At 37.3% G+C, this 72,089-nt stretch overlaps 4 protein-coding genes across 7 annotated transcripts; 3 read left to right on the forward strand and 1 right to left on the reverse strand.

The window, feature by feature from the left end:
- The first annotated feature begins 8,561 nt into the window (after window positions 1-8,561).
- On the forward strand, window positions 8,562-19,585 carry LOC139135108 (cyclin-dependent kinase 20-like). 2 transcript variants are annotated; one of them, XM_070702348.1, is made up of 11 exons: window positions 8,562-8,741; window positions 8,884-9,008; window positions 9,638-9,711; window positions 11,066-11,105; window positions 11,720-11,908; window positions 14,327-14,448; window positions 15,641-15,703; window positions 16,882-17,005; window positions 17,414-17,506; window positions 18,153-18,215; window positions 18,572-19,585. In XM_070702348.1, the coding sequence occupies exons 2-11, from the start codon at window positions 8,934-8,936 to the stop codon at window positions 18,746-18,748; spliced, it is 1,020 nt and encodes a 339-aa protein (XP_070558449.1). In that variant the 5' UTR covers window positions 8,562-8,741; window positions 8,884-8,933; the 3' UTR covers window positions 18,749-19,585. The 2 variants fall into 2 exon arrangements, with proteins under 2 accessions (XP_070558449.1, XP_070558450.1); XM_070702349.1 differs by lacking the exon at window positions 9,638-9,711 and having other exon boundaries at window positions 8,567-8,741.
- An 11,592-nt stretch (window positions 19,586-31,177) lies between these two features.
- Window positions 31,178-53,966, reverse strand: LOC139135109 (UDP-galactose translocator-like). 3 transcript variants are annotated; one of them, XM_070702350.1, is made up of 4 exons: window positions 53,824-53,963; window positions 49,406-49,471; window positions 35,380-35,714; window positions 31,178-32,710 (listed from the first exon to the last, which is right to left on the reverse strand). In XM_070702350.1, exons 1-4 carry the CDS (start codon window positions 53,888-53,890, stop codon window positions 31,997-31,999), a joined length of 1,182 nt encoding a protein of 393 aa, XP_070558451.1. In that variant the 5' UTR covers window positions 53,891-53,963; the 3' UTR covers window positions 31,178-31,996. The 3 variants fall into 3 exon arrangements, with proteins under 3 accessions (XP_070558451.1, XP_070558452.1, XP_070558453.1); XM_070702351.1 differs by lacking the exons at window positions 49,406-49,471; window positions 53,824-53,963 and adding an exon at window positions 36,035-36,470; XM_070702352.1 differs by lacking the exon at window positions 49,406-49,471 and having other exon boundaries at window positions 31,180-32,710; window positions 53,824-53,966.
- Window positions 53,967-53,970: 4 nt separating this feature from the next.
- Window positions 53,971-56,822, forward strand: LOC139135111 (mitochondrial intermembrane space import and assembly protein 40-B-like). Its single transcript, XM_070702353.1, has 3 exons — window positions 53,971-54,122; window positions 54,749-54,841; window positions 56,271-56,822. The coding sequence occupies exons 1-3, from the start codon at window positions 54,101-54,103 to the stop codon at window positions 56,588-56,590; spliced, it is 435 nt and encodes a 144-aa protein (XP_070558454.1). The 5' UTR covers window positions 53,971-54,100; the 3' UTR covers window positions 56,591-56,822.
- A 10,401-nt stretch (window positions 56,823-67,223) lies between these two features.
- On the forward strand, window positions 67,224-71,427 carry LOC139134293 (uncharacterized). Its single transcript, XM_070701184.1, has 6 exons — window positions 67,224-67,392; window positions 68,027-68,164; window positions 68,671-68,862; window positions 69,530-69,643; window positions 69,961-70,171; window positions 70,651-71,427. Exons 1-6 carry the CDS (start codon window positions 67,333-67,335, stop codon window positions 70,803-70,805), a joined length of 870 nt encoding a protein of 289 aa, XP_070557285.1. The 5' UTR covers window positions 67,224-67,332; the 3' UTR covers window positions 70,806-71,427.
- Window positions 71,428-72,089: the final 662 nt, after the last annotated feature.

Consider the following 72,089-nt stretch of genomic DNA (forward strand, 5'->3'; position numbering starts at 1 on the left):
TATGTGTCAAGTAGGGACAAACCATTTGTGGTGATTGGTTGGATGGAAATCGGACGAGTTTTGATGTCGGCAGTTAAAGACCAATTCAGAACGCTTGGACTCATCGGAAAATGAATCACATAATCAATTGATTCTGTCGACTGTTTACAGTTTTGTGTGCTTGCTCGCCGCAGCCACACAAAACATTTGATATAAAAATATTAGAGTTTTGACGAGAGCTGAACATTTTTGCCATAATGTACACTTTTGATCCCCGCGCCTTTACGTAACATTCACAGCTGTGCACTCATTTTTAGCTTGTCCGTTTCCCATGTGCTTTCACGTCGTGACAAATTTGTCCAATTTCGTAAGCTGAGCCGCTGGCTTCCTTTCATTTTGTCGGTGTTTGTTTTTACTTTACGGGCATTTCCCATCATGACGGGCTGTAAATTTGCGATGTCCTTGTGCAAATTTCCCATCGCCATGTGCTTCCACTTTGTCGTCGTGTCAATTTCCTATGTTGTTGCTCTCTTCCAGCAATACCGCAATCACCGTAGACTTGCTCCACGTCTGTGGGAGTATAAATATAACCAGATATGAACTGAAAATGCTCATGCACGTGCACGTGTTTCATTATATATTGCAGTTACGTGTAAATTTAACCTTTGCCACATGTTTGCAACTTCATTGAAAGTGTTATGATCTACATAATGAACAATATTCACCACAGATTAATTCTAAAGGTTGTTAAGTATTCAAATATGTAATTAGCTGAAATAAACATCGTTAATTTCTTTGACTGCTGTCATTGTATGACCACTTTATATAGCAAGTGCAATTGCCTTTGGTCAAGTCCTTCAAGCTATATATGTCAAACTCTGAAAGCTCATTACATATGCAAATTATAAATTAGCTGACATGAAAATGCGAAATTACTTTCAATATTGGTATAACCCGGTATAATCATCAATGTACATAACATGTTTTGCCAACTTTGATCAAATAAATCCAAGTATATATCCCCAATTAGAAAAGTTCATTAAATATGCAAATTAGGAATTGACTGAAATGTTCTCATTAAATATGCAAATTATGAATTGGCTGAAGTAAAAATGTTAAATGACTTTCAATAATGTCGTATCATAGTATCTTTAAAGCCGCAATTTTCAATCCCAGGTTCTCGCATTAGTGTAGTTCTCCTCCCAGTCAAACACTTTGCCAGTACGATGTTTGATTTCTATAACATTATTACACAAACTGATGTCAACCTTTTGGCAAGCCAAGTGTTGCAAAATTCAAAAAACACATTTGTGTGTTCTAAGTTTTCATGTTTGTGTTCTAAAAATTTATGTTTATGTTCATGAAAACCATGTTTGTGTTCTTAAAATGTATGTTCATGTTCATAAAACCCATGTTTATGTTCTTAAAATGTATGTTTATATTCTAAATTGTATGTTCATGTTCATAAAAACCATGTTTATGTTCTTAAAATGTATGTTTATATTCTTAAATTGTATGTTCATGTTCATAAAAACCATGTTTATGTTCTTAAAATGTATGTTTATGTTCTTAAATTGTATGTTCATGTTCATAAAAACCATGTTTATGTTCTTAAAATGTATGTTTATATTCTTAAATGTATGTTTATGTTCATAAAAACCATGTTTATGTTCTTAAATTGTATGTTCATGTTCATAAAAACCATGTTCATGTTCTTAAAATGTATGTTTATATTCTTAAATTGTACGTTTATGTTCATAAAAACCATGTTTATGTTCTTAAAATGTATGTTTATATTCTTAAATTGTATGTTTATGTTCATAAAAATCATGTTTATGTTCTTAAATTGTATGTTCATGTTCATAAAAACCATCATATTCTTAAAATGTATGTTTATATTCTTAAATTGTATGTTTATGTTCATAAAAACCATGTTCATGTTCTTAAAATGTATGTTTATATTCTTAAATTGTACGTTTATGTTCATAAAAACCATGTTTATATTCTTAAATTGTATGTTTATATTCTTAAATTGTATGTTTATGTTCATAAAAACCATGCTGTTATTCAACCTTTCATGCTTATGTTCATGAAGGTCATTTGTTTGTTCATTGAACAAATTTTATGTTCATTAAACCAAGTTGCTTATGTCCATATCTCCCTGTTAACACTGAGGGCGCTCTGGAGTTAGCAGCACGAGACAGCTATGGCGGCGGACCGAACAGTTACACCGCATACAGCGAGAAAAGTGGGTTTTACATGTGTTTAAAAGCAAAGCTTAGCATATCATGGATCTAGACAAGTAGAGCATGCTCGAAAACGGAGATCGATCACAAGTTTGTACTAAATATCGGCTGTTCTCGGCAGAGAAACTGCACGCTCTCATTCGGAGGCGCAACCAGCGGTTTAACGTTATAGGCCCTAAATGTCTACGCACCTTCGAAGTCCAAAGTCAAAGACTCAGGGCTGTGTGGTTACTAAATATCGGCTGTTCTCGGCGGAGAAACTGCACGCACACCTACAGTCACCTAGGGTCGGTCTATTCCGCTCAGCGTCTATGCCCCCATAGACGTGTGTACATCTCCTTCTCAGGCATATGTACACACGTCTATGAGGGCATAGACGCCGAGTGGAATATTCCGACCAAAGGTGATTGTGCTGCACGCTCTCTGACTCGGGGCAAAACCAGCGGTTTGCCTATGGCATTTTGGCAGTCCAAAGTCAAAGACTTACGGCTGTTGTGGCTGTGGGAGGCACTCTGATTAAAATCCGATGTAGAGAATGGTCCGATACTAGTGAGAAGACGACCGAACAAAAACAGACCTAATTGTGATAACATAAAAGACCGTACACAGCATGCATCGTACACAGAGCTATAGTGGTGACCGGTCTTCCGGTCTTCACGACATGCTGTAACCTCCATAAGGGGCCGTCTCAGATTGTCGCAGAAGTTAAAGAAACGAAATTCCTTCGTTTAGATCAAAACCCCCTCCCCCTAAACGAAACTTCAAAAGTGCGAAATGTTCATGTCTGCCTGAGAATACAATGTTGCATTTTGCTATAGCTGCTAAAGACGTATTCCCCTTGCCACATTACAATTAAAGTAATCCATCAGATTTGAGTACTAACAGGGCATTTTACCGCGTAAAAGTTTCATTTTATTTTACTTTCCCTATTTGCATCTCTTGTGCTGTTCTTTGTCTTTGTGAACACGCAATTTGTACTTGGTAGGGGCAGTAAATAAGCGAGAAACTCTGACGCCCAGGCATGTTCAATCATATTAAAACGACTATGACCAGGTCCATAACAAGTGAGAATAAAGACATCTGGTGGTTAGAGCAGACGCTTATAAATAGCACATTTTAAAATATGATACTTTTTGTCTTTGTATAATTTGATGAATGAAAGGTTTAGGATACAATGTTACTATCGGCAAATTGGGACACAAACGAGATGGAAACAGTTACAAATTTGTTGGCATGAGTGTGAAGTTTTTCTTTAATTTAAAATAAACACGCAAAAACTGGTGATCACAAAATAAAAGTGCGAAAGTGAAGTTCACTAATTGAATGGAGGTCAAACCCCCTCCCCCTAAACGAATGAATTTCGCGTTTTGAACTTCTGCGACAGTCTGAGACGGTCCCTAAATGTAATAATCTCCACAAATGTAATATCAACCACAATTTTAATAAAGTCAACCACAAATGTAATAAAACAGTCAACCATTAATGTAACAACCCGCCATCACAAATGTAATAAACAAATTACCCATAAATGTAATAAAACTCAACCATAAATGTAATAAACTTGAACTTGCGTATGTGATCATTTGTTTATCAATGCCCTGAGTAAATAATAACTTTAATAAGACTAGTGTAATGTTATTGCATACTTTCCTGAAACCAGGTTTCCTTTCCGAAACACAGAATAGAATACTTTGAGAACATAATCAGAAAAAGGCGAGACAAAACATAGATCAATATTTAAGGGCTAATTCATCAATTGCAACGATAAAATAGATTTATTACATTTATGGTTGACAAGTATTACATTTATGGGTGATTTTTTTATTACATTTATGGTTACCATTTATTACAATTGTGGTTGATGTTTTTATTACATTTATGGTTGAATTTTGTTACATTTATGGGTGATATTACATTTGTGGATGCACTTTATTACAATTATGGTTGATATTACATTTATGGAGATTATTACATTTATGGAGGTTACACATGTGACCTGCGTCCTGAGAGTTTCAAAAATGAGCGACCCGCGACTTTTAAATGCAGTGAAATATGACCTGCGAGTTGTCAAATGGAAAACGTATCTTTGATAGGCTAGCTGCATCAGGCAGTTGAAGGTATTTGGTCGATCTTTTACGTTATCGTATTAAGGTATTTTGTTGTGCGGTCCTCCCCTCACTAGTGACAGACCCATCTCTACGGTACATCTGATCAGAGTGCCTCCCGCAGCCCTGAGTCTTTGACTTCGGACTTCGAAAGTGCGTAGACATTTATAACGTTAAACCGCTGGTTGCGCCTCCGAATGAGAGCGTGTAGTTTCTCTGCCGAGAACAGCCGATATTTAGTACAAACTTGTGATCGATCTCCGTTTTCGAGCACGCTCTACTTGTCCGAGATCCATGATGTGCTAAGCTTTGCTTTTAAACATGGACATAAGCAACTTGTTTTATGAACATAAAATTTGTTCAATGAACAAACAAATGACCTTCATGAACATAAGCATGAAAGGTTGAATAACAGCATGGTTTTTATGAACATAAACATACAATTTAAGAATATAAACATGGTTTTTATGAACATAAACATACAATTTAAGAATATAAACATACAATTTAAGAACATAAACATGGTTTTTATGAATATGAACTAACAATTTAAGAACATTAACATGGTTTTATGAACATGAACATACAATTTAAGAATATAAACATACATTTTAAGAACATAAACATGGTTTTTATGAACATGAACATACAATTTAAGAATATAAACATACATTTTAAGAACATAAACATGGTTTTTATGAACATAAACATAAATTTTTAGAACACAAACATGAAAACTTAGAACACACAAATGTGTTTTTTGAATTTTGCAACACTTGGCTTGCCATATAGAACACACATATGTGTTTTTGAATTTTGCAACACTTGGCTTGCCATAGTCAACCTTTTGGCACCTTTTGCCAATTCTGCAAACAGAGTTTATACAAGCGTTTGATTGACGGTCGGTTAAAATCGCCAACGGTCATTGATTCCCCACCACCAACGCTCGAATTTCCAACTAAAAAAAATCGTCTTCCAGTCGCGTTAGAATTTGAATATAATCACAGAGTTCGATCGGCAGCAGCTTCGCGCTGACCGCTTGGCAGTCTGTCTGCGTTTTTGCGGCCGGAAAAAACTAAAAAGTGGCATTTTCTGGAGTGTGTGCTCGCGTGTTGCCTGTTTGGTGTCCACTTAGACAATAAATGCCGCCATAGCTTCGCGCCCTTTAAAAGGGAGGCTCCGCCTTTAATGTACAAAGCAAGTTTCGTCAACTTTGGTCTAATCAATACAGATAAATATCCCTAATTAGGAAAGTTCATTAAATATACAAATAAGGAATTGACTGAAGTAAAACTGCTTAATGATTTTCAATAATGTTCTATCATAGTATCTTAAATATATGTACATAGCAAGTTTCGTCAAATTTGGTCAAGTCTATTCAGATATATATATAATATATATATATATATATATATATATATATATATATATATATATATATATATATATATATATATATATAAACATATATATATCACATGAACTGGCCCGAATTCCCACCTGTGTGACGTAGAACAGGACGGATAAGAAATCCGAATTACCCTGTTGTACGTCATCAACCGGAACTTTTTTCTTGCATGGTAGAGTTCATACATGCGGGTCGCGACGTGAACATAGACCGATTTGTCGTGATCGATGCCGTGCTCTCATGACACTTTTTCAAAAAGATGACCCGATAAGTCCACACTGGAAACATAGAAGGCATGTCCAGCGAAATTTCGAGTCGTTGCAAATTCAATACAGCCTAACATTACCCTGTATTGAATTTGCAACGCACATGTATAGTTAGGCTGCAACGCACATGTATAGTTAGGCTGTGTTGAATTTTGCGGCGCATACTTTGTTCTTTTCTGCAAATAGTATCATAAACGACAACAACAACAACAACAACAACAACACAACAACAACAACAACAACAACAACAAATTTACTGAGTCCAAATGTATTTTTTATTTATCTTCATTTTTAAATATTTAATCATCATCATCGTCATCATCGGAGATCGAATCCCCTATGGTCCGACTGACACACAGGCAGATTCATGTATCGTTGACTGCGCCGTTAGGCGTAGTCATTGTTCCGTGTTCAATAAATAAGTTCCAGTTATACATCAACACTTGTCGTCAGTACCTTTCCTTTAAGATATGACACCACGATAGAAAACACCGTGGCGGAAGGCCACCATAAAGTACTAACTAAACCGGAGACATCTGACAGAGTGATATCTGCAAAATGAATGATCAGCAACTCAGCATATGAAAATTGGCATTCGACATTCCTGGGGGATCTTGCAGACTTCGGGATTCCGAAGAGGTTGCATTTAACACAAATTCAGCCATCGATGGCAGGTAAAAACACGGGGACACGTGCTTGTTGTTTATTTGTGTCTGTTTGTTTGTTTGTGTGTATGTTTGTGTTTGTTTATTTGTTATTTGTAATATAATAACAGAGAAAAGCTGTTTTGTTAATATTTGTCAATAAAGAGCAGTTTATTTATTTATTTATTTATTTATTTGTTTGTTTGTTTGTTTGTTTATTGATACGTATTTCCGAAGGTTAGGGTTAGGGTTAGGCTTAAGTTAGGGTTAGGGTTAGGGTTAGGCTTAGGCGTAAGTTAGGGTTAGGGTTAGGGTTAGGCTTATTCACTCCCTCTATGCCGACGGGAAGCAACTTTCTGTATTTTTAGTACATCCTCCAGGCACATTTTTAATTTTAATTTATACATTTAGAGTGACTGTATCCCTTATACTGGAAGTTGTGATTATCTTATCTTTTCAGGACTTTTGTATTCTCAGTGATCACTTGAAAATTATAAAATTATAGAGCCTGTTTTCTACTTGTTTCCTGCGTACAAACCAAGCAGGTACACTAGGTAAAACATTGAAACTATCATGGTATGGTTGTCACGACAGAAAGTTATATTTGCCTTTTAAGATCAAGGTAAACAGATGCAGGCCACATCAGGTTCATTTTTTTCACAGCATTTTATTGCAATGATGAATGCAAAAATGGGTGAACAAGTAGAAACACGTCAATAATGATAAAACAACATATCATATGTATTATTTTGCTTTTAAAAAGGCATTTTCAGGCATTTTCAATTTTTTTTCACAAAAAACAGCCTCAAAAAACAACAGCAACACATTTTTAACATTCAACAATACACTACCTAGAGTGCCATCTATCCAACAAATCCCGACACAAAAACACACAAAAGGGTTTAACTTTGCAAGTTTCTCGATAACAAATACTGAATAAATCTGCATGAATAATCATTTGTGTGTAGCAAATCCTGAATGACAATTATCTGAAGAATTTTTCCACCACAAAAAAGAGCATGATTTATCCTCTTTATCCTCAGACAGCGACGAACTAAAAAAAATTATAAATCTGAAAATCTGAAGAATTTTTCCACCACAAAAAATCTTAAGGGACTTATGTAGCAAATTTCAAAGAAATTGGACAAGCCATTTCAGAGAATACAAAATCTGATTTTTTGACCATGAATGGAATAAATTGCCCTAAAAAGACAAATATTGAAATTTCACCACATCTATACACATCCAATTAATTTGGACATGCTGCTACAGAGAAATAGATGTTTTGATCAAAAAGGGCAACAATTGCTCTAAAAACACAAATATGCAAATTTCACTATATTTTGCAAACAGCTTCTCAGCTTGTCAAAATCAATTGTAAATCATGCGATATGCATGATGTTTGGTGGGGTGAATGTAGGCATTTCACCACGCAGTAGAAAGGGAAGCCAGGAAACCAAAATAGTCAATTTTCAAAACTATAGGAAGCTACTGAGGAGCAAGAAGACCATGTTTCAGAGGAAGATGTGTAATCTGAAAAAATGCTTCCCAATTGCCACCAATAACACCATTTTAATCTCTATTTTTCAAAAGCTCCAACGACAGGAGGGGGGACAACCCCCTCCTGCCGTCCCCCGTGACCACTTGCGTGGTCGCTTGCGGTCGCTTCGCACCACATCTTTACCCTCTTTATGCTCAGACAGCGACGAACAAAAAAAATTATAAATCTGAAAATTTACTCCGAAAAAAAATGCACAGCTAATCTCAATTGCAAAAACAAATTTTTAGAAATTTACAATGGTAAAAAAAATTTCACAATTTCATTGTCCACCCCCTCCCAAGATCTAATGGTCCATCCCTTATGTACCAGAAGTACACATATCAACGGGTCTCCACTCACGTAGGTACGGCGCATGCGTGTACGCACAGCGGCCATTTTTGTTCCAGTGAGTGAGTGAAGGTCACTGCAGCGGAGCTAACACTTACCACACAATACCACCACTACCACACCAGTTTACTTGTACATGTCGCGATGATATCAACGCATAGTAGCCATACCTAAGGTTTCGACTGAAAATTTCAACAATACAAACGTGAGTTCGTCATTCTATTTCACCATTTGCTAACAGACCCACGGACGCTTTCATAGTACATTGAATATTTGCGCTGAAGACTAGCGTAGAACAAAACCACGCCAGTTGCACATTTTATAACTTACTGTTTCTTTCTTCACAGTTTCCTCATATTGAACATGAAGAGACAGGGCGGACAGTCTCGGGCCTGACATGGAGCAGTACACAATTTTAGGAAGAATCGGAGAGGGGGCACATGGTATTGTGTTCAAAGCAAAACACATTGAGGTTGGTACAAAATGAACTGCCGTGGTCATGGCAACACCACGCTCCACTCGGCCCACCTCGTCACTATGTTGTTCAGAAATTTTACGCTATAAACAAGGGTCATTTAGTCGGGCCAAAACGTATAGTTGTCTCGGGGGGGGGGGGCCTTAAGGAACTCTTTCCATCGAAATTTGTTGTCCTGCACGCATCCGCGAGTAGGAGCTCACTCTAGTCTAGGTGTATGATGGAACCAAGGCAATGCGGCACCACTACTGCTGACACAAGACATTTGGGAAAATAACTTCACTCGCAGGTTCAGTTTGAGGTCATCATTTTTATATGCTAAATGCCTGCATAAAAAGACAACATGTAGAAACCAGTGTCAGTTAAAAACAGTCCAAAAATCGTGATGCCAAGATTTCACACATTGAGTATTCATTTCTACTTTCACTGCCTTTTTTGCAAATACATGTATTTCATTGAAAGAAAGAATGTTTTCGCTTCTACGATAAGATTACTATTATTATGACCATGTTCAAAATCTTTTAATCAGTATGGCGTGTGAATTTGATACCGTTTAATGATACATCAGTCGCAAAAGGACCCTTTCTAGGCATCATTTGTAAACAGTCAGCTTGATTGTATTACAGACTGGAGAAATAGCTGCCATGAAGAAAGTACCCCTCCGAAAATTAGACGATGGTATACCAAACACAGCACTCAGGTGACTTTTTTTTCTTTGACAACTCTCAATGTTATGAGGTTATTACGAAAAAAATGCAAAGGATGCATGAGGACATTGGCACCATGTATTGCTGGACATGTTCAATTTGCAGGTTGAATGATAATAATATGATCATATCAATTAATCTTTATTATACTCGACTCACACTAGTAGAGAGTGTGGTAATTTGGCACATTCTAAAATTTGACAAAGTACAAAACTGAACACTTTTAAAAGGACAACTGTTACAGTGTATCCAAGTTGTACAATAAATAAACTGTTTAACAGTTAGGAGGCTACTTGAAGGTCAGCACAAATCAGTGTTCTTCAAGACTTTAGCTAGATCTAGAAAATTATACTCCACAACCCTATTAAGGGCCTTTTCCTTTTGTGTAACACGAACATGTTGAGTAATCTATTCCACTTTTCTTGGAACAATATAACTCATTCAGTGATAAACTTGTTACATGAACATAACAAATGAAACTCATCATCTGTTTTGTTGCTGTGACATCTGTGGCAAAGTCTATCATTCAAAGGTAATGTTGGCTTACTTACCCAATTCAATGCCTGAACTACGATCACTCAATCTAAATTTCAATGAAGCTCTGCAAAGTTTGGACATGTAGACTGAATATTTGTCACGGAGGCATGTTCTACCTTAATATAGGAGTACAGTGGCACATTGCCTTGAGAAGCATGAATTGATAGAAGCAAGATAGAGAATCAATGTACTTGTGTACTAGCCCACACCTGATGTGATAAGTTGTTATGGACAAACATAAATAATCCACAGAAATAGCAACTTCTTTCTTGATTATCATACTGATTCTGTTTCTTCAAAAATCCATCCCCCAAACATATAGACGAGGATTAATACTAACACTTCAGATAGAGATCCAGGATTAAGTTGTATATTTGTGAAACCTTTGCATCAGACACAAACATCTTTGATTGAGATATTTGTGCAGACACATAGTTTTCTGTTACCAAGTACTTTGAAGTGCCTGTCAAAGTGTTTTCTCTTTACAGGGCTTTTGAATGGCTGCCCTGCCATCCTTGCTGACGGGTGTTGATATAAATCACTGTGTATGTGTGATCTTGAAATATTGTCCAAGACTTGAGTCAATGTGGGTTTGGTTCAAGGTTCTTGCACTGATAGCTGCATTGATACCTCTTTTAAGGCTAACTGACAATCCAAGATGTTATCATTGTCTACTGTGAAATTACATCGTGAGCAATCCATGTGAATATTTTTGGAAACCTTTGGAAGTCTTGTCAATGTCAGTATTTTGTTGTTTTTTTAAAATCAAATTAACTTTCTGCTCTCTGACTTATTTTTTGTTTTTAATAGGGAAATAAAAGCATTGCAGGAGATTGATGAGAACCAGCATGTAAGTATCAGTCTATTCCCCTTTGTGTATAATGCAGAATTCAGGGCAGATGAATATTCCACATTGATAAACAATCATCAGCATAAAATTTCAATACCAAACAAAAACATTAATATAATTTGCATAAATTAATACTAATCTGCCCCGTATCTTGCACTAATAGCCCCATTGTCCTCATTTCTGCCAAGTTTATACTTCCATGGGTATGGCATTACTAATCATTTCAGGGTTGTAGATTTGTAGCCCATGATCTTAGTGGCGATTCAATTTGGGGCAGGTCAAAGTGGCAGAGCCCCAAGTAAAGGACATGGTTTTAGATCAATGCAAATGAATATTTCAGGGAGGCAAGACGTTGTGAATGGTAACCGTAGTCTATCCAGTATTTCAAATTAAACATAGTCACAGCAAAATTGAACAAGAGGTTTCTTTCATGTAGAACAAGCCCCTAGAGGGAGACAAATGCATGTTTTGATCAATTACATTCTAACTCTCACAAGTTCAATGTCAATTTTTGAATCAACCGTCTTCCTCAGAGATGTCTTTTCATTGAAAAAAAGTGACGGTATACACATATAAAACTTTAAACTTTTATTCTCTCTATATTTTATTTTTAGATTGTAAAATTGAGGGATGTATTTCCGCACGGCACCGGCTTTGTCTTGGTGTTTGAGTTCATGCTGTCGGACCTATCAGAGGTAGTGAGGAACTGTGACAAGCCACTGACTGAAGCACAGATCAAGAGTTACATGCAGATGTTACTGAAAGGTGTCACCTACTGCCATGAAAATTCAATCATGCATCGGGTCAGTAGTAGTGACATGGGGTAGTTCATGTTCATCAGTTTTATTTAAATGACAATATCAGGACTTGTAATGCATAATACCTCTTCTTTTGTCCATTTTGTTCCCATAAAAAAACAAAACAAAAAAAACCAACAACAAAAGAAATGAAACTAAAAACCCAAAAAGCCTTGTAATGAGTGTTTGCAATATGGTATAAAGGTTGAAATATTATATTTGTGAAATTGACTGACAAGAGCTTGAAGTTATTATTTGTACATGAGGTCATTTGCTCTGTATTCAAAATTATTTTACACAATGGAAACATGTAGGCACATATGTAGGAGCATGTGAAGCAGCGTGGGAAAGATTTTGTCGGCTGTTGTGTTTTCAGCGTGATGCTACATGGAAAAGGAGTCACTTCGGTTGTCAATCCTTTGTGTATGTGTGGAAGTCAGTACAGTAAAGTATCAATTTAAACCATGGCTTGGAAAATATTGTGGAAGAAATGAAGCTAAAAAAGTTGACTTGCAAGCAAACAAAAACTGTGATTGGATTTATTACTGATGTTTTAACAGCTAAAATATTTACAAATGTGACTGCCTACTGTGAACAGTTCAGATACTGGCTGTAAATCTTGTTGTATTTTAAAGCAGTATTTTCCTACATCTATGTGATTCTTTAAATGAGCTGTTCTCATGATACATGAATACTAGTAGTGATAGACATGGTAATTGCTCATTGTGCAATTGCTGTGATCACTCTCTCACAGCCCCTCGTCAGCTACACTTTCACTCTTCCTAGTATTAAAGGGACAAGTCGGCCATTTTCCATGAATTTTGTTTGATACGAGATACTACTTATATTGTTTGCCATGTTGAAAGATACTGAGTGAATGGGTGACCATGCATATATTCAACCTCAGTTTTAGGCAAATTAAATGAAACCGTACTCGTCCGAGTATAAGCCCCCGGTTCGGCAACACTAAACAGCGGTAAAACTAGGGGAGGGGCTTATACTCGAGCAACCCCATGTTATCTGGCATGGACGCTTAATTTATGCTAATTTTATGCACGATTTTTTTCAACACCACTTGATCTTTCTATCGCTTTCAAAATCGACTTACACATCCAAAGAAACTGATTGTACAATCTCTGAATACAGAAGTGACATTTTGGTGAAATTTCAGCGTCGAAAAAAACCCAAACTTGAAACAAAGACGTCATGTATGCTGCTGATCAACAGTAATGTGAACAGGCATGCATTGCCTACACGGAAAGGCAACTCAATATTCCAATATCAAACTGTCTACATCTTGTGAAAACAACAACATAGCAGTGAAAATTGTAATAGTCACCAGGAAAAGTCTTCACAAATGAAAGGATAATTGCTTCAAACAAAAGAAACTGCATGTTTCAAGCATGAAAACATCGTGGCCGTGAATGAAAATAAACAATGGCGGACGTGAGTGAGACTATTCTATTTAGGCGACGGGGGTGAGCAGGGTCAAAGAATCAAGATAGTACTGGAAAAACGTGTCATTTTCCTTACGATATTGTCAAGGGAACTCCAGTTTCCCATTGTTTTAACATCTTTTAATAGTTTCTTTATTATCTAAAAGTAATTTTACCAAGTTAAATGACCAAATATACTCTCCTAACCTTTCTGTATTTGAGTTACACTAGGGTAGGGGCTTATACACGGATGTAATGCATTTTCTAAAATCCTCTAAAATCAGTAGGGGGCTTATACACGAGCAGGGGCTTATACTCGGATGAGTACGGTAAATGAAACCATCGCGAAAATGAATTTAACGGTCATGATCATTAATTCATTTTCACGATAGTTTCATGTATTGTCTGTGGGCATATACATGTACACAGCAGGCTGACACGCTAATGGTAGGCTGTTGTGTAGATTGTGGGGTGAACGCCTCGGCCAGCTAGTAACTCAGCTGCCGAGAAAAGCCAGGCGACTTGGGGGCCAGTCTATTATTGAGGGTGTGCGTGCATGGTCTAAGCATAGACAGTAGAAGCCCCCCTCTACTGTCTATGGTCTAAAGCGTGGCTGTCGAGGGGGCTGTGAGTGAGTCGGTGCTCATGAATGCATTCATTGTTGAGATCAGCCAATCAGCCAGTGTTTAGTGAAATGGTACCAGGGTTCCGGAGTCATCCTATCACGGTGCCCCAATGTATCAATACCATCACGTTGCGGATCAACAAATATTTCATATATTGTGCAATTAGACCCTAGCGAAAACACTGCACATAGGGTACACACATTGGCTCGCTATTGTGGGAAATTTGAATGTTTTCTGTAATGTTTGACAAATTGAAGTTTGTAGAGCATGAAAATGAGTGAAGATCAGAAATGATATTTTTTCATTTGCATTATTCAGTGTGCAAATCACACTGCTAAACCTTGTTATATTGTATATTTTAGGATTTGAAACCAGCGAACTTACTGATCAGTGAGACTGGGCACTTGAAACTGGCAGATTTTGGGTTGGCAAGAGTCTTTAATAATGATGAAGGTCGACAGTATAGTCACCAAGTGGCAACAAGGCAAGTTCTTCTTGATGTAAAAGGGGTTTGTGGCGATTGTGCCTTGAACAGAGAAACGAATCGTAGTCTTTGTATTAAGACCACTCTGCTTCAATTTTGACTTGCTGTCAGCAGTGTATTGTGACAGTAAACATTTAAAATTTGCCATCAAGTTACCTATATTCATTCCGACAAAAATTCACTTGTGCCAAGTTGAAATACTGCATCCTCAATGTAATCTCCAATTTTATAAAGAAACCTGTGAAGTTATATGGCATAGAATTATAACATGATCAAGTAGGACATGATAGTTTTAGTTTTTCTCTCACATCCCTGATACACTAGGAGTGTGATTGATTTGTTCTCACACTATGCATTATCACACAAGCAAAACATATATTTGTTTGACGAATGCTCATCGGTCATTTGCTATTTCCGTGTCCAAATCGCATGTTTTATGTGACCAATAGGTGGTCGTGTACTGTAAATCTGGAACTACATGTATTGCATGAGCAGATAACAAACGGCAAAGTGAACAGTTTTGTGCAGTCCCCCATTGGTGACAAGTACATGTACATGTATATGAAGATAGCAAAGCACCAGCATGTCATGTGTTCATAGTTTGACCAATTCATAGTCAAATTATTATTACTAAGTGCTGTTACAACAGTGAGAAGAAACTTTTCACCAGTATTTACATGTTTGGCACACTATTTGATTTTGGCGAATGTGCACTGTATTTTTCAGAGGGGGATCATATAAATCAAAGAAATTCATTATGACAGTGGTGTTCTCTGCAAGAATATTCTCAAGTATTGAAGGGATGTGAGAAAAATAACCCCACTGTCCAATGGGCTGTGATTGAATGTCTCAGACGAGTTAGGGAATTTCTGTCTCCAGTTCATGTGAGATGGAAATGGAAGGAGTTCTGAAGGATCCCTCTACGGCCTTTTTTTCTTAAGTAGGATAAACAACTCTCTTAAGTATGCTAACTCAAAAACTAACCCTAAGCCTAATTCTAAACCCCTCCAAAAGTTGTATTTGATGTGCTTCTTCAAAGGAAAGTCCGCGGTTAAAGTGACTTCCAGGTATGAGGGGGGCTAAAGGAAGTCTTGCAACGGAAATTCCCCATCTCTTGTGAGACATTCAATCTGAGCCTGTTGGACAGTGGGATTCTATCAATCTCACTGTTCTTGTTATTCTCTCTTTTAAGATGGTATCGTGCTCCTGAATTACTGTATGGAGCCAGGAAATATGATGAAGGAGTTGACCTTTGGTGAGTTCTAATGGCAGTGATAGCTCTGCTGTAAATGCCTATACTCATCTGTCTTCTGTCCTGGGCTTTTGTACTTCACCCATCAAAAGGTCAAGTTCTCACTTTATCATTAATAAATTTCTTTCAATATTTTGTATTGCACAGCAGGCGTGTAGTTCTAAATTCTCACTTAAAAGCCTGACCAATTTTTTTGGACACTGCCCCCTCCTCCTTGGAAATCATATTATATCAGTGTATCAACTAGGTTGATGTTCTGTTCTGATCAGATGAGAGCTCATGACTGCTGTGGTACAATATATCAATGCTGAGAAAGACCCCTGCAGCATAATCTTACAAATGTGATGTAAATACTGTATTCACAAACAAGCAATAAAATGCTGTTAGTATTATTAGAAGGTTAATGCTGAGTCTAGATGGCAGGAAAAAATCAGTGTTAGAACCAATTAAATAATTTCATGCATATCCTTTGACATACTCAAAAGAGTAGGTAAAACATGAAGAAAGTTAGCTTTTAGAACTGTCTTATTGGAGAATTTCGCTTACACTTCGGCGTATCAGTGTTGTCACTTCTTGTTATCTATGTCACTTGCACTGTCATAGCTGAGTGCATGTGTTACCTATACCTCTCACCAACTACATTATACTTCGTCCCTGAGTACTGAATTCCTGCATCACAACAGTCGCTCAATTTTTGACTCTACTGTCGACATAGTACAAAGAGAACAACATTTAGGTGAAAGATAAACGTTAAGTGATATAATAGCAAAATCCTCTTTTACCCCCCAATTCACTGAGGTAACAGTAACAAATGACAAGGTATTATCAAAGTGAAGGGAACACCAGCATTGGAAAGTAAGGCCAGTTTGGGTTACAAGTAGGAAGAGACATATCTGTTTTTTGAAAATGTGCAGTGAAGTGGAGGACTGGGTTGTTGTGTATTAATCACAAAAAAAGATTTTTTTCAGTTTACTCAAGTAACAAAATGCACAAAATCACCCTTCATGAAAAAAAGTATGTTCAACAAAGCTAATGTGTGTTGCTACGTTGTTTTAGCAAAAAGTTCAATTGAGATGGTTTCAAGCAAATAACTTTTGGTTTGGTTTCTGTCATTAGATAGATACAGGTGATAATTCCGTTTAATCATGTGAAACTGATCTTTTTTATTTCATTTGTTTCAGGGCTGTAGGATGCATATTTGGTGAGCTGCTCAACAACTCTCCACTATTTCCGGGTGAAAGTGACATTGAACAGTTGTGTTGTGTGCTCAGAGTCCTGGGTACACCAACAGAAAAGACATGGCCAGTAAGTTTGAAAAGCGTCAAGCCATTTGTTTGCTGGTACTGACCTTTGACTGCCTTGTCACGGCATTATATAAAGTATGTCATGAATTGACTAAAGACACACTTTAATACAAAACACTGAGTGACTGTTAAGTAAGTTTGTTGCCTCACACTTTGTTAAGAAGTAAACAGATCCTTTTTTGGCTTTTAAGGAATTTCTTGTATCATTTTTCTGCAAGTAAAAAAAAATAAATGAAAATAGTAGCAATATAATGTATCATGTATGATACTAAGATATGCCTTGAATTGCATATCTCCATTATCAGTATTACTTCATGACGTTCACTTTCAGCAAAGTGTATTTTATTTTAACCTGTAAGGAGATTGTCAGTCACCATGATTTACAAAAAAATCAATCATTTTCTGCCAGGGAATGAAAGATCTTCCAGACTACAAGAAAATCACCTTTCCAGAGAATCCACCTATCCCGCTAGAACAGATTGTACCGGATGCACCACCTGAAGTAAGACCATTTTTCCTCTGTGTACCGATTGTAAATTCAGAAATCTCTAGGACTGCATCCATGTCCAGGAATGCACTACACCATTTCTCCCAGCTGCAAGTGGTATAGTCTGTCTGCCCCAGACGATGGGAACATTATGCAACAAGCCGGCAAAGGCCAAAAGAGGTCATTGATGCAGTGTGTGTGTTCAGTGTACTGTAAAAGGTCAATAAAGCAAAAAACAGAAAATTTAGTTTCCTCTTACACTCACCTCTGGAAGTCTGTTTTGAAAATAATGTTATTCTCAGTGACAATATGGTGCCTATGTTTGTGAACTGTTGCATTGAAAATGACTTCAGAAATGTCTTCTTAGTTGATAATCTCCAAAGTTATGATGGAGGCATATGTTTTACAATACTGTTTGTCCTTCACTGTATACAATTGATTCGTTTGTGTTCGTACAGATAATTTCTCAAGACGTTCAGATGTTAATGAACTTGTAACTTGGCACACAGATTCATTTTGAGAATGACTTACAAGTACAACTGATCTGTGATAATTAAATTATGAAGACGAAATCTGTTTCACTCTTATATGGTACTAGTGTTGTCTATAGAAGGACCATGACAAAAATATTGTTAAATTATCTACACCATTATTCTTACAGGCTTTAGATTTGCTCAAGAAATTCTTGGTGTATCCATCCAAGCAAAGGATATCTGCAGCTGAGGTCAGTTTTATTTCTTTGCATTTCAAAACGATGAGAATTTAGTCAGTTGTCGAATAATTCACCTTTCAGTTGTTATATGAATCTAAAATTAAAATTAAATAATGTTGTTCCCAAATGTGCAATATTTCTTTATTATAAGTAGCACAAAGTTTAAAAAATATATCTTCTGGAAAGCAATGCTTTACATTGCAGGCTGCATCTGAATGGCACATCACAAAAATTACAGTAGCATGACTATCAAAATCTCAAAAAAACACCACAAGATTTTGTAAATCCTCAACTAAATGTCAGCATTGATGTTGACTGCGTAACAGTCCACAAAAAATACAAGTAGAATTTTTTTTGTGGTTTTTCAGGCGCTGCTACATCCATACTTCTTCACTGAACCCCTACCGGCTCACCATTCTGAACTGCCAAGACCAACGAGGAGCCACAAGAAAAGGCAACATGCTCAGCATGCTTACGAGTATGACGTTGATGCTTCTCTAGAATTTTCACTCGTTGATCCAGATCTCATAGCCCCGTTTGTGTAGAGACATTGTAAATTGCAATGGGGGTTTCATTTCACTTGTCGTGACCTTTGACCTCGAAATGTTTGTAGGAGGTACAAACCAAATTGAGGCTCTGTTCAGTAAATGCAAATCTCACCTACAGGAAACCTTGAGTGGTGACACCAATAATATTCAGAGCGGAGCAGATTATGTGAATGTGTTCTCAGTCTCGGCAAACTCACAGATATTCCATCCTGTTTTGTGTAAATTTCACAACCTTGTAGCTTGATATGTGAAGCAGGACTTTTTGAACCCTTGCGAGATGTGAATTTCAGTTTTCATTGTTAGTGTTCATCTGTGTAGGATACAATTGAAAAAGCTCTGTTTACAAAACTATCAATCTCATAATGTAACACCCTTTGAAATGAATTTTTTTGATTCACATGTGGATGTAATTTATATGGTCAAATAATGTACTTGTGATCTCTTGATAATATCATTTCTTGTAGCAAGGATAGTTTACTGTTCATGTCAGACAGTGAACTTCAAAGACCAAGTGGGTCAGTTTTCCATGAATACTTTGTAATTTACTCAATGAACAATGGAAAACTTCACTAACATTAATTGTAAATGTAAAAAATTAATCTTGTGGATGGTAAATTGCTCAAAATACATAGCCTTTTAACATGTAAAGTCTGTGAATATGACAGTGTTGCATAGAAACACCTTACAATGTCAACATCACTTTTTAAGTATAGAAGTGATGAGATGTAAGAGACTTTTAATATTTTTCTACTTCGACAAAATTATTCTGTGGAACCCATATATTTGTTTGTGAATATGTAAATATCTGAATAAAATATTTGTTGTTGAAGACTATTCATACTCTACATGTACTTCTGGAACTTCCTGCCTTGCTTGTCCCACCATAAAGAACTCATCAGATTTGTTTATAAAAACCTCATCACTTTTCAAAATTACTTTTGATTTTGCAAAGTTTCCAACCAAGATGTCTGCCAAAACAATAGAGAGTCTGAAAGACTAATTTTATTTTTCACATCAGCTGTTTCGGTTTTTGCCATACTGAACAAATACCTGTATAACTTACTCACTCCCTGTTTCTATCACACCAAGTGGATTGACATTTGAAAGGTAGCTTACAGGAACTTTTACAGGAACAAGATTGTAAAAAAAGTTTTGATTTAGATGAGGATGATACAATAGATTTATAATTTGATGATTGTTTTATTGATTGACAATCTATAACAGAGACTGGAAATCAAGACTCTTGTTTATTATATTTCCTGGTGTCATCCTTCTGATGCTTACTTACCACTACTGTTGTCTGTACCTGAATAGACATGCAATGAACAGTTGTCAAAGGACAAGCAAGCCATCTTTCTATCAATTTTTAGCTCACATTTGGTTATACCAATGTGAGTTTATCGTATAAGCTGAAGTCGATGGCGTCTGTATGTATGTGTGTATGTATGTATGTATGTACGTACAGTATGTCCGTCAACATAAAAAAACACGCTATATGTGGAAATTGTCCTGAAATATACAAACACGCAAACCGATGCATCCTGGGCTATAGATGGGATTTTGTTCAAATGAAGTCTGCATTGCCAAAATTATGCAAATGAGCTTACAAAATGTGAAAATGGTCAAGAATTAATATCTCAAGAACCGCTGTTTTGATTGCTTTGAAAATTTGTATGCAAGTACCTTAGGTGAACCTTATACAGTTTTATGAATATTGTGAAGATATCCTTAATTTTGTATTTTTGCTGAATTTTTTGGTGATTTTTCTCATTTTCAGTAAAAATTCTTCTCCTCTGAAACCGCCAGCCCAATCACTCTCAAATTTGGGTTGGATCTTTGCGAGGGTGTTACTCTTCTAATTTGTTGAAATTATGACCAAAATTTGGAAAATTACTATTTTGGAGCAATTTTGTCATTTTTGGTCAAAAAATCTTAAACACTAATTTCTATTTAAAGCCCTTGGACCGACAGCTTTTATATTTGGTACACAGACGTAGAGAGATGACAATAGTTAGATATGTGGAAATTGTCCTGAAATATACAAATGTGTATTTTTAAGACAATATTGTCATTTTTGGTCAAGAAAACTTGTTCTCAAAATTACTTGTTTGATAGCTTTGTAGTTTGGTATAAAGTCCCAAGGGATGTTATTAGATAAATTTTCTGCTCAAAGTGTTGGGAAACCCCCAAATTTGTATATTTTAGGTTATTTTCTTTGTTTGTGACCTTAAATGACCTACACCAACCCAGGATATCTTGTGAGACAGTTTCAAAGGCTGTGAACATAATTTTGTCATATTTGGTATCAATTTGTAGGAATATTAGATCCAGAAAGCAAACCTGAGGTGAATTTTTTCATTGCGGACCAATTTTTGCAACTTTTCTATGTAAGACATACAAGAACTGATGATAAATTTGGATCCAAGATAATTCCAGTTGTAATCACCACCCACAGTGGAAGGCATTTCACTATCTGTAACCAACTTAAGTGCTTTTTACATTAGAATGATAACACTCATCGCATTAATTAAAAACTCCCCTAGGTTGTAAATATATTTCCTGTCATCTTGCGTTATGTAATACCAAGGGATGGAACATTTGAGGGGGTAGGGTCTAGAAGATTGATGAGGTAGCATTACTTTTTTACCAGATCCCTTGTACATTTTTCTACGCACTCCCACCTTTTCTTTTTATCAAACCTTCTCTGTATATTTTTTGTTGTAGACATTTGCTTATGTATTTAGGATCTGCTTGTCCCATTGCTATGTGGAAGTTGATATGCATGTTCCTAAAGATGACCTCAAGTACCTAAGTTGGAGACCTTATTTGCATTTGTCATTCTTGTTTTTCCTGGTTTAAATATTTCTCAAATGGACCAATTCAAACCGAATGTGAGCACACTGTCCCTGACGGTATTTTTAATTCTTAGCTCCCTGGGAGAGGTAAAACTCTGTTTTCAAGGTTGAAAATGATTGTAGAATCACTATTGAAACCCAGGCAGCTCACACTTTCCCTGATATCATAACACTTGAGTAACACTTCCATGAGTTATGCAAATGCTTTATTTTTGCACGTATTCTTGTACATGTAAACAATATAGCAAGTGAATCTTGTCAATCTTGTTTGAATTATCTCCTTTTGTGATAGAGGCCATATTTCGTTTCTGTAAGTGGTATTTTACAAGGGGGAGGATGGGGACGATGTACACGGATTGCATTGTAGGGTTTGAGGTTTTTGTCCTCAAAGTCCCCGCAACAAAATTTTTGATGCTGTGATTTCTTGCATGTACATGTCCTGAACTGGAGTGTGGGGATTTTTTTCTAGAACCAATTACCTTCTTTTCAACAAAATGTGTAATTTGCAGACAAGTTTTTGTACTTTTAGTTCCTTTGTCACATACAATGGGCTGACCACCACATGCTTCGAGGCCAGACATACACCATCTCCACTTTTCTGCAGATCCAGTATAAAATTAAAGGGAGGAGGGATGTCTGTCAGTTAGGCATCACATACCCATAGAGGATTTCATGTCACAAACCACAGATACTGAGTATTAGCCACTGTCATTAATGCACATTTAGATGACAGCGTGTCATTAACAGATGTCATTCGTTGCTAGTTATTTTGATTACACGCTGTACTGTCAAATCGAGACTTCTTGTGTGAAGTAAGACAGACTCCACAGATCTTACATAGTCTTCAGTCTTTTTATTGGGGGGGGGGCCTTTTCTGTTACTTCTCAAGCAAACATTTACCACCCTTACATGTCTATGGAAGATGAGACCTCTTTTCCAAAGTCACAAAAATATGGGGTAGGGAAGGTACACTGGCCACTTAGAGAGCTACATGTGTATGTGCACAACTACCGATTGATCTGACAAACAATGGCCATCTGCAGCTGTGGCATGACAGATGCCTGTAAGGAATCTTTGAACATGGTGGCTGTAGTTTGTAAACCACAATCTACTGTCCCTAGAAAGAGATCATACAAACATCTTGATTTTTATAAATAGGAATTTTATTTGCCTCATTTAATATTTAAACATAGGGCCAAAGTCCCTGAAGCTACCATAGACATGGATACAAAATTAAGTATTTCCTGACTATATGAAATTATCCCACTAAGGTCATCCTAGGGACATGTAAACCAAATATTAAAGCTGTCTGACCAGCAGTTTTGAAAAAACAAGCGACTCAACAGTTGACAGAGCTCTGCTGTGTTATGTAAGGAATAACCTTTTGTGACACATGTATTGATGAAGAAGGTGGATATCTTTGATAGCTCATTTCAGGATGACCTGACCAAAAATGGAAAATAATTCCGTAAAAATACAGATTTGCGTATTTCATCAGACTATATTAGTCTATAATAGCAAATAAACGAGAGTTAATTACATTCTAATTAAAGTAAACAAGACTTGCTCAAATCAAGATTTACGTCATAAAAAATAGCGCCAATGGCACTTGATCACAACTGGCACATTGTGAAACTACTCATAATTAATGAGGTACAATATGTGGCGTCATGCGGTGTCCCATCATACCATATATGAAGGGTGTAGCACTTGTGGTTACTGAGTTATGGACAAATATGTATATTTCAGGTCAAATGTCACTGAGGTCATGTGACATTTGTCAAAAAAATTGAATTGCTAAGTCATCCCTATATACCAAAAATCAGACCTAGCTCTATTGGCTCGCTCAAAATTAGATATGCACATAATTAATGAGGTACAATATGTGGCGTCATAAGGTGTCCCATCATACCATATATGAAGGGTGTAGCACTTGTGGTTACTGAGTTATGGACAAATATGTAAGGTCACCGAGGTCACGGGAGATTTTGTCAAAATATTTTATATATCTGCGTGAACGGAGGGACATGACCCAATCTATAAGGCCCTGGACTTCATCCATGGGGACTAAAAACTGTGTCACTGAATCCTTTTTGCAATATGAATATGATGACAAACTAAATTTTTATTTTACTTGGCCTTATACATGGGATTCTATAGACAGCTGACTTATACATGGTAGTCTATGGTGGTGTAAACTAAAAAGTCCTCTAACATGGCCAAATCGACGTGCATCTGTATGGGGTAGGGTACTATCCTTGTGCAAAGTTTGAAAGAAATTGACCAGGGCATGTCTGAGATATCTGCGTGAACAGACGGACGGATGCACACACGGACGCAGGCACGCACACACGGACATGACCAAACCTATAAGTCCCCCCGGACGGTGTCCGTGGAGACCAATTAGACAGACCACGAAGTCAATGAGCAACATACAGCTGAAAGACTATTTTTCACATTGCGATTTAAGCCCATTTTTATGAGAAAAGGGACATGTATATGTATATGGAGAAAACAGCAGAAGACATATTTGTAAATTGTTTGTTAAGTGACAATCATATATGCATCTCTTGAAATTTTGTGGTTATAAGGTATAACAGTAGTGTAAGAATAATGAGGTTAGAATAAGTTAGTAAAGCTAAGTTGACAGTAGTTAAGATTACAAAATTTATACACTAAGCTGAGGAAATCTGAATGAAATAAATGTTGAAAAGTAGCAAAGTCATGGTCATCTTTTGTCTAATACCTTGTGTAAGTTCATGAACTTTACATAAATCTTGCTATAGATTTGTTGCTAATGGGCAATAACTGTGTTTCAGATCATTTGAGAGCAATCCATCCATGACAGGTTTAAATTGTAATATACTTCTATTTAAAGGAGAGAAACTTCTCAAATAATTTTTTTCCCTGTAATTTCCTGTGAGAACACATGGACATGCGTAGGACTCTATGCTGGTGCTACCTTGCAACTTGTCATGGCATTGTCTAACCTGTTCACCCCAATTTCCTGTAGACAGGTCCACACTCACCATTGATAACAATGGGTTTGGGCCATACCATGGTAGTGAAAGACTGTAACATGTGAGGTCATGGATACTTAATCTCAGGAATGTCAAAGTCTGTATATTGACTCAAGGATGTTACATAACAAATGCTTAGGGTCATCTCAAAAGTGAGAATCTAAACTATGAAATATGTTTTTTTTTATTGCTTTTGATACCCAAAAGAGCATAGAAATCTCTTATACTTTGAATCAGCCATCCTGCATATTTCTAACATTCATCAAAACCTCATTTCTGTTCCACAACTCATAAAACAGTCCACAATGCAGGATTGGTGTACATTCCAAAACTACATATATGAAAGACCCCTAAAATCAATTAGATAAAAAGGGGGGTTAGAAATTTCCCAAAACTATCTAACCGGCACTCTGTTTGGCTCCATTTTTCGGAATTGGAACCTTGGAACCAGTCTATGTATCGGTATCAAATATCAACGCAGTCTGTTCAGCAGTTTTTGACTTTTTGTCGTTTACGGAAATGGACGACATCAAACACCGGTTGAAACCACCTCTATATCACAACTTCCAGTTGTGATAAAAAACAGCATATCTGTTAGGTTATAAAGAATCTTAAGCTGGTTATCTTTTAATATCAGTATTTTCATCCTATTAACCAAGCACATTTTAACTTTCAAATTAACATTGTAAGTAAGTTCTGTTGAATAAATTGAGACTGTACGTACTCAGAGAAAGCACACTGAAGAGACAAATGTTTGACACTTAAGAAGTTCAAGGTCATCAAAAGCATTATAAGGAATCATGTTACACTTTCATTGCACTGTTTACACAGATTGCATAATTGCTATAAATAGCACATGAGGAATCTTACAGCCCAGCTTTACCATAAAAACCCTATCACTTTGACCACTCTTTTAATTGACCACTCTATTTTTTTCCTCAAAAAGTAATCTTATTTTATCCTTACCAAGTCAACCATAAATGGAAATTAGAACTTTCTCTAATTCTATTTATTTGACCACCCTATCATGGCAAACTATTATGAGCAATTTCTTTTGGATAACATAAATGGTGGTTCATAATATATCAAAGTTGGGATTCAGGAAAGTTGCCTTTACATGTTTTAATCCTCAATTCACTATGAACTGTCAAAAAAAGTTGACCTTTCTGATAATTCCACACTAAAATATTTTGGCTTTGATGATTTCCTAATTAATTCAATTATTTAAAATCATATTAATTATTTTTTCTGGGTGAATTGATAGGGTTTATACAGTACAAGAATTACATACAATGTAAGTCAAACTTTGACCAAAAATAACAAAAAAATTCCTTAAAAATACACATTTGCATATTTCATCACAATTTGAACAAATCTAAGTTGGGTTATCCCTAGGGACCTGTATACCAAATAACAAAGCTGTCTGACCAGCAGTTATGAAGAAGAAAATTTTTTACCAAAAACACCTTTTTTGGCATTAATTTGCCTATTTTCAACAATATCAAAAAATCAAAAAAAAAAGTTTCTCAAAATCATATTTTTCATCTACACAACAAATATCAAATCAGTAAGTACTGCGGTTCTCAAGATATTTGAGTGGACGGACGCCTCACAAACGGACATACATACATACATACATACATACATACATACATACATACATACATACAGACTGACGCCGGACGGATACCCATCCCAATAGCTTCTATAGACTATAGTCTATAGTAGCTAAAAACAGTAGCACAGAGTCTTCTCTGATGAGACCACTAGAGACAGCACTTTGTCAGTTAGGTGTACCTCGAAATATGATAGCAAAGCCCTTTCTGAATACCATGAATTATTAATAACAGATGGATAAGCATACGTATATGATAGAACAAGCAGAATTTGTTTGTTATCTCTTACTGTAAAAGCACAGTCACCTTTCAACAACACTGCAAGTTTGCGGTCGACTTTACTGCACTTTTGTGAAACTGGGGGTTAAAAAAGTACCTTCACACTATTTATACCAAAAAACTTTACGGTATATTTTATTTGTTCCACCTACCAGGAGGTAAAAAGTACCATTTGACTCCACCATGCACAAGTCAAAAAAGAGAGAAAGTCTTTGATATTTGCACAAAGGTCCATACTTAGGCAGGTACAGGTAAAATATGGATGATACAAAATCCGTCTTGCATGGTGACACTCGAAACATCAATGAGAGTGGTTATTTTACAGAAATGGAGTTGAGAGAGAATTTTTGGTTTTTATAAAAAACATACATGAAAAGTGAAGATACAGCTGTTCTGTGTTCTCTTGCATGGACTTCACAAAGTAATCTTTTCCACGCAGTGATATCCTGCAGCTGTACTACCTCAGTTTTGATCAGCGCCACCTAGTGGCCAATTCTTTTCCCCATTCACAGCATATGGAAGGGAAAGTCTCATAAAGTTGTGTCACTGGGCTTAATAACCTTTAAAGCAGCATTACTATCATAATTACATTTTCTCTTGATCTTTGGAAAAAAATATACATATTCAATAATGTTGGTATGCAAGGATCATCATTTACATTTAAAAACCTACCCTGAAGTTGATATCTCTGGCAGCTTACAAATTCTTAAAAAGAACAGTTCATGTATGTGCATATTTCTATCATCAAAGCAAAGCCGACTCACTCACTCAATCAGCTCTTCTAAATTTATGTTTCCATATGCATCATTTGAACACATCAATACGTTACAGCATGTGTCATGGGAGTCAAGCAAGGAGTCCCCAAATACTGCGTGAAAATATGTCTGCCAAAAAGGAGAAAAATATACTTGAAATAACTAAGAGTTGTTTACAGATCATGTCTATCACATGTATTCCGTTCTAAAATAATTGTCCAATAAAGGATGTCTTGCAAGATTTCTTTAAATTACACCATCTGTTTGTCAGCGTGTTGTGAAATGCCCTTCTAAAAGACACATTTGATATAACCCAATGGAAAATAATGAATCTTTTAAGTACCAAGAGGTGTGGCCGAAAAAATATAATAATGTACTGGCAACACAATATAGTACCGATGAATGAATAAATACAAAGGCATAAACTTAAGCTTAAAAATCAAACAGAAAGAATAATGAAGCATCGTACTTTTTCTCTATACAACAGGATTATTGAAACCCTGGGTTGATGCAAAAATGGCCTTCTCTTTGAAAATTGAAGGCAAGTTTGTGAATATTTGCATGTCAAAGTTCAACACCAAAGTTCGAAGGTTGCTTGGAATACATCAAACCTAAAAGAGCCAGAAAAAAAAAAGTAAAATTTGCCTGAAACTGAAACAGCACTTTTATTATTAATTTTGTTCCAACGACAAAAGCAGCTTGTCTAGGCTTTCACTGGATGCATTTCCAGTCTTTTAAACATTAGCAGAGAAGTGATACTGACATACCAGAGTCTTGTACTAATATTCCCTTGGTTATGAGAGACTATTGCAAAGGTTTTCGCTGATAGCTATAGCATCTGTTGCTTTTCTTTTGATGTGTTTGGTTTGTTTTTTAAACCACATTGCGTACTCTTTATCTTTCCCATCACAGGGCAACCTCTTGACGCTGTCAGCATAGATACAAATTAATGTTCATTCACATCTGCTGGAAAGATGTCCATGTATCGCTCAGGACATGATCTTCTAATACCAAGAAATTGTGTCACATTTTTAATTAAGAAAACCAACTGTTTGTGACTTCTTGGAACTTGTGAAATTTATCTTTTGGACAAAGTTTCAAAATTCAAGCATAAGTGTCTATACACGAGTTGACATATAACTCAGTCAGCTATAAAGAGTGCTAATGAAAACGTGTTCAAATGATTGATACGTTACAAGTCACAAGTTAAGAAAACTGACTCGGTGTGTCTCCTTCTTCCATAAGTAACTTTTGAAAATTTGACTATTTTTGTTCTAATCACAAATTGAGATACACAGTATTCAGTTTGTTAATTCAGCCTGTACACGTGTAGACCACAATGTTATTGTTGACAAGTAAATTCTGGTCAAGACAAGAGTTCAAATGTAAATCATGAATGTGAATTTTACACTTACAGACACTGAGTTGACAAACTGAACACTGAGTATTGCAATTGACATACCAGTGCATAAAAATAGTCAAAATATTATCAAAATTTACAGCTCTTGGCCTTTTGATCTTGATTTGTACCAACTATGTGTGTAGAAATATTAATGCACTTACGTGATGAACACAGTGAAAATGAAAGTTTTCACAGATTTGCACATACATGTACTTTGGATAGGAAAACTGAAGCCTGATCTCTATCAACAACATGCACAAACTCCCGGAATTGTCAAAATCTTTATCCTTATATGAATTCCTAGAAATTTTTACAAAATATTTGACAAGCAAGATGATATCAACCTCAATGTAGCTCCAATCCAGCCAGAAAACAAATTCTTGTTTTTCACAAAATGAGGTTATGAAAAACATTTCCCTTTATCATTTTCCCCTAACCCTTCAACTGTTTAAAACTGTGTTGCTATCTGCAAAATACATGCAGACTAACACAGAACCGTACAACATTTTAATCATTCCGAATTCTGCCCCTTAAAAGCTCTAAGCACATTCTGAAACAGGTAAAGAACGCCCTTTGGAAATCAAATATTGCATTTAATGCCAACATTGCACATTGACTTCTATAGATTAGTGTGGCCCAACCCAAAATTGTTGATGATAATTATATACACTGGCAAGTGACCCTTCTCTGCCTTACGTATTATATATTATTGCCTGAATACATGGGTTTATGTGCCCGAGAGCAGGTGACAATTTGCCTGACACCAGGAGGGCAAATTGTCTCCTGCTGTGAGGGCAGATAAACCCATGTATTCAGGCAATAACCTTGTTGTTACATGCCTTTCAAAGTTACTGCTTTATGGCACTTTATAGTTACATGTGTAATGACCAACATCAAACAGATTTTAACAAAAGTCAAAATAGCAGTGCATGAATTGATGTTTTACGTCTAGTGTTAAAGGGACAAAGTCGCCCATTTGTCATGAATTTTGTTTGATACAAGACACTGTTTATATTGTTTGGCATGTTGAAAGATACTGAATGAATGGGTGACCATGCATATAGTCGACCCCAGTTTTAGACACGATACATGAAACCAACGCGAGATTGAATATATGGTCATGACCATTAATCCTTTTTCACGATGGTGTCATTTAAAGGGACATAAGCTGTAACTTCTGGCAAGTTTTTCAATATTCTACTTCTGCATACCAACTGCCGTGTCTGACCCTAATCCGTTTGTCATGCTGAAATTTCGAGTATTCTTTTTGTCAACGCAGCTTGTATGTGTGTAGTGATCATTGTTTGTTTACATATATGAATTCTAGTCCGGACTTGAATACAATTTCAACAATAACAGTGGAGATTATACTCATATAGGTTGTGTTGATATGCTACATACTTGGCATGAAATTACAGTTTAGGGATTCAATGCAGAAAGTGTAGGGAAACCACAAAACAAAAGTTCTTAAAAAATCGCCAAAAGATACAGCTTATGGAGCTTTAATTTGTCTAAAGCTGGCGTCAAATATATGCATGGTCACCCATTCATTCAGTGCCTTTCAACATGTCAAACAATATAAATAGTATTTCGTATCAAACAAAATTCATGAAAAATGGGCGACTTTGTCCCTTTAAGCATCTACTTTGACGTCGAAAATGTAAAAGGGCTTCACCGGACCGGGTACATCGTTCACACACACGCTAATTCCCCGGATATTCCTATTCAAATCAATGCACTTATTTGCACTAACGTCGAGGCATGTAATAAAGACTACCCGGTATACAAGTACTAGACCCTCCACACACACTGTGTGGGGGACTGTGATTAAAGTAACATCTTGCCCTTTGGAAGGAATAGCGCCTGACATTAACACAATACTATTGATCTGAGTAGGACCTCTCACTAGTTTTCAGAACTGTCCTTCAACGTCTGGAAGGTTGGAGTCTTGGCAGCTTTCATGATCCATGACCCCACATGCTGGTGTTTCAATCAATATGACTTATCTTTATTTGAGCTCTCAGAGGCAGCCAATCACATCTCAACAAATTCTGGTGTTGTGAATACCCTCTTCCATGCTAAAATTTGCCTGTTTCAGTGTATCAACATACACTCTGAACCAGCATGTACAATGTAAGGTGCTTCTATATGGCTTATGACTACATTCAACTACATTAAACTGTCTTCAATGCAAACATTGAACGACATGTTCTGAAAGGTGATTCAGTGAATTTCATGCATCCAAAAGGCAAGACCTTCCAAAGTTAAGTTTTGAAGATATAAACAAAATTGTGTGACAGGTGTATAAAACTTATTACTGATATGGATGCACTACAGTATAGCATAAATAAAGTCAAAAAGTTTCTGAGAAAAGTATACCGGCAGAATCTCAAATAAAATAAATACACTAGCCATGTAGAAAAACGTCCCCTTAAAATCTACATCCGATTCAGTAAACAAAAATTAGAGTATAACTAAACACAAAAATAGTTTTTTTTTCTGGAAACCTGACAAAACTAAAATGTACTGAAAATTTTTTTTTAAGTTTGTTAATCTGACACACTGAAATTTGCCACGTTAAAGTTGGTGCCTTTAGCATTCCTGGTTTCTTTGTTGAATTTTCAGGAAAAAAGTTTGCAAGTGAAAATAAATGACCTGCATCCAGAAGATACAGTATGGGACACAAAATAGATTTTTCTGCCCAGTGCGCACAATGCAGCATATACGAAAATCAATTCTAAATGTTAAATTTGAGTTGTTGACAATTGAATTTCTATCTGACATAAATTCAGTTGTCAAAACAGTAGACTTAAAGGGAAGGGGTAGTTGAACTGCTTCTCTGCGACTTTCTTGTTTACAAAAAATGCATTTCATGCACTATATCTGGATGCATCCTGTCAACATAGCTGCAACATTTAAATTTTACGATGTACATCATGACAAACATGTTTTAACTTTCATCTATCGCCAACGTACCTTGGATACAGTGTTTACATTGAATACGATCTTTCAGTGCATTTCCAATTACCCTTCCCCAGAATCTCTGGGAATTTACAAGCTGAATACAATAAAAATTCCACATGCTTCAAGGATTAGACAATAAATGATAGTTCTTACATGGAAACCAAAATCAGGCAGAAAATTATGTATAAAAAAAAAGGCAACAGAGCATAAGGCAAAAGCAATATAAGGAAGAAATATGACAGAAAAGATAAGATTCATACTGTATATATAGATTTCTCCTCAGTTTCTTAAGTACAAATGCAAGATTCACCAAATATTGAGTAGGAGGCTTTTTTGTCGTTAGACCAATAAAGCCTATTTATCATCTTGGAAAGCCTTTTGAACTTCGTTCACGTAGTCCATGGACAGCTTCTTGTCAATGCTTTGCTGAGGAAGGCTCTGTATGCTGGCCCTGGGGCGACTGTATAAATAGACTGCCAGTATGACCAGGGCAGCTCCAAGAGTAAACTGAAAGTTGAGGCGGAAATCAAAGAAATATACAGCGCATATCGTTGATATGATAATTGCAGCGGACGTTGCAAAACCTTTGAGGATGTTGTCGGCGTATTTAACGACAACTGCCACCATGAGTCCGCCGAAGGATTGCCAGCAGATGACAAACCAGACGAGGTTTGTATAGCCGAAAAAGAAACCCTTTTCCTGCACCTTCTCTCCGTCTTTCATCCACATTCCAATCAAGCCGATTATGGTGCCGTACAGGCCCAGCTGAATGTTCCTCAACCATATCGACGCCGACGAACCTTTGAGAATTTTTTCAAAGTACACACCGGCAAAGCCCGACGACATGCAGGATAGAATCACTGCAAGGAGCCCCAGCAAAGGGTTTTGATGTAGGTGTTCGGTGCCTTTCTCCGTGTGTTGGCTTGCCGGGTCAGTTGGCTGCACTTGCACTAGAGCCACTCCACTAAAGAGTATACAGAGAGATATCCACTGCACCGCACTCAAACTCCGCCGCAGCATGATGACACTGAACAGGGCGGTGGTTAAAATCTTCAGTTGATAAGTCACCTGAGAAAAAAAAAAGAGAGAATTATACCGCAGAAGTTAACAAGTTATCATCTGTTTTATGGAGGCCAATACCCATAAACAGTGCTACATTTGGGTTTTATACAGTGTGTCAACCTATGATCACAATAAAATTATTTGATAAACATACATCTCCAACAACCAACCTGGTGATGCCAAAGTACAATGACAGTGAGAGTTCATCACACAACATGTATCAAAAGTAAAAAGGACATGTTCCCAGCACACTGAATTTTGATCCATGGTTCTTTTTCATCTGGAGTCGCATTCTCTGCATGACGATGTGGACCACTGATACAGACACACAGATTATTGGGGAGATATAGAAATGAACACCGTGGTGATAGAACGATACATGTATATTACTCAGATCACATTTCACAACTTACCTCACTCGAGGTTTTCATACATTGTGCATATAGATTCTGACAAACAAATTTTGTAATATGATAATTTTCGTGGCCTTTCAAAGGATTCTGATCAAAGTGTTAGTCCTTTTATCTCCACTTGCAAGTAAGGTATACATGTCTACTGTAAGCATGATAAAGGTGGCGTTAAACTAAACCCAGAACGTCACCATTTTTGACCTGAATTTGAAAATAAATATGAAGTGTATTGACAGCAGCAACTGTGATTAGGCACAGACAATTTCTCCTTGTCTGTGAATTAGGGAAGAACCATTAGATATTATGGGTGGTCAGAAAACTAACATGCATTTGCTAAAATTTGCAGATTTAGCATTCAAAGCATATTACCCCCCCAATATTCCTAGCTGTTTTTGCTAGTAGTTTCAAAAGAGCAATTAACATGGCTGTAATATTCAGTCTTCTGACATTTTCAATTTTTTGATCACTTCTCTTCAAAGCTTTGATAGTTGGTGTTATTAGCCTGAAACACTTTCAATTCTACATTGCATTGAATAGTTTGTTCATTTTCTCTGTCTCCCTGGTTTTTATTTTTTGGGTAGGGGGAGGGGTATCATTTCAGTTTTACATACAGGTACCTCTGGGCAAAAAGCACATTTCTAGAAGCTTTTCAGCATGCAGATTTTATGTTATCCTATCACAGATTTGAAAATTCTTGAAAACGAGACAGCAAAATGATAGCCTCGTTTCAGAAATTTGTATCTCAGTGTCAAATTTTAGAAAATAAAATCTTCATAGTTTATTAGCTAGATTATTACATAGGATGTGATGTAGTGGCTATTTGATACTTATCATGATGTAATTCCCATCGTGTTAAAAAACCCCACCTCATACATATGAACATGTAACATGTTCTTTTCCAAGAATGGCAAATCAAATGTTCACCTGCTTTCTCAATATACTAAAGTAACGTTATGGCTCCTTATTTCCCATTGGATTGCAATGGTTAAGGAAAGACTGGAAAAAGAACACTACTTCTTTCCACTCTCTCTCTTAAATTCCTGTGATATCTTATGAAGACCACTACCTTAGGTTTTTCAAAATCTTAGTACATGTAATAACACTATCTTTTCTTTTTTTTCTGCTTGAATTCTGTTGGACCACGTTGAGGTCATAGAATCCACTGCTGGTCAAGAAACTCATGGGTTCATCACAAGCTACAAACTCAACCTACTGGTCACAATTTGAAATCTTTGACGTTCTCACCAAGGCTACCATACCAACACCTGAAATTTGATATCTGAAACTCATGATTTTTTTTGTGTGTGGAAAAATTGATAAAAAAAAACATGCCGATGCACAAAGGATTTACAGTTTGATAGAGAAGATACAGTAAATATTTGATGAGACACCCTGCAAAATCAGTCGGGGTATCTCACTACAAAAAGCTACGGCCACAAATTCATTCTAAAATATAGTAAAAACACTGCATGATACTTATAAGTGCACCGCTAAGGCACTGGAGTACATGTTTGAAGCACATAACGTTGTCCAAACATGTAAACCCTACTACCGTTTATTAACAGATTTGAAACTCCTACATGGATGAAATATCTCTGAAATAACCAGTTATTTCAGTACCTTATTTCAGTAATGCTTTGAATTGAATTGGTCACTGTGGTACTAAAATGGGTGATATGGCTGGCCTATCACCTACTTCCATGGCAACAGTTGCCTCTATAAGGTTGATGGGCCTCAGAGTTTTTATCACCAAAATTAATCAGGAAAGCTGAACAACCTTCTGGAGAAAATATCTCAAAACTGTATCATGGGTAATTGGATATGTGACCCTGAGCTTGAGAAGGTTGATGAGTATGTACATGTACATGTGTCAATGTGCTGATGCAATCCCCACCCAGCTTGGGGTGGTGTATGTACGTGTCTATTTACAGTTCTCAGTAGACAGCAGACCTTTTCGCTCCAGGGTAGTATTTTTTACATTCACGAGAGGGTTTTAGGAAATGAAATTTTATACACCCTCTAATGGCTAATTCTTTTCAGTTCAATACAAGTTGGACCCATTATCTTTGGAATTTGTGTTTTCGGAAAGGGAATGTAAATTTTTGCAGACCTCATCCCCCAAAAAACCAATAACATATGCATATTATAAAATTATTCATTTCATAGTATAAATTCTTCACATTGATCGAAAAGTAACAGGAAGGCCAGCATGGACAAAAAGGATTAAAAAATCAGCCTAAAATAAAGCCAGTTACGAATTCTCACCTGGAAGGTTGCTGCACTCAGGTTTGATATTGCAATGTATAAGAGGTTGTTCTGGACTGTGTAAGCCAACGCTGGAATGGACAGCTTCAGGGTGTCTATCGGCTGGCCTATGATACTTTTGTAGAGAAATTCCACATAGTTCTTGAGATGGAAATGACATTGGTAGAAAATAATAAGCAGACAGGTGAGGAGCTTGAACAATTCTGTCATGACCACGGCCGTTGTAGAAAAGTACATATCCCCCTTGACAGTCCTCGTGTAGCGCATGACCAGAATGAGCGATGCATTTTGAACTACTAGTATCACGAGGCTGATGTACTTCAAATTCGATGAACCTGTGACAAAAGGAGAAGAAAATGATGAAAAAATAGGCGACTTACATTGTTTTGGGACATCCAAATTTAAAAGAAAGCTAGTAGTAAATATAATAACTTACTCATAATTCAACGGATTAAAATCGTCCTGTGGTAACACCTGTACAAACTTCTCTCGGATTTCACAAAAAGAACATAAATGTGACTGCTAGTGCTGCCGTAATTATGTTTGACAATTGATTATAAAAGTTCCTATGACAAACTACATCAATTACCAACAGAGACACATGTAATAGATATCAAAGGCAATTTACAAAGGGCTAGATCTATATTTAACCTACCGCAATACCAGTAATAGTTACGCCAGAAAAAGTGAGAACAATGCCCATGTATCCATGGCAGACACAGTGTATTCCGAACCACCATTAGTACTGTACATGTGGCTTGGCCTATGTACATGTATATCCACACTGTATGGCAGACGGTATCATCGGCTAATGGCCATATGGTTCCATTGTAGTAAAATTACACACTGTTTGTCAACAAATCCAACCATAATCATGATAATGTTCAGAGAGGGAGTGATAAAATTTGCATATAGAGGACAGATACAGCTGCACAAATCAATAAGGTGACCTTCATTCACGGCAAATGTTTCTGCTACACAAGCAATCTGTTCTCAAATTTAAACAGGTGACAATCTATCCACAGTTTTATGAAATATTTCACACGGAGCAACCTGTGTGCTTCAGAGTTTAAAACCAGCCACGAGTACAGGAAGTGAAGTGCCCCCTGCACAACTGGAGAGGTTTGTTTTCAGGTCAAAGGTCAGGGGATATGGAAGAGCCATCAATGGTACCTTGCTTTCATAACAATGGGCGTGTTATTCCTAATGCAGTCAATGAAATACCATTGTACATGTATCTGTCATCACAAGACCTTTGCTCCTGTCGTGTTATTCAAAGTAGCCCAGATAATACCTAAGAGTAGGCAGATGTCTAGACAGGGTGATAGACTTATCCTCATTCATGAAGAGATTTAGATTTTTACTAGACTCTGCTGAAATTCATCCCAAAGCATTATTTCCCTTTGAGAGATGTGAAAGATTACACTGTATTAAAGGTGTGTAAGTTTGTGCATTAACATGACAGTGGAAGAGGGGAGCATATGTGTGTGTGGATCATAACCACTGAAATTAAGTAATTACAAGTGTTTTGACTCCATTGAAAATACTATCGAATAATGGAAAATACTTCAGAGTTAGCTTGTTTTTTTGAAAAATTCAAAACAATTTCATTCGATTTATTATGAATTTACTTATTTTCATAACTGCCTGAACTTCAAAATAATCTTGCCCACTGCATTGTTTCCTAAAGTGTTGATGTCCTCAGCTTGCTACAGTCAATGGCCACTGTGGATTTCCTTTTCCCTATTCAGGTATTAAACCCTTCTTGCAATCCTGTTGAGCCACACAGTTCTGCTGCCATGCTGTAGTCATGCCAACAAAATAACGCAGCAGGTACACAATAATCTGCCAATAAACACCGTGACTGAACCACACTATATGAAAGTAGTGACATGCCTAGACTTGCCCATATAAAGGTAGAGTAAATTAAAGGAATCAAATTCCGCTGACTGCTGTGTTGGTAGGAGTGAGGTACATGTACTATACGTGATTGCAAAATTGAATCAGTACCCTTTGTCTATAGGTGACAGGCTGTTGCATAGATCATAGGGAGAATGCGATGGCCTGATGTAAACTGCAGCTTTAACAGAAAAACCATGTGACTGGGGCCAGTGTAAGGCATGCCATACTTGCACAAACACTGCAGCTCATGGTATACAGTCATTTCAGCAACAACACTACACTTTAGTGGTTCCAAACTCAGGTTTGTTCTGTATATTTGTACAATGCTGTACCGTATGTCTAGCAACCATATGGACTGTTGTACTGTAATTGAAAACTAACCGTATGTAGTCTGTACAAAGTCTAGAAACTCCATACACTATATATTATTGATATTCCAGTGTTGTCTGACAGATTTCACTTTCTATACAAAATAATCCGCTTTTTTCATTTAAACGTTATGAACTAGAGAAGCATGTATGCTTTACCTGTTACTATGCCTACATAAACAAACTGTAAAGGAACATGTAGTTTGTTTGCTTATCACCAAATACACAAAATGAATAACTGCTTGATTCCAACCATGCAAATTTGATCAATATATGATTATTAAAATCAAAATAAAATACCCCATTAAAAAGCTGAAATCAATTTTACAGGTCATTTGATACAAGATTTTTCACCCAAAATGATAAACTTTGCGAAAAGAAAATGTGTAAAACTAACTGCAATAAATAAATAGGACGGACTGGAACAAGGGTCTTTTGAAACATGAGATATAAAATTAATGAATCTAAACAAACAGTAGACAACTGAAAACCATTGATAAGCTCTGTTTTTTGCAGATCAAATTCAAAATATTCCTAGAGTTTTCCTATGATGATAATTTTATTAGAATGATTTGGAAATATTAAATTGAAAAGAGAATGATGGTGAAGCAATGTACCAATAATAATGGCAAATGAAAAAAAACTTTGTTAGGTTTTAAAGGAAGAGTAATATGGTATACTCTCTCAAGTTGCATTTCACTTTTATGACAGCCAAAATGTACTTTTAGAATTTCTCTACATCATCTCACAGCCTAGCCATGATGGTTACTTGTTGAAATTACTCATTGTTGAAATACTTCCATTCAGATTTCATGGTATTTTCATGGAGAATTTGATGCAGCTGTTGAAATGGTTGCCATGATACCATTCCACATGTGACTGCATCTTTCTCTGCAACATCTGTCAGCAAAATAACAATTAATTGAAGAGTCTGTGGATTTCTGGGGTAAAGTCCAACTGTTCCCAGAGTTAGATTTGTCTCTCTACAGTCAGCTAAAAGCTGTACATACATGTAGCATTCATATGAGGAAAGAGGACACTTTTCCCTGATATTGAAAAGTGTAAGTTTTCCTCCAGGAGAAGTCAACAAACTGCTTTGATCACACCGGTGTATTTGTTGTGTTTTGTCAAAAGTTTCAATCTTTTCGACTGTCCGCTTTTCTCCTTGTATGTTTCAAGTAACAGCCAAGATTTGATCCCCCAATGCGTTAAAGTTTCAATGAGTAATTCACGTAAGAAATACAAATAGTAAGTAACTTTATTACACAACTGATACAGACATGAAATGCAACCAATTAAGGCATCATTATCACACAGATTTTATTTCATTAAACAGACTATATAATGTATTGCAAGTAACGTTATCAACACAACGCTTTCATGGCCCCCGCGTTATGTCTATGATGATGATAAAAGAATATAATATGTAAGCAACAAGATTTTTTTCTGGAACTTAAAAAGTCATCAGCACCTAAAACAAAATATAGACGTAACTGACACGAGTAGTATGTCTAGACTTTTTACTGGAAATAGAAAGTATTGTGCAAATTTCATCATCATTGGCAGGAAACAGAAAGCAATAAGCCCTAGGAAACTGTAAACTAAATTTGAAAGGTGTAGGACTAGCATTTATGAAAGATACATGTACACATATGATGGTTTGACCAAAAAATTAAGGAAACTGTCCTAAAAATTTACACCTGCAAATTAAATAATAACTTTGACAAGTCCAAATTGCATGAACCTATGAATAATCTTTGAAAGCTATTACACAGTAGTTCTGAAAAAATATGATGGTTTTGAGAAAACAATAACAAAGCTGGGCCCAAATATTAGATATCCAAATTTCTTCACCATTTGGACATATGATAATAAGGTGGCCAAAACACAACAATCTTCTGATCACCTATCAACAAATACTTCATCACCAAATTATATGCGCTTGACACTATTGTGATGAGAAATCTGATCATGGCGGAGGATTGTTTCTTTAGATCATCTTATCGTTAGCCATAAGCTTGTGGACAATGAACCAATCTAGAGAGAAGACAACAAATGTAAACTGATAAGCTTGGGATCGGTGTTACAAAAACACGGGGTCATATTACTTTTTATTGGAAATTAAAAGTCCCTGCTTGATGTGGTACTGCTGGGATGTCATCTATAAGGCACCATTGGAAACAAATGATTCAAAATATGATATTAAAATAGTTACTTATCAAATATTACATTACCATTTAAAATTTCAAACATTTGCTCGGTATTCTCATGAAAAGCAGCAGGTAGCTTGTGGTCTTGTTAAATTGCGAAAATGACCTTCAACCAAATTTCACTGATGCTTCATCTTTAGGTTTCGAATTCATCAAACAAGGCCACAAATCAGCTTTCTCATACCCTGATATTGCAAGACATATTCCCACTCGCTGGTTTACAAGGGCACTTGGCAAGCATTCTGGTTTCAAATTAAGGTAGTATCTGTCATCGTGGCGATACGCCTCAGCCTTGATTGCATGTTCTTCTTAAAATATTTTGCTAAGTATGTTCGGTAAAATTTTGAAACTTGCTGTGTGCTTATACTGTAAATGTGTGGACACTGTGTACATCAAAGGGAACCCAGAAATCTGGTTGTTGTTGTTGCTGTTGTTTGTATTGTTGTTTATGCTTATATTAGTCGTATTATTGTTGTTGTTGGCCAGTAAAATTCGACAAACATAACTACTGTGTTGTTGTTGTTTCAAACATAATGTCACAAGTAACACTACAAGGATCCTATCATAATATTTGACCCAATGCCACTCTCTCCCAACATAAAGGAAGAGTGTATGTGGGAGAGAGTTGCATTGGGACAAAAATATTACTTGAAACAACAACAACACAGTAGTTATGATCATTCAATTTTATTGGTCCACAAGAACAAGAACAATAACAACAAAACTAGTATAAACATAAACAACAATATAAACAACAGTAACACAACAACCAAATGTCTGGGTTCCCTATGTATACATGAGTGTACATGCATGCTAGGATTTCTGCAACTATAAATCTGTAGGAAAAAGCACATAATTACCTCTGGTACAGATATGCTGATGGAATATTTACAGAACAACTGGTACATGTACTCTGTGCCCATAAACTGAATTTTATCAAAACGGTTTAATATGGATAACAAAACTCTAATAATTACACATATTTTTCCGAGACCAATTTCTATTATGCAAGCTGAATTTGGAGATGATGATGGTAATAAAAATAGATTATCTTAATTTACTACTGGACCGGCAGTTACATGTAATTCTTTCAAAGGTAATATGATTCTCATGTTATTGGTTCGATTCATGGGGTGATTATAGTATGCATAATCTTGTCTGCAATTTTAGATTTGGAATTTTTGTTAAACATTTCAACCTGCATTGAACATAGAGTTGCTAAAACTGTGATGAAAGCAGGTCAACTACCGGCAGTTATTATTTGATCTCCATATGATATTCACACAGAGTCAAGTGCAAACACCAGAAGACATGAAAACGGGTACCAGCAACTACTGGTAAAATATCATGGCTCTCTAACCAAATTTAACTTCACTGAGGTAAAGTTACTCCCGATAGTTTACTAAATTTAGCAATTACTGTATTGATGATCAAGGAAACAGACTCTAACAAGTCATCGTTGATGACACAGTCCCCACTTGTTAATGGGTAGTACTTTGATTACAGGTCCGCAGAGAGGATAGAGTCCTCTTCATTAGGTCTGTGATAAAAATACTTTTGAATAAATTCGCTTGATACATGTCTGAGCTGTAGTTCAGGACATGAAAAAATTGTAATAAAATGGCCACATGGCGGCCTTATTGGATCGTATCACAGAACAAATCTATGTGCATATGTATGACAGACATCCAGCTCTATATGTTTGCTCAGAATTAGATATACACATAATTAAAGAGGTACAGTATGAAGCATCATAAGGTCTCCCATCATACCATATATGAAGGGTGTACCACTTGTGGTTACTGAGTTATGGACAAATATGTATATTTGAGGTCAAAGGTCATTGAGGTCACGTGACATTCTGTCCAGAAAATTGTAGTGCTAAGTTATCCCTATATACAAACAATCAGTCCTCTAGCTCTATTGACTCACTCAAAATTAGATATGCACATAATTAATATAGTACAATATGTGGCGTAATAAGGTGTCCCATCATACCACATATGAAGGGTGTAGCACTTGTGGTTACTGAGTTATGGACAAATATGTATATTTGAGGTCAAAGGTCACAAAGGTCACATGACATTTTGTCAAAAAAATTAATGAGGTACAATTTGTGGCGTCATAAGGTGTCCCATCATACTATATATGAAGGGTGTAGCACTTGTGGTTACTGAGTTATGGACAAACATGTATATTTGAGGTCAAAGGTCACCGAGGTCACATGACATTTTGTCAAAAAAATTGTAGTGCTAAGTTATCCCTATATACCAAAAATCAGACCTCTAGCTCTATTGGCTCGCTCAAAATTAGATATGTGCATAACTGATGAGGTACATTATGTGGCGTCAAAGGTCACGAGGTCACATGACATTTTGTCAAAAAAATTGTAGTGCTAAGTTATCCCTATATACCAAAAAATCAGACCTCCAGCTCTATTGGCTCTCTCAAAATTAGAAATGTGCATAATTAATGATGTACAATATGTGGCATCATAGAGTGTCCCATCATACCATACATGAAGGTAGTAGTACTTGTGGTTACTGAGTTATGGACAAATATGTATATTTGAGGTCAAAGGTCACCGAGGTCACGTGACATTTTGTCCAAAAAATTGTACTGCTAAGTTATCCCTATATACCAAAAATAGTGACAATGTCACTGGTCGCTCCCATATAGTTATCAAAACAAGCTAAAATCAAGCTAAAAGATTTTTTTATCACAAATAGAAACAATTCCCCCAATAAAATAAAATTATACAAATTTCACCAGAATTTGATCAAATCTTACTGACGTCACCCTTAAAAACCTCTACACTAAGTTTCAACTCAATCAGACGTGTGGTTTCAGAGTTAAAAAAAATTTTGATCAAAAATGAAAAAAATAGCCAAAAAATGCAAATATGCAAATTTCACCACGATTTGCCCAGATTTGAGAAAGGTCACTCCTATGCACTTCCATACCAAGTTTCAAATCAATCAGACTTGTGGTTTCAGAGAAGAAGATTTTTTGACCAAAAATGGGAGAAAATTACAAAAAATTCATGAAAAATAACAAGTCTATGATACTGACCCAAGATGTGCACAATCATTTCAGGTCAGCCCAAAGTACTTACATGCTAATTTTTCATCTAATCTGCTCAGTGGCTATTGAGATTTTCAATAAATGTAAACTTGTAAACATATATACATATGGCTATGGGAGCTAACAAACGACCCAATGGTCGACAGAGCTCTGCTGTGTTATGAAGAGAGCAACGTTTTGTGACATATGTATTGATGAAGAAGGTTGAGATCTTTGATAGCTCATTTCAGGATGGCCTGACCTAAAATGGCAAAATTAGCTGCAAAAATACAAAATTGATGATTTCATCATAATTATGTATAAAAATGTATACCAAATATCAAAGCTATCACATGAGTAACTTTTGAAAAACAAATATTTTGACCAAAAACGGCAAAAACTGACCCAAAAATACAAAAATTGAAGATTTCATCAAATTTCACTATATCACACTAAGAGAACCCCCAGGAACCTGTATACCAAATATCAAAGGCATCAGACAAGTAGTTTTTGAGAAACACATTTTTTGACCAAAAATGGCAAAAATTGCACCAAAAATACAAAATTGCAGATTTCATCATATATTCTGTATATCATATTTAGTTTATCTGTAGGAACCTGTATACCAAATATCAAAGCTGTCAGACGAGCGGTTTTGATGAAATAATTTTTGACCAAAAATGACAAAAAAATTCCTTAAAAATACAGATTTGCTTATTTCATCACAATTTGAACAAATCCAAGTTGGGCTATCCCTAGGGACCTGTATACCAAATATCAAAGCTGTCAGACGAGCGGTTTTGATGAAATAAATTTTTGACCAAAAATGACAAAAAATTCCTTAAAAATACAGATTGCTTATTTCATTACAATTTGAACAAATCCACGTTGGGCTATCCCTAGGGACCTGTATACCAAATATTAAAGCTGTCAGACAAGCGGTTTTGATAAAATAAATTTTTGACCAAAAATGACAAAAAAATTCCTTAAAAATACAGATTTGCATATTTCATCACAATTTGAACAAATCCAAGTTGGGTTATCCCTAGGGACCTGTATACCAAATATCAAAGCTGTCTGACCAGCGGTTATGAAGAAGGAGATTTTTTACCAAAAACGCCTTTTTTGGCACTAATTTGCATATTTTTGGCAATGACAACTTCATTTGAACAAAATCTCATCTACAGCCCATCATCCATGTACACACCAAATATCAAGATGAAATGTGCAGCGGTTTTGGAGTTTTTGATGTTGACGGACAGACATACAGACATACAGACATACAGACATACAGACATTTTCCTAGCCTATAAGAATAGCTTCCATTGCCATATATTCATATGGCTATGGGAGCTAAAAATCAGACCTCTAGCTCTATTGGCTCGCTCAAAATTAGATATGTGCATAATTAATGAGGTACAATATGTGGCATCATAAGCTGTCCCATCATACCATATATGAAGGGTGTAGCACTTGTGGTTACTGAGTTATGGACATATATATATATATATATTATATATATATATATATAATATATATATATATACGGACGGACATGACCCAATCTATAAGCCCCCTGGACTTCATCCGTGGGGACTAAAAACTGTCACTGCATCCTTTTTGCAATATGAATATGATGAGAAACTAAATTTTTATTTTTCTTGGCCTTATACACGGGAGTCTATGGACTGCCTTATACATGGGAGTCTATGGAGACTGCCTTAGGTACATGGGAGTCTATGGAGGTGAAAACTAAAAAGTCCTCTAACACGGCCAAATTTGATCCCATTGTGAAACAAATCGACGTGCATCTGTATGGGGTAAGGTTCTATCCTTGTGCAAAGTTTGAATGAAATCGCTCCAGGCATCTCTGAGATATCTGCGGAATGTTTCAACACAGTCCTTCATGGTTTCAGCAGGTCTGCCAATATGTATCAGTTCATGAACAATGACAAGAAATGACTCCAGGTCAGTGGAGCAGCCTGTTTCAGTCACTGCCATGCCACCATTCCTGCACATTTGCAGGATTTCCCTTTTCTTACCTCATTTGCATATTTTTGACACTGACATGTTAATTGGAACAACATCACATCTCAACCCCTGGGTCTACCTGTACACTAAATACTGTAATGGTAGGTGCGGCGGTTTGGGAGCCTTTGCGTGTGACGGATATACATCCGCACATACATACATGCATACAGACGCAACCGACCCACCATATAAGCTCTTTTTGGTATTTATATACATACCAAATATGAGCTAAAAATGAAGATGTACAGTGTAACATATAATAATCTACACGAGATATGATGCCAGCATGAACACATTAGTCCTTTGATCCAAGATATTACAAATTTATCCAACTGTCAACAACACCTGAGAGGCTGATTTACATTTATCACAACATGAGCAGACATGCTATCGGATATATCCATGGTGATACTAAGATTACGAACTGTGTTCAAAGGAGGTGCGGTGACATCACCGATCCATACATCACAGCGAGTTACCAGGCCAACACCTTTCCATTTAGATGAGAAATGTACAATTTCAGTCTTCCTGTCATTGAGAACCAGCATATTATCTCACATCCATCGTCAGATATCCTCCACCCAAGACTCGATTACGTCGATGGGAGCTGGATCGCCTTCACGAATGATATGAGATCGGGTGTGATCAGCATACATCATACATTTCAGCCCATATCTACCATAGTCACAATGTCATCTCGTGGTGCCATGTACATTATACTGAAAAGAATCGGTCCAAGGATTGAACCTTGAGGGGCACCGCAATCCAGAAACTGTGCTTTTGACACAACTTACTAAACATAGACAGACTGCATGCGACCCAACAAATACAAATTGAACCAATTGCACAGTTCCTGAAATATCAAAACATGTGGCGCACTCTATGGAACAAACTACAAAATGTATGGTCAATCGTGTTGAAGGCAGCAGATAGATCAAGTAAAATCAGTATTGGTATACAATCTCTGCGTCTTCACCCTAGGAGAGCAGTTTCTGTACTCTACCCTGCTGGATATACTGATCGATGTTCCACAGACAGATTGTGATGACATAAGTATGCATTCAATTGTTCAGAAAGTCTGTGCTCCATGAGCTTTGAAAGAAATGAAAAATTTGACACAGGGCCATACAAATTAAATTGTTCACAATGCTTGGATCCAGATTTGCCTTTTCAAGCAGTGGACGTACCATTTGATTTGCATGAATCTGGAAATTCACCAGAGAGAAACGACCTGCCAATGATTTTACAAGTAACTCGAGCCATCAATTCATTACATTTAAGAGTTCTGTTGGAAATGGGTCCAACATAATACAAGCTTTGGGTGGCTAATTAGCATTGACACATAATCAAGCTACATGTAAATATTTCATTTTGTGCATTGTGATCAGTTCATTGTCTCTGACTATAGAGTTAAATACAGTTGTAGATGGCAATTGTTCCAAGTTACACATAGTTGTCACCTCAACATTGGCAATTGGAGTTATAAATAGTCAGTATTTACATTTGGAAGTGGCAACTTTTAAGTGGCAAATCCAGGGGCAAATTTCTTCACAAAACTCGGTTGTTCGAAAGCAGGCAGAGGAAACACTGCTGAGTAGACTTATTGCATGAAACTGTCTGTCCAAAATTTGAAGTGTTTGACAAAAATCTCTTTGTGTCACACTATCAAATTTACCGGTATGAAAAATTGGCTATCAGTGAAAGGTGGAAAGATTTATGTAAAGTTACATGGCAAAAGTTTTGCCTTTAAGCCAAATGTGGTTGGAAAGGCTAGAGCGTCAGTTATAAATTTCAACAAAACTATTAAAATATAAAAGTAGTCAACATTCTCTGTGGAATAAAAAAAACTAGACATTTGGGCACAAAGGCATCGCAGAGTTATAGCCTGTTAAAACTTCTGAAATGACCAAATAAGAAGAAGTTGGGGAGTCCTTAGTGTATTAACTATGGTAGAGGTCCCCTAGCTGTTAATAAAATGTTTGAAAAGGGAAAGTCATTATTTGCTGTTTTTCAGGAAAGTTTGACAAGGTGGTGCTGGCATTCAGAGTGAGTGACTGCTATTGTAAATGCATTTTTAGATTCTTTGAGTGTCAAAGAGGTGTCAAAAGTGAGATTAACCAAAAAAACTGCTCTATGACTTCAAAAGAGGGGTGCAAATATGGCTTGTTTTCAACATTTTTGACAGAATAACAGTTTTTCCTACATAATTGTATACCAATTTAATCCAATTTTGAAATGAGATATGGACATGAAATTTTTACAGCCTATTAACAAGGTTACAGATAAGATTTGTACGGCACAATTTCCTGTATTTGAAGTAGTGTTTGAAAAATCACATTTTGAAATTTGAAAGAATTTTTAATAATTTTTTGATATATAAACCCATGTAAAATCTTAAAAACAAATTTTATTTACAAATCCTGCCGTACAAATCTTACAATAAATAGTGTCAACATATTTATAACTAATTTGGTAATATTGATACTATCCAATTATTATTAAATACAAATATGTAAAAAAAATATGAAAAATTAAATTTTAATATTTACTGGTGTCATATTTCAAAATTATGGCTGCAAATATACAATTTTCATATTCTTTGGAGAGAATATTAACTAAGGGAGTTATCCTGAAAATTTGAACTACATATCTTGATTCTAACCTTTGAAACTTGACATTAACTCTGAGAAAAGAATTTGTGCAAAAATAGCCTTTCCAACCACCTTAAGCCAAATAAGATTGAGAAAGCACCTGTAAATTTGTAGGTAACTCACTGGTGGTCGATAACAAGGTAAAACTATGTACAAAAATTTGGTTTCAGGTGGCAAAAATAAACTTATAGGCAGTTACAAGTAGTGTATGAACACATCAAATTTGTGCAAAATGTCCCCAATATCACATTAACCTCATAATTTTCACAGCTAGTAAATTTTAGCTGTCAGCAAGATATTTTTTTGCTGACTGCCGGCTATATAATTTTCTCCATCCTTGCCATAACCATAAATCAACATGTTGTCACCATAACCATGACTACAAAAGTATAATGATAACCTAAATATCACTGTCCCTTCCAGCAACTCTAATCCCACTCAGATTTTAGCAAACTGCTGTTATATTGCATATATTGAAATACTTAAATATGGCCAAACATTTCTACATAAATGTTGAACAGATAGCATATAAAGATACTAATTATGACCCTTTGGAACTGTAGAAGAAACTGCAGTCCAAAATTTTACGTTTTAGGACAAATTTTTCATTTACAGCTTTTTAGTGAACAGACACATCACTGTTTCAGAGATCATTGCAAACAGCATGACCAAAAATAAGGTGCCATGGTCTGAGGAGGTTGAAGTTCGATATCATTTACACCATTATTAAATTTGCCATGCATATCTGGTTCAACTTGACATGGCCTAATATACTCATTACTGCCTCATGATTCATGATGTGTGCCTCCCCTGCTGCTAAACCAAATTAATGATTCCATATTGAGCTGCTTGTTGATCCAATGTGCATATTTGTATCCTGACAACCAACCAACGATGACTTGTCCTTGACTTACACATACAAGACGGAAAGTTACCAGGAATGTCTGACGCAGGGTAGCATTGAGAAGTGGCACAAATCAGCCATTGATTGTTATGTCAGTTTAGAGAATTTGTGAAAAAACAATTACAAGACATTTGAGCAGGCAACTATGAGAACTTACCTTCTCTGTTACATTGAGTCAATCAATTTATAGGCAAAGTGGAAATTCTCTTAGTTTTGAGAAGGGCAGTAAGCTGACTTATGCTACACTTAGCCATGCTCCTTGGCCATTTTCTGAGCTCTGTACTTCATCTTGACCCTGACAATGATATAAGACTACAGCGAAAATGCCACCTTACCTTCTCTAGTCACTTTCCTAATGTTCTAAAACCATGCAATTCTTTGTCTAAAGTGAGAATGAACAAAATATCCTACTTCTTTTTGCATCATGAATGAATAAAAAAACTGTGATGGATTGCAGTCATTATCCCTGTCAATCTACTGTACTTGATCTTGTTAAAGGGGCAGTCCTAAATCTCTGGTTCTCTCATCAGTGGTTGTTGGCATTGACTGTTTAATGTGATTTTAGAAGCTGATAAAGACCCAGCCCCTTTAAGCACTATACCTCAAACTGAGTACCGGTATGTATATATAGCCTCATCTATCACTCAAAAAACACCTGAAAAGCATGCATGTGAATTATAAAGTTGGGATGTGAATTAAAAAGTTGGGATTAAGAAGGAGACCTTGCAACAGTTTAATGTAAGGAATTAAAAAGGGAATTATGACGACAAATCATTAGTATACAATACACAAAATATGAACTGTTGCAAGGTTATCATGAAACAACAAAACAACACATGCATTAGGAATTAGGATCAAAACTATGACTTGAGGTTTCAGAAACTTTATTGTACCAACCTTCTTGTTGAGCTGTGACCGAGGAGGTCACTGGGTCTTTCACATCATGGCCCAAGCTGATGGTTGCTGGTCATAGCAATGATGTTGTAAATTTGACAAGACAACAGAGATCATCACGAAGGGGTGGAAAACACACACACAAAAAAAAGAGAGAGAAAAACAGTGCATTAATTAGATATGGTTAATAAACATACAAGATTGGTTAATTGACGTGAACTTAAATAACAATACAGACACAAGGAGAGGTATAGAAAGAGAATGGAGTAATTACCAGGTGAGTACATGAGTACATGCAAATTAGTACAGTGTAGAATTTCATTGACATTAAAAGGTAAATTATGACTGAATTGAAATTTGTTCATGCTTTAATACGATTGAAACCGCAATTCTTCTCGAAATTTACAACATTCACTGATTTACTTATCCATTTCAGTTCACAACATAGGTTGCGAGCGACAACAATGGTTAAATTAACCGACATATCTTTGAATATTTTGTATGTTTACAGGAAGATAGGTTGAACGAGACGATTGCCCCTCTGTATTTTCACCAGCTGTTCGATTTCCATTTTCTTTAGCATCATTTTGACTGTATAAGCACAGCGAACCTGATACTTTGGGGAGAATTAAGCCAGACATGGCTGCCTATACATATTTGAGAAGGTCACCTTAAGTTGCACAAATGGGATCTCTAACACACAGGAGGTATACACACAGGCTGAGCAGAAGGAACTTTGGTATATTAAATTCAAACAGCGTTTGAATTTGGGCCAATATGAGCAGATCAGGCTGTTTTGATAAGCTGTTTGAACAGGTACGGATAATGTGGATGATTTTGCGTGGAAATTCTACCGTGATAGCAAGTCTCAAATATAGCAATTACCATATCAAATATCCTATAAAAAACTTGCTGTAACAGAAACAAATGAGCTTCTTGGCAGATGTTGAAAAAACAAATGCCCAAATTCAGAAGTCTAATTTGTAAATTATACAGGAAAATATATCGTCACTGTGTTTTGAAAGTTGAATAATCAATATCTCTGTTACTCAAAGAATGGAGTCCAAGGTGAATTGAAACTATTGGCAAATTGGGGTAAATACAGTGTTTGGTTCCAAGATGCCGAGTCGTCTGACTTGGTATAACTTTATTGATAGACAGTAATGTTTACTTGGGTGAGACAAATTTTTTGAGTTTCAATTTTTGTGATAAATATTATCGTAAAGAGTGTCCTTCGAAATCCATCATGTATCATGTACATGTACACTATCCATTTCAGAAGTTCAACTGACTGGTTCTGATTTTAATCATACATGTAGATAATAGTTTCTGTACTGTCTATGCTTTAATATACAAAACATATTTCCACTGTACAGCTATTTTACCAGCCCATTCACATTAAACTCTGAGCATGTGAGTGTGTGTGTATGTTCACGTGATATAAATTGAACTATTAAAATGCTACTTCAAACAGTTTTTACAGATGCATTAAAAGTGAAATTTTTTATTGAGACAGACCATTTCGATGAAAGTACTAAATGTACTGCACAGGTTGGTATGCTGTATATGAGCAAAATCCTAGATTACATATCATTTTAGCAGAATAATCCTCAGGCTGTGTGGCTAATATGTAACAGCATGTTGGCAACAGCTGTTTCTGCCAGTAATCCTTAATCTCCACTCTCATGGAATTTAAGAACACTATCTACAGCAAAATGAAACAATTAGGTTAGGAGTGTTGGGTAAATCTACCTGCAGTTTGAAATCACAGTGCATCCTGGATTTAAAAAGTACATCATTGAAATGATAAGCTACTGAGTGCTATAATAAATTTGTTTAACTATGTCTCGAATGATGTATCAATGGCTGTTACAAATGGTATGTTGGGACATGGCTACTACCTCCATGGTTGGGACTTCTGACTGAGAAATCAGTGTATTTACAAGGACGTCTCATGGTCACTGTTTTCATTTTCCCATTTGCCAGTATTTTTATTGCATTACGTAAACCAACCTTCTGTGTCCTAATAGTTCATAGGTTAATGAATACTCTTTTCAAGCTTGATCCGAGAGAAGAAAGGCTCACTGGAGCAAACGTCCACTATAGGGAAAAAGTGCGTGACTAGAGCGAGAAACTGACGCTTTCTCACAATCGGTGAGAATCTGTTCTTATTCTCACCGCTGTCGGTGAGAAAATTTTAATCTCCACTGGAGATTGGTGAGAAATGCACTCCTTGGCGAGAATCAAGTGTGAGAATAAATTCTCACTGGTGAGAATGGAAATTCTCACTAAGTACAGCGAGAATTGAAATTCACTGGCGAGAATCATCAAGACTCGCCTTTCAGAGTCTTTATGATTCTCGCCAATGAACGGCGAGTCTTGATGATTCTCGCGAGTGAATTTCAATTCTCGCTGTACTTAGTGAGAATTTCCATTCTCATCGGTGAGAATTTGTTCTCACACTTGATTCTCGCCAAGGAGTGCATTTCTCACCAATCTCCAGTGGAGATTAAAATTTTCTCACCGACAGCAGTGAGAATAAGAACAGATTCTCACCGATTGCGAGAAAGCGTCAGTTTCTCGCTCTAGTCAAGCACTTTTCCCCTATAGTGGTCTTTGTCTATCTGTGAGAATTCACGTATGATGAGTTTGTGGTTTTCTTCACTTCGATAATGATCCACACCTAGCTCAGTTTACACTGGTGCATATGTTCATCTTTGCAAGGATGTAGTTCCCTCTTGCTACACCCTAGAGTCTATGTGGAGGGACTGTGGTCTCTGCCATAATATTGGTACTTCCACGTCCTCTGGAAACATCGGTCCATATCGTAGGTCACTGGTTGCCATAGCATTACCATTCGCACAATATAATTGGCAATATCAAGGTCGGATTGGTAATAGAGACTCGGAGGGGTCACAATGTAAGGTAACCTTTGTTTCAGAGTGAAACAACTTGGCTATGTCGGTATCAAGAGAGTTGGGGAAAACTCGGAATTCTAAGGTATTTCATGTTGGCAAAGACTTTCATAGTCTCGATTTGTTTGACTCAGTACCGGTTTATTGAAAATAGACCTATGGTGTAACAATACGCCGCTACGCGTGTACATGGTTGTGTGTTCTGTTTGGGGTCCAGACACTTCGCACCAAACCAGTTCGCCCCACACAACTTCGTCCCAAAACCATTTCGTACCAAAACCACCTCGTCCCAAGTACTACTTCGCCCAACCCCACTTCGCCCCAAGTACCACATCGTACTAAAACCACTTCGCCCAAAGTATAGTACCGTCAACTCGTCCTGAAACAACGATGTTACGACGTATCATAAGGTTGTTTTTGCCAACAACTTGGAAGCATTAATGTATAGGACATTTGGCTACCACGAACCATTTATTGTTGCATGAAACCATAAACGATTGAATAAGAAAAAAGAAACACGCAAATGCTATAACTCAGGTGCCGTGCGCGGAATTGCTCGATGTCAATTTCGCGAAATGCGTACACTTTCAAGATTTCAGTCCCAGGATGACAGGAAGGTGGTTATTTTCAGCTTTCAGTTAGCGATAAGTTTCGGGCAAAGTGGTTTGGGGGACATGACTTTTGGGGCGAAGTGGTTTTGGTACGAGGTTGTTTGGTGCGAAGTGGTTTTGGTGCGAAATGGTATGGGACGAGATGGTATGGTGCGAAGTGGTTTTGGTGCGAAGTGTCTGGGAACCTTCTGTTTTTTACATCCATGGTGTTATGGACGTGAGAAAACAGACTCATTGGACCTTAGTGCATAGTCGTACTCAAAATCGAGAAAAATGTTGGAACGCGCGGCTGAAGAGGATTTCTTCGATGTGGATAGATAACGTACGCGGACGTAAGAGCCGGAAAAAGTACGATCCCTGGTGACAAAACTGTAGCTTCTCGCGCAGATTAATCCGTGTAAAACGAAAATACCATATATATTCGTGGAACCAAATACCGAAACTGTACCATGTAAACGATAATTAACACCTATAAAGATCAGTGCTAATTGGTTTGCACACATATCACTCACTGTTACACTGTACACACCCTTCATGCTTGTGTGTACACGTACCGGGTCGGCCGTCGGCACACTTGCTCTGCGAAGAAAGTTGTATATGTTTGGGAGACTACATATTTGCAGTCTGATTGCGAAGGGGAAAAATTGCCCGGCTGACGAGTGCCAATGCAAAGCTATGCAATGCATTCTTGTAAACAGTGAACTATCCTACGATAGGCAGTTATTTCTACGTGTTCGCTTCAACCCTCTTCCGGATCCAATGGATATCCGGCAACCATCATATTCTGTGTTCTACTTTGATGTTGGAAATCGGGCAAGAGATAGATATGCCTAGCTTACATTCCACCCATCAACCATCAGGAGTGAAACCGCGGTGTTGAAGTAACCGTGCCTACCTGTAGACGTCGTTGAGGCTTCTGTCTTCGCTACACCAGCCATGTTCACTCCTGGTCCTGCACGCATAGGCCTGGCGCCTGTCAACTGATGGTACGGTCTCGCTATATCATTGACACACAAAATTTTTCGCACGAGAATAAGCGAGATGTTGCTTTCAATGACCTTTCACCTTCAGCTTACATCATGACTGAACGCGTGTAGTGGCCATGTGAGTATCTGAAACCGGCGCCCGCTGCATTATTTTCAAGCTCTCGACGTAAACTTTGCCGCTCGAAAATGTCATACTGTAGAGAAGAAGGTAATTATATAGTATGGATATTTTTATCAATGTTGATCATCTTCTTTCACAGCAAATATTTCACCAGTACGCAGTCATAGACTCTCTCAGCAGATTCAAAGCCCTGGCGTCGTCTGAAGGGGTTCGTATTTTGGTCTCCGTACAATTGACGACATCTGAATTACTGGCCAATCCATGGACTAAAAGTTTTACTGCAATAGGACACGTGTCGTATTATTTAAGAAATAAAGGAGGCCAACCGTGGTCCTCTCGTTGCGTTTTGATTCCCCCACAGAAATTGAACCCTCAGCTCAGTTGCTAGTTTTAAGTTTTTAATGATAAATGAAAAGTAAATATCATAGTAAATACTCACAGAATAACTTTTAGACACTGTTAACTGTAAGAATGATATGTGATAGTCACATGATAATCACAGTCTGGCATTGACTGTGTGCATTTTAGGGTCTATGCTGTCTGTCATTACATGAGTTAAAATTTTGAGGTACAAATGAGACAAATGAGAGACAAAGATTTGTTTGCAGAATCGCGAAATGAATACAGTGTATTTGACAAGTACAAAATATACTGCCTGGAAATGTGGCTCTTTCTTTCATCACATCCCCATGTGTCCAACTCTTTCTGAACAGGTAAAGACAAGATAATTTTTGTTACAAGAGAAGATCATGAAGAGCCAAGCACTGCTGACATTGACTTTGAAGACGATGATGATGATGAACCAGGTACGACTTTTTCATTAAGCAATGTAGATGATATTTGTCACTTCAGCTTGTAGTTTTTGCTACATGAACTGAGAAATGATAAACGGTGGAAGACCAATCACTTGTACTAAAGTTGATTATCTCTTCCTCTGGATATGATTGACATCGAACTTTTAGTACTGATGTACATATGTCGCTTGTTTTGATGTGACTTTAGGTATACATAATATTATGGGCACTTTTCAGACTAGCCGACTGATTTACTTTCAAGATCTTAAAGTTCACACAGCAATTTACGATCATATACATCTGATGCAAACTTGTGATTTATCATTTTCATTCAGTTATGATTATGACACATGTCACATGTGAACAGATTTTATTTCGAACCAAAGTTTAAAAACTTTGTTGTGTGTAAAGAACCAGTGGCTGTAACTTTTTATAGTATGTGTTGTACGTCAATTGCTAGTTCTGGATTTACTCCCCAAAGCATGTTGAAACGGTATTTAACTAGTCAACATGTTGTCTATACATGTATAATGCATTATTATTGCTTACATTTAAGTTCTAGTCAATACCAAAATACACTTTTCAACAATATCAATGCAGTCTACACATAGTCTTTACCTTGCCAGACTTCACCGACAAGGCATTCATCTTCTGGATCCTTCTTCACTTATGCCCATTACAGTATCATCTCACTCTTCTTCCAAGGCATTCATCGACAAAGATGTATGTATTTTCTGCGGTACTCTGGTTCAGATACTAATGATAAACATGCCCAGTGTTGGTCACCCTAGTCATTGCCATGGCTTATACCAATCTGGTTGAGGACCTTACGATTGCCAGTTGTCAAACAGTAGAGTCATGAAATGTGATGTGTTAATTATCAGAGCTGTTAAAGAAACAATTGTGATGAAGGTCATACCCATCAAAATCTGATGAGGCACCCAACTTCATTATGAAATTTTTCTGATAAGAAATTGATTCAGTCGATAAACATTTCAACGGAGAACAAATGATTGCTAAAGTGGTAATGAACCCTTCATATCCACCATACAAGAAACAAATTGAAAAGGGGCTTTAACAAACTTCAATAATATTTTATCCGAATTTTAGCTCCCGTTTTCTGTCCTTTTTTTCTGCATAGCACAAGTAAAACGTTACAATTGTCCAGTGTACATGTGTATCTTCATAAGTTTAACAAATTTCATTCTAAAGCTCAAGAAAAAGAATGATAAGTTGAAAATGATACTGTGAATGGACTTGGAACTGTGGTTGGGATGTTCACTTAGTTTGCCAGTGTGTTTGAAACTCAGAAAAGATTGCCAAATGGAAACATTGTTCTCAGATTGTTCAGTCAAGTGGCAGGGCAAGAGCAAATTCAAGGAGAGGAACATTTCCATGGATTAAGAATTCCTAATTCAATTCCCTACTTCTTACCTTCCAGGATTAATCCTACCAAATGGTGACATCAACTGGAATTGTCCCTGCCTGGGAGGGATGGCAACTGGTCCGTGTGGTGAGGAATTCAAAGAAGCCTTCTCCTGTTTTCACTACAGTGCAGCGGAAATCAAGGGATCAGACTGCATAGATCAATTCCGCACAATGCAGGAATGCATGAGGCAGTATCCAGAACTCTACCCGGAAAAAGACGACGAAGAGGAAGCAGAAAAGGGCCAGGGGGATACTGCTCCAAGTTCAGATGTACCCTCTAAGGAACAAAAAACTGAAGATGATACGTCCAAAACTCAAGAGACCAAAAGCTAGCATTTCACTTTTGTAAATTTACATGCAGGAACTCGCTGTATATTAGTGCCAGTTGGTATTCTGTCAGAGAATAGAAGTTTCTCATTTTTTTACAGTTTTACAGTTACACATGTACCGGTATCATTTTGTTAACAGACAGGGAAGTGTGTGTGAGAGTAGAAAATGTTTGTGCATGCAGATGTGTGATAAATCTAGATTAGAAATGAATAAAGTGACCATTGTATTTCTTGAATCCTCATTTGAAAGTATCCATTTGCAAGTAGTGGTCAGGCCATGGCCCATTACCCCAATGATATAGTTTAAATCTCTTCCATCCTGCCATTAGCAGAATGACAGTGAGTATGAATTTATGAATTAAAATGGCTCTCTGTAGATGAAATCGCTGGTGTATACAAATAGACATGTCGTGATACTGCTGATGGATGGAGCTTACAGTTTTTCCGGTTATAAGGATTTGGAGTTGTGATGATTGGATGTGTACCGTATTTCATAGCACGCCAATTATGGTCTTTCTTTGTAATGTGTATGTGTTGGTGTCATATAGTTGTACAACATAAGTATACAGATTTGAAACAATTCAATTGCTGTCAATGCATCGTTGTACTAGTAATTTGTTGTACCGGTGTGGGCCAATGTTACATTACTGTAGAACACAGCACTTTTGCCTAGTAGATCCAAGCAAATATGGTTAGGATAATCAAAACTAGAATGAGCGGTTCATTATCTCACAATTATACTCGGCAGGTTGTCTCAACAGGGACAGATGATGCATTGATACAGCGGTCATCACTTTTTCAATCATCAAATATTTTGATTCATGTGATTTAATCCCCCAGGTGGAAATGTCAGCAGTACTTTGAGCCATGGCCTTTTGAACTCAGTCAACTTGCAAGATTTCCACTACAGCCAGCTCAATACTAACATATTAAACTTGAGAGAATTTTCAGCCATCTTTTCCAACCTCCCAGTATATTCTTACCTGTCCCTATAAGACACAAATGATGTTGGACTTAGATCAGTTAATGCTGGAGGTAAAAAGAATTAATATCACAATGCCAGGTATGTGTAGAATGTGTAGATCTCCTGGTAGGAGAATGATGCAGCGTGTTTGAGGAGACCCTACTCTATGTCTTTATAGGTATGAAATATGTACCCTCACATTATACCAGTGTCATGAATCAGGCCAGGGACATCTACTCGCCACACTTGGTACGCTAGCCTTTGATACCATTGAGGTGGAAGTGAGACCTCCCTTGTGATGTCATTATTAGTCATATTACTCGTACTTCAGACAGATGTCAGTGGAGTTTGAGATTTGAGTCATGGTTTTGTCAGCAGAGCTATGGTCTTGTCAGTAGACCATGGTTTCGTCAGTGCACCCATGATTTCGTTTGATACTTTGATATTACCATGGTGACTTTGCTCACTCCCCATAAAACATTTTCGAGCACGGTATTTTTTTCTTTGTTGCTGTCATGAACATGTACAATACATGGGAACTTACAAAGCAATTTACCACTTTATAGGTGTTTGATTTCTTGAAAACTCTGCAATAAAAACCTTTGCAATTTTAAAATAGTGGGTTTGTGGCAGAGGTGTTTTTGCAACTTTTGTATGTAATATCTTTGTTGTTGGTTGCAACTGCCTGTTGCTATGTTCTAAAAACGTTCGCCTCCAACCCAGTAATGTTGCCTTCATTCCATCAAGAAAACCCATGCTGGTCCTCTCCCCCGCAACACAAATTCCCAAACCGCCCGCCAGGGGTCGACTTCGCTCTACCAGACCACAAAAAGTAACTGAGACCACGGATGTAAAAAAGCATCAATGCTTAGACCCACCTGTTGGTGAAACGAATGAAATTCCCTACCGACGTGTTGCAGTCAATGGCCAAGACTGGTTACACCGTTGAGGGCGCACTTTAGCGCTGGCGGCATGGGCTGGAGGATCGAGGGAAAGTAACCATATCAAGTGATGTGGCGTGTCACGTCATTCCTGATTGCTGAACACTATTAACTTTTTTGCTTTTTCTTGCACTTTCTCTTTGGTTGACAATGTCAATAACGATGATTTTAGCTAATTTCTGCGATGTCAGGAGTGACAAAAACTATCCTCCGTGAGCGCGGGGAAGCACGTATTGGTCACAAGTTGCATCATCAGTGTTGCCATCAAATTCTCTCACGCAAAAGGTGAAAGTTGGCAAACTTGTTACAGGGCCTGTAGAGAATTATCAGGGGATGGGCTGGTGATTTTTTAGCTACTATAGACTATAGTCTATAGAAGCTATTGGGATGGGTATTCGTCCGTCGTCTGTATGTATGTATGTATGTATGTATGTATGTATGTATGTATGTCCGTTTGTGAGGCGTCCGTCCACTCAAATATCTTGAGAACCGCAGTACATACTGATTTGATACAACTTTTCTTAATTTTTTGATATTGTTGAAAATATGCAAATTAGCGCCAAAAAGGCGTTTTTGGTAAAAAATCTTCTTCATAACCGCTGGTCAGACAGCTTTGTTATTTGGTATACAGGTCCCTAGGGATAACCCAACTTAGATTTGTTCAAATTGTGATGAAATATGCAAATCTGTATTTTAAGGAATTTTTTTGTCATTTTTGGTCAAAACTTTATTTTATCAAAACCGCTCGTCTGACAGCTTTGATATTTGGTATACAGGTTCCTACAGATAAACTAAATATGATATATTGAATATATGATGAAATCGGCAATTTTGTATTTTTGGTCCATTTTTTGCCATTTTGGTCCAAAAATGTGTTTCTCAAAAACTACTTGTCTGATGCCTTTGATCTTTGGTATACAGGTTCCTAGGGGTTGTCCTAGTGTGATATATTGAAATTTGATGAAATCTTCAATTTTTGTGTTTTTGGGTCAATTTTTGCCTTTTTTGGTCAAAATATTTGTTTCTCAAAAGTTACTCATCTGATAGCTTTGATATTTGGTATACAGGTTCCTTGGCTTTATCTTAATGTAATATATGGAAATTATGATGAAATCTTCAATTTTGTATTTTTGCAGCCAATTTTGCCATTTTTTGGTCAGGTCATCCTGAAATGAGCTATCAAAGATATCCACCTTCTTCATCAATACATGTGTCACTAAAAGTTATTCTCTACATAACACAGCAGAGCTCTGTCGACTGTTGGATCGCTTGTTTTATCAAAACCGCTTGGTCCCAAGGATGACCTTAGTGAGATAATTTCATACAGTCAGGAAATACTTTATTTTGTATCCATGTCTATAGTAGCTTCAGGGACTTTGGCCCGATGTTTAAAAATGGATGCATGATACATGTGTCACATAAAAACTACGGTATTCATGTCCTTAGCATTGATGATAATGACGACGACGACGTCGCGACAACGGCGACGATGATGATGAACACAACCGAAATACACCCCATGCCCGCTCATTGAGCTTTTTAAGTCGCACAATAAGCAAAGGACACTTTACCTGCCCGCTGATGAAAAGTTTTCAGCTCACCGGCCAAGAAATCGCTCGCAAACACCTTTTTTTCTCGAATAGCCTTGTCGGCTGCCCCAGTTATCAACACCTACTGTCATACCGTGCTTTGCTTGTTCACAACATGACAGATTATTTCGGCATGATAATAAAATAACACATTCGATTTGATCAAAGTACACTGCGGATCAGCAGGCTTTGATAGAAGTACCAATGATCTTTAGAATTGAAAAAAGTGTCATCCATCGCCAAAGTGTGATTGAGGTGTCAAACGCTTACCAAGCAAGAAATTAGAGGAGGAAAGTACCCCTCTACTGTTTATGTTAGAAGAAAGTGTCAACCGTTGACCATGCCTTGATCAAAGTGCTACCGCTCATTATGCCTTGATCAAAGAGGTGTAACCGATTATTATCTTAAAGCCGAGTGTCAATCGACTACCATATATTGTTCAAGGCGGTATGAATCACTGCTTTGATAAATGTATCGCCGACCACTATGATTGATTAAATTGTCACGGATCACTAGGCCTTGATCAAAAAGTCACCGATCATATAGCTAAATCAAAGTGTCAATAGATAAGGCCGAACAAAAAAAAATTGTGCTATTCCGATAACACGACCTACCTTTTTTTACCTGCCGACCCTAAACTTTTTAGAGCTATGTAAACACGGAAGTAAAAAAAAATAGAAAGAAAAAACCCGTAACATCACGCGTTCGTTACTCGGCATTTGAGTTTTGCTTGAACAAGGATGTCTTTATGTTTTTTTTCCTTTTATATGAACGATACATTTTTTTCTGGAAATGTTGTGGCCAGTGTTTGGCCCTGCACCCCTGCAAATGCATATTTAAAAATAAAAATATTTTGGAAAAAAATTCCTGCCGACCTGCCTACTCTATTTATGAAAACCATGTTGTCGGAACAGTACAATTTATTTTTTGGCCTAACCAGGCTTTGATCAAGGCGTTGTGGATCGCTATTTCGAGCAATGTGCCACCGACGACCATGGTTGATTGAAATTGTCGTGTTCATATACAGCGCCTTCATCAAAGAGTCAACGACCATCGGGCTAAATTAATCAAACTGATCTTCGATCACGGCGTCGTAGACCACTATTTTGATCAAAATGTCACCGGTGGCTGTGATTGGCCAAGTTGTCACCGGTCGCTAGGCCTTGATCAAAGAGTCAGAGATCGTACGATTAAGTGAAAGTGTTAACTGATCACCAGAATTTGATCAAAGTGTCACCGATTACAAGGCTATCACAGTCCCTCCACGAAGTGTCAAATGATCAAAGTGCTTCCGATCATATGGCTCTATCCAAGCGTCAACTGATCACCGGACTTTGATGAAGGTGTCACCGATTACAAAAGCTATCACGACCCCTTTACGACGTGTCAACTGATCACCGAGTTGTGATCAATCCATCACGGATTATTGTTTTCATCAAAGTTTCACCGATAACGAGGCTCGGATAATTGTGACGGTCATGTATTATTATGTTTTTATAAAGTGTTGCCGTGCTTCGATCAATACGTATTTTTCAATGGCATCCCCGTGGTCTGATTACCAGTGTCACCACTGATTCGTGATATCCAGCACAATTATCTTTACCAATGATCAACGTTCCTCCATTTTGTTCTGGTTCAAGCGATCAAAATCCCAGCGACCACGTGCACGTTTAGATGTGCATTGTAGAAAAAAACACCTGTAAGATTCGTTCCGTCTGCTTACTGAATTCACTGGTTAGGCCTCAAATAAGTAAATTCTTTGCTTACGTCTACTCAAAATTCCGAAAAGTAGGCGAGTAAGCAAACAACACACACCATAGACAGTCGAGAAAGCACACAACCACAAAATAAATTTCCCCTATATAACACTTTCCTCATACAACTGCTTTAAGGAAGTGTTTTGCTGTAATGCAAAAGTCGTAGCTGGGTTTAAATATCGCCATTGATTATTAATTCTGCAAAAAATTGTCTTATTCTTCGGAAAAAAATTCCTATGTAAACCTACGCGTGTGCGGACGCAAAAACAAAGAATTTACTTACTCAGGGCTTTTTAGCATGGCCGAGAAAGAGGGAAGAGAGGGTTTTCGCCACCACCCCCGTTACTTGGGGGTAGTTGAACCAGAGAAGATTAAAAGACAGAATGGTCTTGTCTCAGCAGGACTGCAACATCAGATCAATATTTGTTTGTTAGATCAAGACATGATGCTGCGCCCATTGGTAAATAGAGATATTAATTACTTCTTCGGATAAAGGGGATATCTGGTACAAAAATAATGCAAGTAGCGCCACTTCTTCATTTCATGAGAGTTTTAGAAACATACAGTTTGCCAAATGTTTCGCCAACAATCATGTCCGTTCTTAATTCCTTTGAGTGTTCATTGGAAATAGAATTTAAAATGTCGAACCTAGTGGCATGCGTGTCTACTGATATTAGGAAACTTCCATAACAGTAAACTGTTACTCTGAGACACAAACAACGTAGAGTACAGGTGCTTGTTGAATCAGTTCGTGAAATGGAAAACGTGAATGATATGTTAGCGATGTAGTTATGAAATACTAGATTTACATGACTACTGGTAAATCTAATGGTGTAAGACTGGAACCTATAGCTGTATTTGCTGCAATTTTTGTATGTATTTTTTAGCTTTTTGTTCCTTCTTAAATTCATATTACTTGTTCTTCTAATAATGGCATGTCGAATGGCCTTTGCAACGTTGAACGTTGTTGTCGACACGTGGAGTTTTGACTAGAATTCACTTGTCAACTTTAACTAAGCATATTTGCACATACTACGTTGGAGCTCCAAGGCTAACGCCTTGTATTTTAACATACTGTCAGGGAGTAGAAGAGCTAGCGATGTACTTAGTTTCGTCGGACGAAAATAATTAAGATTTCATATAAAGGCTATTGTCCCTTTCAATGAACTCCAGACCTTTATCGGCCTCTTAACAAAGAAGCTATTATAATATATAATTATATTCTCGTGTTGATGACCTGCTTACCATATATGGAATTTTCGATTGCTCGTGGTTTTGATTGGTCACTGACAACTATAAAAATCTGACGCAGGTTTCAGTGAACTCAGAACACCGTTCCTTCGACATGGATGCCAACGCCAACTTTCCCAACGATTCCTGCATCGAATGTTACTATGCGTTCCTTGCACATCCTATCGTAAACCTGAAACCTCCACAGCCATGGACCGGAGCTTTCATCTCCTGGGCTCGCCAGGTGCTCCAGGCTTTACCATCGGACGAGATTCTGCCGGCCCTCAACGATGGGATGTCCGCACCGCCGTCATTTTCTCCGCAATACGCACCTTGGGTGATAAGGGAAGTCATTCGACACCGACAAGGGCTCCGTCAGACTTGATCGGGCCTTTTTCAGACGAATGCATGGAGGTATAGTACTTACCTTCATGACGAACCCAAAACCCAAAACCCAAAACAAAACGGCCCTTCTCAGGGCCAGCAAATACTGAAAAGAGAACTACCGTACAAATTATAACCCATGTTGAATCACTGAGGTAGAACTAATTCTTGTTTTAATCAATATCTTATTATACATAATCGAGGCTTCGTGAGTTTTACTCAGCTTTCAACGACGATCTCAGTGTAGTCGTAGTCAAAACTCCAGAATCCCGAAGTTCGAAACGAATACTTTACATGTTAAGCAATGGTCGAATGTCCCGATTATATAATGCAAATAAAGGATATCGTTTTCAAGAATCTACGATGAAAATTTACACAAACTCCTTGATTTTCCTTTGGACTATAGACAATAACTGAGGTATACTACCATGTCACATTGCTGATCGTAACGTTGACGACCATTTGATTATCATCTCAACCAAATGAAAGTTATTGTTTTGCCAATCATTCTTAGAAGTTTACAAATCAGCGTTGTATATACACCGATACTACTAACCAGACCCCGACGAAACGACCTTTTCTACTAATCCTCCATTGTAGAACACATAGGGAAGGTCGTGAATTCTTACATTAATCATACCTCACACACATCTCAGGAATTTAACCAAGTTTTTGCTGTTTTTTTTGGTGGATGGCATTAAATAAAAAAATTCCAAACCGTCATTCCCAATATCCTAAAAGTATGCTTACGGAAATAAACATTATTTGCAAACTTCTATAGCCAGCAGAAATCTTTGCGATCAGCAAAGGACAATAGGAACTTTTAACACTGTACGTTGATGTCATCGGAGTGTATGCTTGGTTTTCGGAAGCATTTAACACGATTGGAACTAATTTAGGATAATTGGCTTTTCTTATTTTGCAAATTTCTCAAAAGTGTTAGGTGCCATATAGCTGAATGTTGTAATATCGCAAATTACTCATAAATACAAGTGTGTAATATAAAAAGAAAAGCAGATATGAGATAACATTTGTAGATTAAATCGACTTTACTTCACCATCCAATTATACCAAATTAATTCCAATCGTGTTATTTCCTCGTGACACGCATGAACACTTACATCTTTGTTCGTCTATTCTACTTGAGCACGAATAAAAGTACACAATTCTGCATTTTAGCGACACCAGAACCAGAAAGAACAACGGCTTCGCCACGAGCGTACACGGAGAGCTAGACTCGTGCCTTTATAAAATTAGTCAATCTTTAACAGTTTCGCTTTCCGAACGTGTTTTTTCATTTATGCCCAGTGAACATTATCAGTACGTCTGCTTTAGCGATTGCGCCATCCTTTGCCCGGAAGCCTGCATGAGCTGAGGACGACAGCCCTACGCGTATGTAGCACAGCACCCATTTGCAAAGGAGCTATATAAACCTAGTTATATGCATGTACTCTGATATCCTGACGCAGTTAGAGATTTACGCAATGTTTCTGAAGCAATGTCTCGTGCCATGCAAATATCGACATGTAAGTCCGGTGGAAACGGAAATGGTGGATACAAACACTTTCGTCCGCGGGACGCTTACATTGAACAATATTGCCGACTTTACAAAAGATGAATTTCTATATACATCATCAAAAGTTATTATGCTCTGTATGTTAATTATCATGGGCAGACAATGTATCTCGGTGTGGTTGTCACACATCTGTGACTTCACCTGTTTTACTTACGTGCACAGACTAGTGACACGCTCACCTGACTGGAATGTCTTCCACTGTGCAGTGCATTTCCTCATACCAGCATTTTGCTGGCCTTAATTCAATAAAAGCTGATTGGAGTTATTCCAATAAACCACACAAACGTCATTAAACTGTCAAAAGAATACAATGAAAAGGATTAAGAACTATGCAACAGTTGCAGATATTAACTCTGTAGAAACATCACATCACAAATAGTCGCGGTTGTCATCATTCGTACGTGACAAAGAAATCAAATCCTAAGTTACGCCAGTTGACAGTAAGATAGGGTCCAAATCACGGGACTACAAATAGACCTGTTTGATCAAGGTCATTCCATGAATCTGCGAGGTGACCTTGGTTTGATATATATACAACTCATTGGCGCACATTGCACCCTAAAATTCTTTCTTTCCGTAACAACTATTCGAATCGCGTGAACTTGAGTTGATTCTCTCCAGGGTAAATGTACTTTGATTCCAGGCTGACGTGGCAGCTACAAAAGTAGTAATGAATACAAGGGGCGCAGCAAACGGAGATGGCATGGGGTGAGACACAGACGTACAAAATGGACAGAACATAGACAGTAGAGCTGAACTTAGTAAGACTCTCTCAGCATGGACGGGACCGGCCAACGGAAAGAAAAAGCCGACGGCCAGAGAAACAGCGACTGCAGAGAGCGCAAGGAGAGGGACGAACCATCCTGGACTTCCCCAACAAGTCTGTGGACATATAATATTTAATAACAAAGTAAACTGTAGGGAATAAACTTTAGCAAGGCACAAAATGAAAGCTTGCATAGACAAAAGTTATCGACAAATGGGCTAGTCTAGGGCCATCTCGATAAGACAAAGTAGTGGACAAAGTAGTGGACTTTTGAAGATGAAAACGTGTGCATTCAAATTTTTGCTATCTTCATTTTTGAATGTATGCAATTGGTGACTGTCCAGTGCCGGGAGACTCGAGAAAATCCCAACTCTCTACAATTTTGCCATCATGTCCAAGTTTAGCTCACTTGTATTTTGATAATACTTAGATGAAATGAGAGACCGGAATGGTCTCCGAGTGCAATGTCAGCCATGAGGCGACAAGAAGAAAAAAGGGTAATGTTTTAAAATGCATATCGCAGAAACGTCACGATGAGTATTGCCTATATTTGAATTGTTTCAATTAAAACTCGGATAGGCATGTGACAAGTCAAAAAAGGTGACGCTGGAAGGTAGCATGGAAAAGTAATTAATGCCATACTATGGTATGGGATTTGACATGGTGTGATTTACCATAATCGCGACGCGAGACTGTCCAGATACAATTACTTTTTGACCAACATTTGCAACTAGAGATATATATCCAGAATCGACAAAACCTGAGACAGATGATGATCCCTCCTTACCTGTACGATAGCTTGGAAGCAAAATTTATTCTCATGAGGACCTAGACACTCTCATGCCAATTACATGTAATGGAAAACATGCATTCGTCCTTTACCTTGATATCAAAAAACTACTGTGTTAATTTTGATGACGCAAACACAGAAATACAGTCTGTACAAAACTGGGTGGCAGGCAGGGACTGACAGGTCAATCGATCATTCTGTAACATTATAATTACTATTCGGACTTATTTACAGTGTTATCTTCTGACAAGATAACATGGCGCACTGTCTTCCGACCAAACCACGTTGTTGTTTATCTGAGTTTACCGCAGCAACGGATCAGCCAGCTTACTATTCTTAAAGGTGCGTCGTCCCTGTTTTTAAAGACGCCAGCCAGTTTTGATGGCCTAGGGTGCACTCTGAGAAAGACGCTACTGGTCAGTTTCGCAGATAACACCAAATAAGGGAACGAATATAATATAGCTCCGTCGTTCTCAATAATTTACAATGTTTTACAATATTTGCATTGATCCATCCAGGTCAAACGTTCAAAGCGGAGATACCAGTTATGGACAAACAATCTTTTATCCGCCACAGAGATTGACAATTTTATGGATGCTGCTTCCAAGTTATAAAGATCAAGCTCTGTAACGAAGTTAGAGTATTTGGCTGGTTACTTGTCCCTGCAGTTCACCAGGCTTTGGCTGTCCCACGAACTGTGACAAGCTGTAGTCCATCTCACACTTGGAGCGTTGTCGGCCTTTAACGCAATGGAAAGAGACTCTGCAAATTCATACCGCGTCGGTCAAAGCATGGATCCACTAAATACGGTAATTGAGTCGAGTAATTCTGAATCAACAGCAATCCGTAAACTGTAAAAGCTAAATTGTTATAAAAGAGGCGACAAACATCTCATTTCGATAAGTTTGGCCACAGCGAGATTTGTGGAAGACGAGATTTCCTACCTCTTCGATGTAGTTTCTTGTGACTTCTGCTTTCATCTGTGTATTATTCAAGGTCCAAGGTCAGCTGTATATTATACAAGGTCGTATACAAAGAATCATTAATCCTTAATTTTGTCTGGCAAACTTGCAGTTTGTTGTGATTTTGAAGTCCGCATAAATGGACACTCGGCATAAATATATCACCATGCTCAGTTACTAATTCTTGGTCTTCTCCCTAATGCACTGAAATACTCGGTATTCGGAGTGGCAGTCAAGTCTGTGATGTGTAAGGTGTTGATGGCGATGGTATCAGTTGTATTTCCATCATGACAAGGATTTACATGTCACCAATAACGACAAATGCTGCCTGGACGTCGATAGGCTCGCAATCGTAACAAAAACAATGAAAATATTGTCATAGCCATATTCATATGGCTATGACATATGTTATTTGATATTTGCTTTCAGTTAATTACAATCGAGAACAATAACCTTTATTGTTATTGTTATTTCCTGTTAGGAGAAGAGAGCGTCTTCTACCAGCTGCAATCGTATATTTGCGATCATACTAGCAGGCTGCGTCGTCGTGATCGTTTTCCTTGTCATTGCGCTCTGTGTTGTTGCCACACGACCGGTGAATGAAGAACATGACTACGGGGTACGAAAGATGAATTTTACTCGCCATTGTCATCATCCATGCAACTTTTATGTAGAACACATTACAAGTAGACATGCATACTCATCAGCCTTCTTGAATAGCGTTGAGTTAGTTCTGTGCGTTCATCGGTTTTTCTGTTTTTGCCACTGCTAATACACCATAGGAAACCAGTGGCGACACTAGCTAGATGCGTTACCACATTATCGATTTTTGCCTTGCCGAGACAGCGGAAATACAGTCCTGACTCACGACAGTGCTGGTTCTAACACCTGTAATGTTCTTTTACAGTATATATAACGCACTTTACAAAAGAGTAAACAGGGGGCTTGTTGACACTCTGGGCAACTTCTAGCTTTCCAAATACCTCACGAATGGTAGACCCCTTTCTCTTCTATGTTCGACCAATGTAAATATTACCGTCAAGACCAAATTTCTTGGGTGTTTTTACTTTTTTTGTTTTCAGTAACCATCCATTCACATTTTACCGAAACGCTCTTCTTCTTCAGGTCAGCACTTACACCATACCTGTCAGAGACGAGAGGGGGAACCTGCATTTCTCGGCAATACGCGTCAACATCATGAAAGGAGAGGAAGTCTTCTACGATGTACACAGCAGTGGGGATGGCGACACCGTGAGAGCGACAAAGACTGACTTGGTTGTCAATGAGACATTCTATGAGGTTCGGGATGTCAACAAGGTGAGGTCATCTTGCCCCTCACTGCAATGCGCATCTTATTGACAAAACGACCGAATAACACAGCGGTTACTCATAGAGACAGATCAAATTAACCAATACAAGACAAGGACTGTTGATGCATTGGTACATGGAGCTTAAAGCTCCATGGTTGGTATGTAGATATACATACCTACCAAAAGAAAGAGAGACAGACAATATCTTACGAATGCCATCTGTAAAACCTCAAACTTTCCCAAGTGTAATCTGAGTGTATTATTTATCACCAAATTATGAACTTATTGACTACATCATCAATTGATTATTTTCGTTGAATTATGACAAGCTAACAAACTAAGATAAACATAAATCGAATGATATTTGCTTTTGAATGATGCAATATTCATATATTGTGAAGGGAAATCTTTTTCAATGACAATTCTTACATTAATTAATTAAAGGAATTCAGTTTATGAAGCAAATCAACGACTTTCGGTTTAGGGCCTTGCGCAGTACGCCGACAACTTAGTGCTGCTAATTTCCCATAGCTACTAAACATGGCTGACGCTGACCTGTGTAACCATATATGGATATATGCAAATTACTGGTGAACGAATACCTTTAAGACTTGGTCACCGAATGTGAGTGAAAATGCTCCTCTCTTACAACAATGTTCTCTTCCTTTCAAAAGAAACTGGATGCAACAGTGGAAGTTTTGGAATCTCTGTGTTACCTGTCTCCATACAACGCCAATGACGAAGTGAGTCCCGTTGAATTGGACGCAGTTCTGGCCGCCAGCTCCCCGGTAAGTGAAACCGTCATCGGGCTATGTTATCAAACAGTTGCAATTTCGTCGAAGGAAAAGCAGCGTCCGTGAATTATAAAAACTACAGAAAGATGAAAAGAAAGAAAGGAAGGACCGACCAATGAACTTTTCAAAATGAACTCCTAAAATCCAAATTCTGAATCTTTTTAAATTGCCCATTACCAAAATCCCCAGAATGATTTCATTCTATTCACATCGACAATTTACGCGCTGTAACCTGCGTTAGCATTGATATGAAATAGACGAAATTATTGTCAAAAGAAGTCATATTATTCTCTCGCCAATATGAAACACAGGAAGACGTTGAATTCACCGATGAACTGACTGTGTATGACATGTATGTCGACGACGTTCCCATTGAAGACGTTTCTGAGATCAGTGATATCATCGCTGATCACTGTTCAGATAAAACATCGTACTGGGAAATACCGGTGAACGTGACTACAACGTGTGGGGGAAATCCATGTGAAGACGATGACTTCATGCCTCTTGAAATCCCCTTCCTAGGTACGTAAGACATAATGTCATCCTTCGCGGTCTGTCCTTGTAGCCCGTCCGTCCGTCCGTCCGTTTGTTGGTCTAGCAGTTTCTATATGGATGTGTCACAGTCCCTCCACCCATGTGGATGGAGGGACGGTGGATGTGTGCATGCTTGTTTACCTGTCTGTCTCTATAAGCTTTCCCGCTGTTTTAATTTATGTGTCCGGCTATAGCTACCTGCCCGACTCTGACTAAATCTCCAAGATCGTTGTTTGTCGTATTTTTCCTTGTTTACCATCAATGTAGAGACATCCTTCACAATTTGCCTACCATTTGTCTGCCTTTATGTCTGCCTCACCGTTCATGTGTTGGTCTCTGCGACTGTACAAATCGCTCGGACATCTACCATAGCAATCGCCGAGACGGTCTGCCCAAATTTTCCGCGTTTGTCTTAGTGTAAAGATACACGTTCTTTGAAAATGCGACGTTTATATGATTCATTACAGGGCAATCAAACCAAGAGATGGCGATCGATTGTAAACTACGAACTCGTGTCTGCAAGGTGGTCACCAAAAGAGATTGCAGGCGAAGACGACCACGTCGAAAGTTGGTCTGTTCGCTGAGTTCCAAATTGAGCTGTAAATGGGTGTGCGACGACTGATTGATGGTACAACCACGTCGAAATATCGAGTGATTTGAATATGTATCTCTGAGAGACAGAATCATACATTTATCAGAAGTATACTCGGAGCCACTGCATAACATTGGAATACTTTACAATATTTATCCTTCAATTTGATCTTCAATTACGGTGACATTGAGATTTCCAACGGTTTATTGATCATCATGAGTTTGATATTATATTCAATGAGAATCACTTCACGGTGAATAAAACAATATATTTTGTGTTACCGTTCAAAGTGGAAATTTATAAACCAACTCACATGAACACTCTTCCGCTAATAAAACTATCGGAGCATACTCTGTCACATTACATTTGTCCTCTTCCGTTTTCACCACATTTTACGGAAGTGATGTATAGAGAATAACATACAAGGAAAAACAACCAAGATCGAGTAACAACTCAGTTATTGATGGCATTTTCACCACTCTGCCGTAGAGACGTCGTTTTTCATCTAATGGGACATTTCCTCGCGGGGACAGATACTGGGTCTAAAGATCTGAGTGTATCCGATCCCAGAAGATTCTAACTAAAATTTAACGGAATAATTTTGATGAAGGTACAAATATGTATTGACCATTGGTAATAAAATCGTAATTATAAATAACATAGCATTCAGACCATTAAAAAAACCTCGTAGGGTTGTTTCAGCATTTGTCATAGTCCATCATCCGTCACCAAAATCAGGATGGACTAACGGCTATGGAACAGTCACACATAGCGTACAATAGCGTACCGCAACCTGTACTCACTCTGTCACGATGGTCGTGGCTGGCGAAGAGCGACAATCCAGACAATCTGATAACGCCTTCGTTATTAATTAGACGCTGCTATCCCTTCAATAATGTATTTGTCAAAGGAGGGCATTTGTACAATAAGGAATAGCGACAGATTTATTGATATTGATGGTATGATAGATTAGATTTCATGCAGGGCTGTTGTACTTTATATATGAATTCCTTTCAATCTATGCCGTCTCCATAACAAAACTTCAATAACACCCGAGACTTTGCATCAGGGAACTCTTGTTATGTTGAAATATGTATAGAACTGCGGCGACGACAACTTAGCGTTATTCTCAATGCGATGGTAACAAACATGAATGTAAAAAAATAGACGTCATGGTAACAAACTATGAATTTGTACCAGGCGCCCTCTGTCTAATTGCAGCCAAGTCTTCTTCTCTTGTCACCACTTCACCTGTGTCATTACGCAAAGTGTAGGAGTCCTCATCTTCAGTCATCTATAAGGATATCATTGTTG

The sequence above is a fragment of the Ptychodera flava genome, chromosome 6 (genome assembly GCF_041260155.1).
Source record: "Ptychodera flava strain L36383 chromosome 6, AS_Pfla_20210202, whole genome shotgun sequence".
Taxonomy (NCBI): domain Eukaryota; kingdom Metazoa; phylum Hemichordata; class Enteropneusta; family Ptychoderidae; genus Ptychodera; species Ptychodera flava.

What these genes read in the sequence shown, in the direction of transcription:
- LOC139135108 (XM_070702348.1), top strand. Translation starts at nt 8,934, where the DNA reads ATGGAGCAGTACACAATTTTAGGAAGAATCGGAGAGGGGGCACATGGT. An exon ending in ATACCAAACACAGCACTCAG is followed by an intron (nt 9,712 to 11,065) that starts GTGACTTTTTTT and finishes TGTTTTTAATAG; the next exon opens with GGAAATAAAAGCATTGCAGG. An exon ending in TACCGGATGCACCACCTGAA is followed by an intron (nt 17,507 to 18,152) that starts GTAAGACCATTT and finishes TTATTCTTACAG; the next exon opens with GCTTTAGATTTGCTCAAGAA.
- LOC139135109 (XM_070702350.1), bottom strand. Translation starts at nt 53,890, where the DNA reads ATGCGTGCAGGACCAGGAGTGAACATGGCTGGTGTAGCGAAGACAGAA. An exon ending in GGTCACAGCTCAACAAGAAG is followed by an intron (nt 35,715 to 49,405) that starts GTTGGTACAATA and finishes CTTTTGTCACAG; the next exon opens with GTTCATCGAATTTGAAGTAC. An exon ending in TGAGTGCAGCAACCTTCCAG is followed by an intron (nt 32,711 to 35,379) that starts GTGAGAATTCGT and finishes TTTTTTTCTCAG; the next exon opens with GTGACTTATCAACTGAAGAT.
- LOC139135111 (XM_070702353.1), top strand. Translation starts at nt 54,101, where the DNA reads ATGTCATACTGTAGAGAAGAAG. An exon ending in GTCATACTGTAGAGAAGAAG is followed by an intron (nt 54,123 to 54,748) that starts GTAATTATATAG and finishes CTTTCTGAACAG; the next exon opens with GTAAAGACAAGATAATTTTT. An exon ending in CGATGATGATGATGAACCAG is followed by an intron (nt 54,842 to 56,270) that starts GTACGACTTTTT and finishes CTTACCTTCCAG; the next exon opens with GATTAATCCTACCAAATGGT.
- LOC139134293 (XM_070701184.1), top strand. Translation starts at nt 67,333, where the DNA reads ATGGAAAGAGACTCTGCAAATTCATACCGCGTCGGTCAAAGCATGGAT. An exon ending in GCATGGATCCACTAAATACG is followed by an intron (nt 67,393 to 68,026) that starts GTAATTGAGTCG and finishes ATTTCCTGTTAG; the next exon opens with GAGAAGAGAGCGTCTTCTAC. An exon ending in TTCTGGCCGCCAGCTCCCCG is followed by an intron (nt 69,644 to 69,960) that starts GTAAGTGAAACC and finishes TATGAAACACAG; the next exon opens with GAAGACGTTGAATTCACCGA.